The sequence below is a fragment of the Ruditapes philippinarum genome, unplaced genomic scaffold, assembly GCF_026571515.1.
Source record: "Ruditapes philippinarum isolate M1 unplaced genomic scaffold, ASM2657151v2 ctg1987_1_1_1_1, whole genome shotgun sequence".
NCBI lineage: Eukaryota > Metazoa > Mollusca > Bivalvia > Venerida > Veneridae > Ruditapes > Ruditapes philippinarum.
The window spans coordinates 141,561-213,649 of NW_026862637.1; the positions used below are offsets into that span (position 1 = coordinate 141,561).

General features: G+C 33.4%; 3 protein-coding genes across 7 annotated transcripts in view; 1 reads left to right on the forward strand and 2 right to left on the reverse strand.

Annotated features, from left to right (window-relative positions):
* The first annotated feature begins 325 nt into the window (after positions 1–325).
* Positions 326–23,864, forward strand: LOC132719676 (nuclear receptor subfamily 1 group D member 1-like). Of its 3 annotated transcripts, none has more exons than XM_060703486.1 (9): positions 326–478; positions 7,068–7,502; positions 9,634–9,772; positions 15,091–15,232; positions 17,692–18,114; positions 18,878–19,520; positions 19,805–19,908; positions 21,035–21,149; positions 22,395–23,864. In XM_060703486.1, the coding sequence occupies exons 2-9, from the start codon at positions 7,124–7,126 to the stop codon at positions 22,637–22,639; spliced, it is 2,190 nt and encodes a 729-aa protein (XP_060559469.1). In that variant the 5' UTR covers positions 326–478; positions 7,068–7,123; the 3' UTR covers positions 22,640–23,864. The 3 variants fall into 3 exon arrangements, with proteins under 3 accessions (XP_060559469.1, XP_060559470.1, XP_060559472.1); XM_060703487.1 differs by lacking the exon at positions 326–478 and adding an exon at positions 6,392–6,780; XM_060703489.1 differs by lacking the exon at positions 326–478 and adding an exon at positions 6,392–6,693.
* Positions 23,865–31,026: 7,162 nt separating this feature from the next.
* Positions 31,027–42,703, reverse strand: LOC132719677 (uncharacterized). 3 transcript variants are annotated; one of them, XM_060703491.1, is made up of 9 exons: positions 42,520–42,703; positions 41,836–41,906; positions 40,415–40,536; positions 39,488–39,611; positions 38,224–38,343; positions 37,802–37,954; positions 35,206–35,358; positions 34,035–34,211; positions 31,028–32,223 (listed from the first exon to the last, which is right to left on the reverse strand). In XM_060703491.1, exons 1-9 carry the CDS (start codon positions 42,626–42,628, stop codon positions 31,102–31,104), a joined length of 2,151 nt encoding a protein of 716 aa, XP_060559474.1. In that variant the 5' UTR covers positions 42,629–42,703; the 3' UTR covers positions 31,028–31,101. The 3 variants fall into 3 exon arrangements, with proteins under 3 accessions (XP_060559475.1, XP_060559474.1, XP_060559473.1); XM_060703490.1 differs by having other exon boundaries at positions 34,023–34,211; XM_060703492.1 differs by lacking the exon at positions 34,035–34,211 and having other exon boundaries at positions 31,027–32,223.
* A 23,177-nt stretch (positions 42,704–65,880) lies between these two features.
* The window catches only part of LOC132719670 (RNA polymerase-associated protein CTR9 homolog), a 19,579-nt gene continuing 13,370 nt past the window's right edge, over positions 65,881–72,089 (reverse strand). The window contains 8 exon segments of the mRNA XM_060703480.1: positions 65,881–66,136; positions 66,455–66,661; positions 66,835–67,023; positions 68,118–68,263; positions 68,545–68,809; positions 70,780–70,851; positions 71,331–71,476; positions 72,047–72,089. The exon segment at positions 72,047–72,089 is cut by the window's right edge and continues 74 nt beyond it. Of these exon segments, the coding sequence (XP_060559463.1) occupies positions 65,902–66,136; positions 66,455–66,661; positions 66,835–67,023; positions 68,118–68,263; positions 68,545–68,809; positions 70,780–70,851; positions 71,331–71,476; positions 72,047–72,089 (1,303 nt within the window). The 3' untranslated portion in view covers positions 65,881–65,901.

The window sequence follows — 72,089 nt, forward strand, 5'->3', positions numbered from 1 at the left end:
CAGTCTACAAATTCATCTATCGACTTTTAAACTCCGTATTTCTACTACAATGGCGTAGAATCTAACATTAATTTTGGTAATAAAAATAGATTTTAATGACATCATTCAGTGTGTTAGTTAGCAAAAGAGTGCAGTAAGGTTCTTCAAAACCCCTCCATTTATTTGTCTTATTTAATGCATTCGTTTGTGGCGTTTTTTTTACAACTGACTTTAAAACATGAATAAAATTGGCCAATATTTGCACAAATATTTATCATAAACCATAGTGGCCTAATTATTGGTCTCGTAATGACACGGTGTATTATACAGGTAAAGTTTGATATAGAGGACAGTGTACTTACATTACAACGTGGTCTAGTTTTTAGCCTTAACCGCTTTCAAGATAAACCTTTAATAAAATCGTCATTTCTTTAGTACGGCTCGGTGTGAATAGTACATATTCTGAAATGTATCATGTATTTTGGATATCACCTAAGTAGTAAGTATTGTTTTTGATGAACCTTTTTTATATAAAATACTAATATACATAATGATAGCAATTTTCGTTTATTTGGGAACGGGTGGGGTGTAGTACTTAAGTCTTAAAAATCAATACATTTATGTTTTAAATTGTAATCGATAAACCTCCTTGTTTGTTGGGTTTTTTCCATACTAAGTATCGATAATTTCCCGAAACAGTACCGATAAAAAAGTTGATATAAATCCAATAACATGCGAATATTCACTCTCTATTTTTACATTAATTACAGTTCATACTTAATATTAAATATTAAACATAAAATAAATAAATTCGACAGGCAAGAAACGGTGATTTTGATATATTATTGTTATTATTATTATTATTATTATTATTATTATTATTATTATTATTATTATTATTATTATTATCATCATCATCATCATCATCATCATCATCATCATCATCATTATTGTTATTGTTATTATTATTATTATTATTTACATTTATTATTATTTACATTTATTATTATTATTATTATTTACATTTATTAATATTATTATTATTATTAATAATATTATCATCATCATCATCATCACCATTATCATTATCATCATCATCATCATTATTATTATTATTATTTGCATTTATTATTATTATTATTATTATTATTATTATTATTATTTACATTTTGATAATAATAATATTTACACTGACCCCGGAGATTAAGTAGAGACACCGCCGGTAAGGGAAGGAGTGGGTTTTTTTTAATACATGCAAACATAGCAAATTCAATGAACGTTAAACAATGATTATTGTTGTTTGTTGTCAAAACTGGTCACTGAGATGATTTATTTGAACGATATGTATACGAATAATATATGTTAATACTTACTTATAACATAAAAATATAAAGTCTGTAAATAAATAAATAAATAAATAAATAAATAAATAATCTTAAGTAAAATAAATAAATAAATAATCTTAAGTGAAGTAAACAAATAATCTTAAGTAAAATTAATTAATAAATTAATTGATTGATTGAATGATTTATAATCTTAACTAAATAAATGAATAAATAAATAAGAAAAATAAATAAATAAATAATCTTAAGTGAAGTAAATAAATAATCTTAAGTAAACTTAATTAATTAATTATTTAATTTATAATCTTAACTGAATAAATAAATAATCTTAAGTTAAGTAAATAAATAATCTTAAGTAAACTTAATTAATTAATTAATTATTTAATTTATAATCTTAACTGAATAAATAAATAAACTTAAGTTAAGTAAATAAATAATCTTAAGTAAACTTAATTAATTAAATTTATAATCTTAACTAAATAATTAAATAAATAAATAAATATGGTGGTAACATATACAAGGGTAGTCGATTACATGATCTCATTGAAACGTGAATTATTGGCGTTTTATTACCTGTCTCGGTGAGATATTGACCGGTTCCTCTGAGGTCAGTGCATAATCATACATAATATTGACCGATATATACTCTGGTACCGTAATTGTTGAACCAATAATAGGACGCGACACAGTTGTCATAGGTACCAGGCGCGGATCTAGATTTTTTTTAACCTGGTGGGGGGAGGCGGGGTGTCGCAAATTTCGATAAGGGGTTATAAATACATTTGTACTGTAAAGGGAGTTCACAAGTTTTTCATTGGGGCTAATGAATCAAAATTATTGTGTAAAGAAAACAATTGATATTCAAATGTCAAGGGGCTTCCACAAACAAGCCAAAGTCCACTGAGAGTGTGGTTATGACCACCATATACCCCACCACCCTTGCATCGCGCGTGAGTATTGAAGCAGATCAGGGGTTGCAAGTCCGGTCCCAACTACCATATGGGTTTTTTGGTGGCTACATGAGTCTCCGTTAGCTATATCAGTGACCGGTAGCGATATGGGTTTCCGGCGGAGTTTCCGTCAATCGCAACTTTTCGGCCCTTTCCGTCAGTCTTCGGATAAAAATAATAGCCGAGAACGTTCCGATTGGACTTTCCGTTAGCGATATGGGTTTCCAAAGGCGATATGGGTTTCCGGTGGCAATATGGGTTTCCGGGCGCGATATGGGTGCAGATAACTTATAACGACGACGAAGAAGATGTAATTCAATTATTGTTCCTCATTAAAATATAACCTCTGTTGGGAAGTTATGACAAAAGATAACGACAAACATATACACAAACAATTATATATACTGTCGATTGATTTGGGTTCACTACCTTCGTTTCATGAAGTACGCGGTTTCCCTTTAACAAATCACCTGTTTCCAAAGCAGAATTATTTCCGCACTTGCTCTGATTTACTTAGATCCTGTTTCAGTGACGATTCCATTGACGTTAGCTGTCATTTATTTTAGCGGCTTGATATCAATATTCTCACAAGTTATAAAGTATGCTTTACACTGGCTTTTACCGTCTTTCTAACCTTCGCTTGGTGCGTGCAAGTCGTTGAGAGGCACACGGCATCGGCAGAAGTTTTAAAGAACCTGGGACGGAGAAAAACCCCTACCGAAAAGTGTATCCTATATTTATATACGGCTGCCGATGTCCAGAATAGAGCTGGGGGTTAGGCCCAGGACATGTATTGGTAATTAGTTTTACAGGAATACTTTGCTGCCTTCATTTATATTTTCCCCACACAAAATGATAATAAGTGGAAAGGTATACTATACATGTATTTTAATCTTGACTTTAATCTTGACAATCGTTGACCTAGTTTGAGTACATTTTGTTTAGTGGCGTTCAATCATCATCAGACATTTTATTTAGTGGCGTTCAATCATTATCAGTTGTTATATCATAGTTTAACAAATATTCCGTTATAGAATATTATAACCCTGTTTTGCATTTCGAACAATCCATTCAAAGTTAAATAACAAAATATGAGCTAGCTATCAAAAGTATAGTAGCGTGTTTGGAAGCTGGATGGTAACAAACAGTCCCAGCAGGTAGTTTAAACTGAAAGGGACCCAACTGAGGATTATTTGACATCAGGGAACCAGAAATATTTTTCAAGGCTTGTGTACCATTTACTGTAGGTCTGGAACAAAATTTCAGATCATTTGCTCGCTCAGTTCTCTCATTATCATCATCTTTATTGTGCAAAGTGACCGAGAAAAAAAACGTTGCAACGATTTTCACTCAATCCAGCTAAAAAAAATCTTTTGCAGGAAATCGATTTTCAAACTAACTCTTGAGTATATTTCCAGATTTTTTTTCATTAATTTATGAAATTTGAAATGTTGTTTAAGGTGAATCAGCATATTTAAAAAGCAAAATGCACGAACATAACGTGCAATCGTAACTTATCGGCTGCCGGTGAAAGTATGCTGTGATATGTTTACCTTTTTCCGAATTATTGTTTTTCTCTTTTTCCTTGTAAATACTTAAAATTCAAATGCATGTCATATTTCTAGAACCCCTCCCATCTATTTACACATCCGGGATACCTCTCGATTTTACTTGATATATCACAGAAAAAGCGGCCTCGCAAGAAGGTAAACAAAGATAATTTTAAGGCTGGCCTAGCGGTAAAAGTCAATTTAATTTAAGCGTAACCGACTAACCGTACAACATCTAATAGTTTCACCCGTAGTGACGTCATTTTGACATAGATTAATAAAAAATCTCGATGGTCTTTAATTTTGACACCCAACTAATAAAATATTAGCAGAATTTGCATTTTCATATTTCCTTTTTTTATTTTAAGTCACTTTCTCAAGTTTCAAGTTTCAGTTTTTTATGCAAATCAATTTTTATGAGTTTTCGGCCCCTCAATACCACGGCTTTAATTACAGCTGTGACAGACGTTTTTTAACTAACAAAAATAATTAACCATATAACTATAAAGGCATATTTCTGCCACCAGATAACCATTTAACTAACTAGTTAATTAAGAGGTTAACTAGTTATGTAACTAGTTAACCTCTTAATTAACTAGTTAGTTATCAGGTTAACTAGTTACGTAACTAGTTAATCTCTTAATTAACTAGTTAGTTATCAGGTTAACTAGATACGTAACTAGTTAACCTCTTAGTTAACTAGTTTGTTATCAGGTTAACTAGTTACGTAACTAGTTAACATCTTAATACACTAGTAAATTATCAGGTTAACTAGTTACGGAACTAGTTAACCTCTTAAATAACTAGCTAGGTATCAGGTTATCTGGTGGCAGAAATATGCCACCATACATAATAAATGAATAAATAGATAAATAAATTTTGACTCATCTGGAGGTATGTAGCTTTAATTGGAAATTCTAGTTAGTGTCGTGTGCATTAACTGTATTTTCCCAAACGTTCTAAGTTGCGATTCCGTGTTTTTTAGACATGTTAATACCGTACTTGCCATTCAATGGAGACCAACATATACGTAAAGTTATATCAAGCAAATAATAAAACGCTCGTTTAATTGCTTACAAATATGGTGGATTGAATTAAAAGCCTTGACTTAGAAAGAAAGCAAGGTTAAATAGAAGATTGTATACGTGACAGGCATCATATTGCCAAGGTTACGCAACTTCTCTTTCCGTTGTGTATGCTAATTTCAATGTTTAAATGTTACCGTCCATAGCGATACGTCAACGCCCATATTTTTTACATTGAATAACTTTTTTTTTCAAGGCTCATCAAATCTTAAAGCTGCTTGCCTGCAGATTAGCTAAAGAAATCAAATTTGAGTAAAATACTTTGAGTAAAATGAACACAAAATTTAAGAAAAGTAAAAATTCAAGTAATGATTTACATATAATATGCAAGTATGCAGTAAATTACTAGATACATGTAGATACTTTTATTTTCTCCAAACAAGAGAGCATGACCTGCCGTTTGCAATGAGTACTTTCTTTTACAAAATTTTATTTTTGTTTTTTATTTTTCAAAATTTTCACGAAAATCAGCATGAATCTGGAGGCGTGCTGCTTTAATGTTATAATTTAAGTTACAACTTTGCAGTTTTGAAAATGTTTAGATACATGTGTACTCTTATGCATCACATCCAATTAACAAATTGCCTTAAAGCAGCATGCCTTCAGATGAGCGAAAATATTTTAAATAAATATAAATTAAATATTTAAATAAATCAAACTTGTGAAGAAGGATGAAGTAATAATTTGCATGTTATGAGCGATTAATGGTGAACTTTTCATTATGTGTTAACGCATCAAGGGCATTTTTTGCATATTTTGACCTCTTTTTGTAATAAACGTGGGTTGTAAGTGCCATTAATAATGTGTAAATTGCTTCTTTTTGGTTACAATTTAATTTCATTTTCAAAATTTTCATGAACTTGAGGCGTACTGCTTTAATGTTTAGCCTACTACTACCCACGTGACATGTGTACCACGTGACATGTGCAGCGCATCTGTGCTGTCTGATCATGGTCTGTGCGGTTGCTTATAGGTTAAGAAAAATAATATACAGTGTATTGAAAAGACTGAATTGAGTAACAATATACATATAGTTATTGGTTTTTTTTTACATATACATGAACGTCTAATATTTTGGACTACTCAAGGCCAGACCTGTCAGTGTTTCGTCTGTAGTACCTAACCGGCAATAATTAGGGGCAATTAATATATTAAAATAAACAGTGGAAAGCAGTCCAATTTCACAAATTTGGCGCTCACCTCATTTCAAAATTATTGCTATGCATGGCTTCTTTTGATATTGCACATAATTTTATATAATATTACATGAAACTTCTCCGTGGTGCAGCTATCCTTTTACATACAACTGCACTGAAATTGTAAAGGTATTAAATCTAACCTATATCTTTACACATGTAATTGCGAGTTCAAAAACAAATTTGTGAACGTGACTTCGTTCTCCCACAAGGTGAAGGTCGCTATTTAATTTGTATTCTATACGCTATTTTGTCCTATTATGGTTTTACGTTAATATCCGCGCGCGCAGTTCTTAAACGATTTTGTATAGGTTAAATATGCAGTACATTTGTACTATATCGGTTGATCTAAATAACATTGTTAAACTAACTACCTATGTAACCGAGTTTTTTTAACTTGACGACCCCCATTTTCAACCTGTACTTTTAACAGTTTATTCGATAAGAAATTTATCCGCAATTAAGTGACTTGGGATTTTTCTATATACAGTAACGTTTATAAAATAAGCATGGATTTGTGCGGTCAAAAAAGCAAACTTCTGCATGCCAACTTCAAAAACATTGTTTTCAAATTTGGATCTTATATTTTTGTTTGTTTATTTGTTTGTTTAAAGTGGAAAATAACTGATTTTTTAGTTTTATCCAAATGTACATGTACAAGTCATAATTCTACAAAAGTAAGTTTTAATTATATCCATGTAAGTCGTGTATATACAAGATGTTTTGGGCCGTTAACTTCAAACCATTTACAATTGTCCCTCACCGCTGTGGATTCGAATCCCGATTCTTTCATGTGAGAAATAATGCACGGAGGGGCACCTAAGGTCATCCACAGTAAAGCTGGAAAGTCGCCATATGCCCTATATTGTGATGATGCGACGTAAAATTGAACCAATAAAAAAAAATTATACAAGATGTTTGATTGCAAATAATTATATCTTCACACGCTTTTGTTTGTTTACAGGTGTCTGATAACGAGTAGAAAATTTTATCATGGAACGTTCCAGTTTTTGACAAAATATGACGAGTGAAATAATAACATCCAGAAATACTTATATCATTTTGGATAAATCTGCGTTAGAACCGGAAGTGATATCATCATACACGGAAGAAAGCGCGTTAGAATTCAAATCAAATTCTAACAAAACGCCAAGTGCTGGAATCACGGGGTGGGAACGTGCACAAAGTTACACTAATGTAAGACGTGACGCCACCGAAGGGTCGTTATTAGTTCGAAAAATGAACAGCTATAGTCAACAGTTTGGTGCACCACTTCAGACTACAAATGGACTAAGTCATCAAGCGCAACTCGGGGAACGAATGAAGAACATAAATATAAATGTTGCTGCAGATAAATTCCTACTTGGAACAATGGGAGCTTTATCATATAATGAAGAAGGTAGGTTAAATATTTCGAAGATATTAGTACGGTACTAATTCAATTCAATAGTTCTATTTGATCCGGTGTCGCGTAATAATCACGCGGGCGTAACCAGATCAATGGTTTCCGGTATAACTCGTGATATTTCGGCATATTCCGCTAGTTTCTGTAAAAAAAAAACACACTAGAATTATTATATTTATACGGAAGTGTAAATAAATCATGTTATTTTATACACAATTTTAGCCTGACTAATCGAAACGTCTGGAGAACTATGGTATACATGTACGTCATCTGTCCGCGTCCAGATTTCTGTACAAAAATACTCTTATTGCACCCTTGTGATTCAAAGTGTATAAAGCTATATATCTTTATCATCTTCAACAATACTGTTTGATTTTTACCAGGAATACTTCTTAAATACCCGTATGAGGAAAATATAATTGCATATTTCCTTCAATGCGACTGGCGCATGCACGAAATTATTACTAAACAGTTAGCCACACTCCCAAATAGCAACATTGATCTAATATATAAATACAATATTTATATGTGTTAAATAACATTCTACGTAGCAAACCCTTCCGAGAATCGATCATAAGATAACAGAAACAACATAATTTTACTGTGTATAAATTTTATCAAAAATATTTCATTACATAAAACTTTAACATCTTGAAAGCCACATTATGTCCCATGCAGAAATGCTTTTATTTTTGTTTCTCAGTAGCTTTTGCATTTTGCTATCGTTTTGGTTTTTAATGTTACTCATTGGCCAATTACCTGAACCATCTTTTGCTTCTGTTGCAATTTTGGCAATTAGTACAATTGTTATGCTTTAGTATTTTGTATGGAAGTCAAAATACTTTGCTACTTTTGTGATAAATAATTTCACATTCTGCGTTAATTCCTTCAGGAGATCAGCATCTAGCTTGTTCTTAAACCATTATTTAAACGTTATAAAACTCACATTTACCATTTCTAAAGAAGGATAAAAATCTGTGGCATAGTAAATTTAAGACATTTAGGTGTGGCCGAGTGGTTAAGTGTCGGACTAGTAATCTAAAGGATTGCTGACCGCGTGGCTTCAAACCCCGTCGGCGGCAAGCCATTGTTTCCATGAGCAAGAAACTATACATTCATTGCTTTGTATCGCTATCGTGATATAATTCCTTCGAACTCCAAACGGTGATTTTATTTAGCGATAAAATCCCTGTTTGGGATAAATTATTTCTTAAATAAGCTTTGAATCCATTACTAAAACATTATTAAACACATGTTTGACTTTTCAAAAGAATAAAAGAATAAGGATTTCTGAGGCATTTTGTGCCTTTAAGGTCTTCAGCGTACATGTTTTTATACTGTCATACAGATGAAATAACAAATTGTTTAAAAGGTACAAAGTTTTTTAACATATATCTGTAAGAAAAAGAAGAAAGAAACCCTGTTCCGGTCTTGTAATTACATGTAATTGCTTTCTACATTTGAGATTATTTTCTTTATTTTCTTGGACAGTGTCTCTTGGAAATTATTTTTCAATTCTTAGACCATCCCCTCACTGTACCCGACCCCTCTCACCACCAAGAAGTATCATGTTAAACAAAGGTTTTAGCAGTAGCTTTTTCTGTTGTTTTGTTAGAAAATTTCATTCACAAAATTACATTTTTGATTTTAAGAACCAATACCTTCCCCTTTTACGTCAGTATAACTCGTGTATTCCGTTTCACGTGCGCACGACGTGAATCTTCACAGATTGATACATACTCAGATTTTTTTAATTAAACTATTTGTGAATATATCTTAATAACGGTTTCTTGCTTATAATCAAATACTAAATGACATTGCAAAATACAATTTGCAATCTAATATTGTACGCTGTGGAAATACGTATTGTTTTGTTGTTTCAAACTTTTAATGATACCATCGCGAAGATTCTGTTGGCACTGCAGTGTTGAAATACGTATTGTTTTGTTGTTTCAAACTTTAAATGATACCATAGCGATGATTCTGTAGGTACTGCAGCGTTTATGACGTAAGATATATTAGCAGTTTTGATATATTATATAATATTTGTTAACTATTATGCCATTCGCCAGAATCCTTGCTTCTCATCTTTGGTGAACAACGTCTCGTTTCTTTTTTTTTTCAGCGGGAAACCCTGTAACGGCATCGCCAGCAGACGACACCGGGTATTGCAACGCGGCTATGGCGTTCATTGAGGCCGACAGCAGCTCGAGAATTTCGTGCAATACATCAAAAGTAGGCGCAGTGAGCGGGGACAGATACACGTATGTTAACAAATTTTTAAGTCGTTTTTTTTCTTCTTATTTTTATTTTATTTATTTTCTATTAATTATTTTATCCATTTTTATAACTATAGAATTCAAGAAAATTTTAATGATGTAGAGAATTTGTTTCCATCGGTTTCATTTAAATATTTTTTCAAAAGAAAAAAAGAGTATTTGATTGGTTAAAATAGAAAAATTAAGGGTTTTTTTAACAATACTGTTTGTTTTTTAATCAGTAAAAGTATTTATTTGTCCTAATGTGCAATAAAAAGCATGTATTTTGGGTAAGGGAATTATTCTTGTAAACTTGTAAAACAATTTCCAAAATATCCAAGAATATGTAAATATGTACTGCAAATGTTTATCGCATTATATAAGTAATCATAGCCTGGGTTCCAGTCTGTCGATTTTTTATGTGCTTCTGTTCGGCAAATTGATACTATCAAAACAAAAGATGTTGTGTTATCTATGACGATCGAGTATGAAATAGCGCGTAAGTTATGAATAAATAAAAAAATATCAACGCCTGAATCCCAGGCTAAAGTAATCATTAAAATTTATGCATTTATTGCTTACTGAAAAATTTGGCATATAGACTTTATCGAAAATAGATTTCTCATAACCTGCCTTTATTTACATGAAATGTAAATTCGGTAATACCTTTACAAATTGAAAATAATGCTTAATACAATTTTGAAAATGATAATTACAATAAAAAATTTGATAATATTTATTATACAAAAAAAACAACAACAGCAACAATAATATACATGTAATAAGTACAATTATGATAATATTAAATAAAAGACTTATCTCGCGACACAAATATTTTATATCTGCAGTCATGTAAACTTTTCCACGTTTTATCAAAATGTAAATAAAGTACATTGTATAAAATTTCATATGATGTAGCAAATCCGAGTTAAGGTATGACTGTCCTTACACCAACATTTTCGCATTACAGGATATAAAAGGATTGCATAAGACATATTAAGAATATTTAATATTAAACGACTTTACCTTTCGTTTTAGAGAAATTATTTTTTGTGTTTTAACCCTTATTTTTATCATTTCCCTATATGGATGCCCCTTTCAACGTTGTTTGGTATGTTTTTTTCTCAATAAATCAATAAATAATCAAGAAAATATAAAGAAAAATGAGCCGCGTCACGACAAAACCAACATAATGGGTTTGCGACCAACATGGATCCAGACCAGCCTGCGCATCCGTGCAGTCTGATCAGGATCCATGCTGTTCGCTTACCAACCCTATTACAAGTAGCAAAACTGATAGCGAACAGCATGGATCCTGATCAGACTGCGCGGATGCGCAGGCTGGTCTGGATTCATGCTGGTCGCAAACGCACTATGTTGGTTTTATCGTGACGCGGCTCAGATAATCAAGAAAAGAAAAAGAAAAATATCAAATAAATATGCGCACACTATATCTACAGGCACTTACGATTTTTTCAATGTCCACAACATAAGCACTTCAAGAAAGTGCATTGTCTAAATTTATTTTTGAAATGCCATAGCTTAAACAAATATCAAAATTTTCCTAAACGCTTATATGACAAAATAGATTGAGGGAGACGATTTACCGTTATAATATCAATCAATTAGATATAATCCAAACATGTACAATCGCTGTGAAAAATGCGGCAAACTGGATCTGCCAAATGCCATAATATATAGATGATCATGTGTTATTTATTTATTTATTTTTTATTTATTTATTTATTAATTAATTTGTACTTTTTTAGTCAATGTATGTAATTATTTATACTTTTGCAGTTTAACAAGGGAACAATTTTGAATATTTTGTCTATAATTAGGATAAAATGTAAGAATTTAACATAATATACATGAGAAAATTTATCTCGTGACTTTTTTTCTTCTAAACATCTACTATCTAGTTCTGTGGGGTTTTTTTCTTTTACATTTTTCTTCAGAAGAATTTATTTTGTCAGTGAACATATTTTCTTTGTTAAAATTAAAATGAATTTTTGTTCTATTCTCAAATTTAATTATTTTAAAACTTTTTGAGGCGTGTACGTAACTTGGTATATGAGGTTGAAATTTACTGCATTAGAAAATTTTAATATCATTTGCTCCGCCTCCCCTGAATAAGTTTTAACAGAACAGAACAGAACAGAACAGATTTTATTATTCAATATGACTTGAACATAACAGTTCCTCGTCATTACACAAATATACAGTATACATTAAATACAGCGAGAGTGAAAATACAAACAATACAAATTTAACATTTGATAGTATCATACTAGTCATATACATTATTCATATTTTCATTTCTAATACTAAATGCTTTATTACAAAATATTGCTTATCTATTCAAAGTATTTGTATTACATGTATTTAATAGATCAATAAATTTATTATTATATTAAAAATGCGACGCGCTGAAAATAAGTACGGAAACAAATCAAGCACAATTAAGCTTAATATCAGATACAGCATTATTTATTTGTTGATGTGTTAATGATCGAAACCAACGACTTTATAGTTTGTTAAAATCACTGTTTGTTGTTTGAATGCGAAGCATTGTATCATTTGGGCTTTGTAACACCGCACTTTGGGGTCAAACGCACTTTGGGGTCCGACCCCAAAGTGCGTTACGTACTTTGGGGTCCGACCCCAGAGTGCGTTACGCACTTCGGGGTCCAATTTCGACCCCAAAGTGCGTTAAACAGGTACATATGCATTTTTTAACATCAGGCAAACGACCGCACTTTGGGGTCATAGAAAATTAATGTTCATTATGTTTTAAATAATATATTGTAGTCAAAGCCAATGGTAAACAAAAAATCAAGATATCAAATAGACACAAACATGTGCCCTGAATAATATTAGAATCAATAGGGATTTAAATGGTCTTGATTAGTAAGTGAAGAACTTTCACCAAATAAATCACCAAATAAAGAATTTGTATCAATTATTAAGCTTAAAATATTTTTTCTCAAATTTTCCATTTATTTTAAAAGAATGTACACCTTTCATTAAATCCATTGTTTTTAGCTAAATGCATTATTTTCCCGTTTTTATTTACACATTTTATAGAAATATGATAGTCTCAGCATAGACAAAGGTATAAATTCTGGGAAATCTTAGTAAGAAATTTCAGTAAAAAATGTGCCTGATAATATGTTGAAAGAGCCATTAATTCAGCTAAATGTGACATATAAGAAACTTGACTAGGTGTAGATGCGGCTTTAAGTAGTAGTCCGTACAGGCAGTACTAAAAATATCAACTATTTAAGTAATCGCACATTAAGAGCAGAGCTTCAGAATAATGTAAATTTCTCACTGGGGGTATAGAGGGGATTGTGGGGTATCGATCCCCCGAGTGTTAAAAATAACGTTTTAAAGGCCCATTATGCTTTTATTTGATTTTCTTAAAAGCTTTTTTATTTTGATGTTCTTCTATATTATCCAAAAAATACACATTGGCCAATTACCTGAACCATCTTTTTCATCTGTTGCTTTTTGGCAATGATGAGTACAGTTATAGTGAATTAGTATTTTATATGGAAGTAAAAAAATACTACAGTGTTTTGACTTCTTTTATGACAAATAATTTCACATTTATTGCTACTTTATTCAGGTGACAAGCATCTTACATTTCTCAGATATTCTATTATAACATTATAAAATTCATGCTTGCTCTTTCTAAAGAAGTATGTAAGATTTCCCATAAAAAGCCTCTGGCGAACGGTTGTTACGGAGCTTACAAAAACCCTTAAGTTTGTTATGTATTTGTAAAAATCACTATTTATAGTCCGATCGAAAAACTTGATGTTTCACCAGAACATTGCAATAGAGTATATTTATAGTTCTTTGGAAAAAAATATTAACTGCATTTTATTTTCATTCCCAACATCTTTAAAATGGGGCTCAATATGGCACCAAAAGTTATCAAGTAAATGACCGACAGAAAGGGATATTTTTCGCAGCATCTTTTAAGTCTATAGGAATACACAATTTCTGTACTAGAGTATTTTGAACGGTGGCATAAAAGTGACATTTGTAATTTTTTTGATACTTTTGTTTTTGTTTTTTTTCGTACATATTTTTTGTTTGTTTGTCGTACATATTTTTTTTAGTTTTGAATACATACTTTTTTTAGTTTTGCATACGAATTCTTTTTTAGTTTGCATACATATTTTATTTTAGTTTTGCATACATATTCTTTTTTAGTTTGCATACATATTTTATTCTAGTTTTTTTGTACATATTTTATTTTTGTTTTTTCGTACATATTTTTACATGACGCCATTTGCAAAGTAGAGGTTTGGATAATTACACCATTTGTAAAACACCATTTTCAAACACTTCGCCATCTGTAAATTACAGTACCCCATTTGCAAATGCCATTTGCAAATACCAACATTTTCATTTTAGAGGTATCAAAAATAACAACACTTATATAAAATCAAATAATATAAAAAAAATGGGCCGAAAAGGGTCGGCCGAAACCAGACTTGCAAGGCCGAAAACGACTGGGCCGATTCCAAAAATGGGCCGAAATGTGACCAAACCTCTGTGCTAGTTTTATACTCACCTATGGGCTGTTATGAGATTTGAAGGCTGTTTTGATTGGCTAAAATATGTATGAAAAACAAAAATAAAATATGTACGAAAAACAAAAATAAAATATGAATGCAAAACTAAAAATATATGTATGCAAAACTGAAAAAATATGTATGCAAAACTAAAATAAAATATGAATAAAAAAATAAAAAAAAATAAAAAAAATGCAAATGTCACTTTTATGCCACCGTAATTTTGTTATTTGAAAACAATTTTTAGATATTTCAAGTGGTAAAATTAATGAAACTTTTATCACTTAAGCATCATAAAGTATTGACCGCCATCTTGAACTGTACCTCAAATATTCCAATGTCGCAGAAAGAAAATAAGTCAGTACTCAGTATTTAAGCAGAACTCAGATGACACCTTTAGACCCCTTGAACCCAAAGTGCGTTGATATGTAGCATATTAACGCACTTTGGGGTTAATTTCTCGATTTTAACCCCAAAGTGCGTTGGACCCCAAAGTGCGGTGCGAAGTTTAACGCACTTTGGGGTTGGACCCCAAAGTGCGTTGGACCCCAAAGTGCGGTGTTACAGGGCTTTGCCCCGTGATATAGTTCCTCGCGTCCGAACTCAAATCAGTGTTTTAATTCGTGGCTACTAGCGATAAAATTACTGTTTGGGATATTATATTATTTCTTAAATAAAGGATACATTTTAATACTATAGTATGTCAAATAATTAATTCTAATTACATTTTTTAAGCTGTAAAGAAGTTTGCAGTCCGCAGAAAAAGGCTAAACAAAACTTGCACCCCTCACGACCCCCTCTATTACCCCCGTGCAGAGTTTGTGGCGACCGGGCATCGGGGTATCATTATGGTGTTAACACATGTGAAGCCTGCAAGGTATGTAACTCTTTCAGAGATTGTTTCGTCTAGGGGAGATAATTTTTAAATCATGCAGATGAAGCTGCAATGTAAGCACGCATCAAGTTATAGAAGCAACAACTGACTTACTTGTTTGCAAAAATAATGTCAAGGTAGAATTTATTAGCAGCATGGTCAAAGAAAAACACTCGATAATTAGACAATAAACAAGAGTACTGGTCTTTCAAAAGATTCTGTGGCAATTAGCAACTTTTCTGTTCTTTCCGTAAAATTCGGAATACACAAAACGTTATTTCAGTCTATTTTATGATAAAAAAAAGATTTAAAAATTAAATAAAAATAAACATGTAAACAAGCTAGGATATGTTCAGTTATTTTATATTTAGCATATCGTGATCAAGTCGAAATTAACTCATAGATATACAAGAAAAAAATACATTATTTATATACAAAATATCATCGAAATTCGAACTGTATATACTGTCCTCGGATGATAATTTGGTCTTAACGGTACATGGGAAAGTCCAAAAACGGGGTTATCTGGATTATTATCCGATATCGTAAAAGTAAACACTTACATATACTATATAGCATTATTCTTACAGTATCGTTTGTGTATTACCGTTATGGCTCTGTCGGTAAATCGAAATTATTTTAACATTTAGTGTTTTGTACTCATAGGTTCGAACCCCACGTAGTACAGTGTTTCTTCTTGCTCTTTTTTATCATTATAACTATTTATTTATTTTTCGTTTTCCTTTTTGTTTTCTTGTTATAATATATATTTTATAGTATATATTTATTTATTTTTATTTCTATTATTTTCTCTATTTTTTGGATCGCATTGTAATAAAAAATTCGATCTCGTATTCATGTATGTATCTGAAAAAAAAAACGGTCAAAATTGTTTTCTGAAAAATTGACTGTTCTGAGGTAAAAAAAAAATGTGTCGTACCAGTAGTCGAACTTCTGCCTGTACGGATAAAACACAATACTGACACGGTTGCTCTACCTACTGAGCTAACAAGACATATGATAATATGTCGTTTCATTTTCATTTTTATAGGTTGTGGCATTGATCTGCCTAACCTATTTTCCCATTGTTATTGGTCTTTGTTATGTAAACAAAGGCTCAAGTTATCATCCTAGGACAGTACATGTATACCTGTTGACAATATATTGAATTTGGTTGTAACTGTAAGTCAATCACCTAATTAAGAACCTTTTTTTGAGAAAGAAATGCTCATTATTTTAGAGGGATAACAAAGTTTACCGAACTAAAGAGGGGACTATTTATTTTTGGCTGATTGTTGTATAAATATTTCCTTTATTACATTCGGAACATCTTGGCGATAATTCATAATAACTTCGAATGCAATACGGATTGATAGTAGTTTTAGATGTAAACAAAAACAGACAGTGTAATCTTTGAAAATGTGTAACGAGTGTAGTTTATCTTTGACATACAAAGGAAAATTAAGTCTATTTCGTGTTATGATTGAAAATATGTCCGACAACAATATCAAATTTAAAATGCCTACTCATTTACAAATCTGAATTAATGTCAGCCGGTAGACAATTTAACTTTCGGTTTCTATAACCACATTTTTGATACTGTTTACATTTATATATATCAATTCACTAAATTTAAGGTGGAATTTTTACTCTATATATTGCAATCAACTTAGTCAACAAATATATTTTCCTAATTTTGCATTTTGGCAATTGGTACCCGTTACAATGATTTAGTATTTTGTATGGAAGTCAAATACAGATTTGTTTACAATTTACTAAATTTATCACAATTTATTTCATATTAACCATCTCACATGTTCTGATTTTATTTTAACAACATTATAAATTACATGTTTACTCATTCACAATAGAAAAACAAATTATTTCTGAGGCTAAATGTGCCTTTAACCCTTACTGGAACCGACAATAGTTAGCCGTTGCCACCAGTATAGAGCCAGGGCAGTCTGCGCCTCTGTGAAGTCTAATAAGGCATTATACTGTTGGTATCACATTGTTGTTTTGTTTGTTTGTATTTTTTTTGTATTTTGTCACTTACATCGCTTAAACTTTGAAAAAGAAAGCTGGAAAACCTTTTACGCAAATCTAGCAGGCAAAGTACAGATTTGTGATTTAGGAAAATATGAAAAAAGAAAAAAGCAGTGTAGAGGGGTTTTGTTTTATTTTTGGCACGGAGTTTTCGTGCACATAAATGATGATTCTAAAGTTTTAAATGACAAAGCCATCGATTATTAAGCGCACCATCCCAAACGTCACAATAATTATGTAGATTTTTTTTGTTTTGTTGTTAGAAAAAAAATAACATGCCAGTTTGTGTTGTAAATCTAAGCATGACTTTTTGAATTTCCGCTATTTTAAAGGAAACTTATTTAATTTCAATTTGCTGTTTTCCCATCTAACGTTTCATTTTCAATTTTACAGACTCATTTTTTCCCGTCTTTCAGGGATTTTTCCGCCGAAGTATTTGTAAAGCCGAGCCGTACGTGTGTACGGGTACAGGAGATTGTAAGACAATGGCTGGGAAAAGGACAGCCTGTTCCCATTGTCGTTTTAAACGATGCATCGCAGTGGGTATGTCTAAAACAGCCATTAAAACTGGCAGATATACGCACGAGTTGCGATCTAAAAACATTCTGGAAGTGAAACGGCTGCAGAAACAGGCTAGCGACGAGAGTCCTGAACGACCCGAAGAAAACTCGTCAGGCTACAACGATGCAAACTATACGGAATACAAGAATGAGCTCCTAAGAAAGATGATGTTGGAAGATACATTGGGGACGCTTCTTTCAGGACAGAAAATGTTGTACGAGTTTTTAGATGACTACTACAATGATGAACTAATTAAAGAGAGACAACTCTCGGTGTATGTAAGTTGTCTTTCCTTTTTTACACCATCAATTCATTCTTTCCCATTTTTATTCACCATCAATTCATTCTTTCCCATTTTTTACACCATCAATTCATTCTTTTCCATTTTTTACAACATAAATTCATTCTTTCCCATTTTTATTCACCATCAATTCATTCTTTCCCATTTTTTACACCATAAATTCATTCTTTTCCATTTTTTACAACATAAATTCATTCTTTCCCATTTTTATTCACCAAAAATTCATTCTTTCCCATTTTTTACACCATCAATTAATTTTTTTCTTTTCTTACACCATCAATTCATTATAAACATCATCATTATTTTGATAATCATCATAAGCATGATCATGATAATATAAACATGATCAATATTATCATCAAAATAAAGCATGGAATCAAAGGTTTTAGTTATTTTTATTTACTTTAAGAGACGATTTTCATAATGATGTGTTGGGCTAAAAATATCAAATTTCAAAGCACATGTGTATACCCATGTGTCATTACTTCTGTATCAGGATTAATTTTTGCTGCATTGGCCGATGAAAAGTAAATAAGAACGTTCATGTTTACTGCAAGAATTGGATTTCTTTTATAAACATTAACATTGTAACAGTATAATGAGCTTAAGGCTCAATACTTTCAGGTTTGTCCCTCATAATGAATGATTATCTTTAGGGATATTTTTCTTGAGCAAATAAATAGACCTATATTTTTAGAAAATACACTCAACTATTCAGCTCCGATGCATTCTATTTTCAGAAAAATTATATGGAAAGAAAAAGAAAACTCCTTCTGGAAAGAGAAAATGAAACTGTAAACGCTGAGCACTTAACAGCAGACTACCAAAGTTTAGAAACTGAATCCCCAGACCATAAAATCAACGACAAACAGACGAGTAAAATTACGGCACAAGAAAGTAATTGTTACTCGCAAGCTCAATCCAGCAGTCAGAGTATACGAAAAGATTTAAGCACTTTACCAAACACTCCTAACAGCCAAATATGTCCACCGGAAGTTAATAGTAACATGAAGAAACTTACCGCGTCATCTAATGATTCATTATCTACGTCAGACATCGATAAAAACATCGAAAACAAAGATCTCAATTTGTGTTCGAATCAGCCATTAAATTTGAGTGTTCAGAACAGCCGTGCTGATTCTAGTTTGAATATAAATGCAGAAAACACGCGCTCTGAAGCAGACGTGACCGAGACCGGAAATGAAATGTCAAGAAAAAAATCCGGTAATTCCGTATTGCCTCCCACGGAAACCTTACGGGCTGAAGTGATGACAAAAATCGTAAGTGACCTTGAACAAGGTGTGCAAGGAATGTTAGCCTTCGCTAAAAGTCTACCTGGTTTTTCCGACCTTCCTTCTTCAGACCAAGTATCTTTAGTAAAAGGTAATTTACTTATTAAATAGCTCCTCTAAGGTTGTATAAACAGAACTTTTGTTTAATATCCCCAAATTACATTTTGGCCTGGTTCCCTCTCTCCTAGTGGTAAAGGCTGTTAACTTTCGCTTCCAGCAGACTTCGGGTTGAATACTACATTTACTTATATAGTGACTTCCATATTGCATAGTACGAAAGATAACTAATAGTGAAACAAATGTATTTTTTCTGTTTAAGATAACAATAAATGGAGTAAATGTATATTTAATTATACTTTCTGTTTTCTTTTCCAGCTGCACGTTTTGATATATGGTACATAGGTCATATACGTTGTTTCAATGTAGAGTTACGAGTGGGAGCCTGCGAGTGGCAGTTTCATGCTGATGAGCTGGCACAGGTAAGAAAACTTAACTCTTTTAGAATTTCTTTTGCAAAAATAAATAAATAAATAAATAAAAATATCGGTATACCGGTATTATGGCATTTCATATAGGAAAATAAAAGTGAGCTAAAAACATTTCAATATGAAAACCAATGTGGCTGTGTATCTCTCTGTATCTTTATTAACGTTCCTTTTGCATAGTATTGGAGTTATTGCCCTTTGTAGTTTTTCGTAATTTGTTTTGTCAGGAGCAAAAGGTTATAATTGGTACATGTATCAATATGAACTTTAGTTGTTGGATAAATATCTTTAACGTAAAGTCTAGTGCCACAAACCTTAACGTTTCTTTTACATAATGTTAGAGTTATTGCCCTTTTGTTTGTATTTTGTTTTTGAAAAAAAAATAATGTCCGTAGCGTATCAAGTATCAACATGAAATTCCATAGGTGGATTGACTTCATTGAGAAGGAGTACTGTGCCCACGAACATTTTTTCTCTTTTTGAGTGTTTTTGAGTCACTGGTTTCAATATGTTTTAATTTGAATACTGTACTATTATACTCGGATATCATCAAAGCTGAAATTTAAGAAATTATACATTTCCACACTTCGGAAAGAACATGTTCACATACATGTATATCAGTACGAACATGGCGAAACTTGTATATTTTGTTACCACAGTGGCACCTGAATATAGCCACCGACCATCCATAAGGTAGCTGGATAGCTTGATTAGCTTTCTTAGCTTCCTTAAATGAAATAATCCAAAGTCCCTGGCAGGATTCGAATTCATGGCGATGAGGGACAAGTGGTTGCGAGTCAGGGACATACAGCACTCGATGACGGAGGCTCTTTTTTCAGATACGTTGAATTGTATATATACGTTTGTCAGCCATCCATAAGGTAGCTGGATAGCTTGATTAGCTTTCTTAGCTTCCTTAAATGAAATAATCCAAAGTCCCTGGCAGGATTCGAATTCATGGCGATGAGGGACAAGTGGTTGCGAGTCAGGGACATACAGCACTCGATCACGGAGGCTCTTTTTTCAGATACGTTGAATTGTATATATACGTTTGTCAGGGTTTATCTAGATTAGATGAGAACAGTTTATTATCATTATGTTTGTTTGTGGTACATTGTAGGTTTGGGGCGACTCCATGGTGGACCTTGCATTTACACTTTCTCGTGTAGCAAAACTTCTAGATTTAACTAAACAGGAAACTGCGGCGTTACGAGCTGTCTGTCTGACATTTCCAGGTACATTTTCAAAACGTTTAAAAGTCATATTTTAAGTATTGTTCGAAATTATGCAATGTCCCATTGCATTAGAAATCTTTTGTCTCATATAATTATGTTATGTACATCCGTTTGTCTCGTATAGCAGCCGCGTATTTACGTTTTTGGTTTGATGTGAGTGTTTATATGTTATTTAATGTTCGCTTAAAAAAATAATGTATATTAAAGTATTCTAACGGAACTGCGTATTATAATAATTTTGATTTGTACTCGTAAAATACTCATTGTTTTAGATTTAAAAAATAATGATTTTCATAAATCAAGCCCCATCATTCTGTGGGCATATGATTGGTAAGGTGTGATAAAATAAAAACGAAATTCGAAATTTTTATTATACAGCATGTATGCTTGCAACGTCGATTATATGGCCCTATATAAACGGTTATTTGGAAATATAACCCGAGCCGCTAGGTAAGGTTATATTGCAAAGGTATTGCGAGTTATATCGTTCATTGTAAGCTCATATAACCTGACCGAGCGGCTAGGCGAGGTTATATTGCACAAAACCGTTTAAACATTGCCATTTATAACATGCTTTTCGGTGGTTTATAGAAATATATCAGTGATATAAAACTGGTAATCTCACTGTTTGAAACAGTGAAATTACCACTTTGATAATTTCACTGTTTTAAATTTAAGCCCCTTACGTTGTTTTAGTGAAATACCAGCGTGCACAGTACTGGGTACCAACTTAATGACGTGACGTCATAAATGACGTCACGTTGTATTATTATTTGGCGCGCTTTTCATTCAGTATTAGGTTAAATGTCTTTTTTAAACGTTTCTTTGCATATAATAAAAAGAAAATTTGTTTAGTTTAGTGTAAGATTGAAATATAGTTCACCTTGTGAACACCAAAAGTTCATATTTCACTCGTGGCTGCGCCACTCGTGAAATATACCTTTTGGTGCTCACTCGGTGAAATATATTCCGATCTTACACTGAACTAAACAAATATCCTCTATATAAGACACCAGACAGTTTTATAACAAAAATATAATACAGCAGAATTATTTTCTTTGAGGAAAATGGAAATACAATAATTATTTCATAAATTGACATCAGTCGTGTATGTAGGTTGTACGTATTAAACGTCACTACGTATTATCCAATGAAAAGCTACGTTACAAACGTGTAGCCATAAAAACTTTCAAGAATCGTTAATAACAAAAATGTTTAATTTCTAATGATTCATTTTTTTTATAGATCGATGCATGGATCTCCAGAATCGAACTGAGGTGGAACATATGCACGATAATATGCTGGAAGTTTTCAAATATGTCGCATGTAAGACACGAAGCAACTATAACAACTGGTTCACAAAGATCATCAACTTTCTCGTGCTTCTGCGAGAATTCGGTGTGAAGTTCGAGGCAGTGTCTTCTAAACTGACACTCGATTGGTCCGTTCTGAAAGACAACCCAGTTCTCCTGTCCGTGTTTTTGAGTTGATAAGAGATATCAAGTTAGAAGAAAATTTTAGAGAAAAAAAACAATTAATCTGCCACTAATTGTGAAAAAAGGGAGACAAATTTTGATAGAAATTGATAACTATTCAAAGTGGTTTGACTTAATCGAATTTATATAATATTCGTTTTTTTTTACATTTGGAAAATCGAAATTTAACAACCTTAGTTTTTTTGGACACGAGATTTTCTGTGACAGGTTACAAAGGTGTCTTAGCCCCGAGATCTCTGAGCGGATGTTGAGCAGACGAATTTTCAATAAGATTGAATATGTTGTGAAAATGAACGCCGTTCTTATGTACTCTCAGCGTTGTGATGGTTGCCAGGAACATTATTAAACACTTACCATGCTAAATATAAATGGACTTGTCAATTTTTCAATATGGACAGAACCATTCATCATTTTTAGGGAATTTTTCTAAAAAAAAATGTACTGGTCGAATAACAAACAGTACAGGTGATAAGTGGGTACTGGTCACATGGGTAGAATGAATTGCAGCAAGCAGTTAAAGGGTTAATGCATAATAAATATGTATTACAAATGTGTGTCGTCTGCGAGTGTTTTTGAGCAGCAGGCGAAAATAAGTTGGAATAAATATGTCGTAATCATGACGCTCAAATGTATGTATTATTGAATTTGTAGAATATTTATGAACTTGATTTTTTACGGTGTAAATGTAAGAAACCTAGCTAATTGGCTACATACCAAATAAGTACAAGTATCAACATCTTTTGGAAACTTTAGTAGTACTAGTTTTGGTGGGTAAATAATACAAGCAAATGTTCTTAGTTCATGTATATAAAATATTGTAGTTTATATTGTCGACCCTTTGTCAAAGCAGCCCGGGCAATTTTGTTTAACCCATACTGACCATTTTCGACACTCTTGCAGCTCATTTTTTTACTCTGAAATTCCTTTAACTTTGAATGGACTGTTCCATATTCAAAGCTGGGCGAATCCATTATACAAAGTCAGCATATTAGGCCTATTAATTGTAATAAAATAAGCAAACAACGAATAATCGCATCTCGCAAACGTAATAGAACGGTGAAACAGTAACTGTTGTTCATGACTTCATTTAGGATTACAGTTAGTTGATTTTACTTGCAAAATGTGATATTATTTGTTAAAATATGGTGTTGTTCAACAGAGATTTATATATTTATTAAGAATAAAAGTAATTAAAGTATAAATATATATTTGTATATCAGCGACTCTTTTGTTGTATCTGAACAGTTCTGAAGGAATTTGTTAATAAGTATTATAAATATTTATCCATGTATATTAATATAATATTTTCACACAGTCTCGGAGCAAATATCAACGTACATGTACTTGGAAGGCGATTTTCGGACTTTACAATATTATTTATTTATGCTTTTTAGTTCTCACACAAACACTAATCTCTTAATTTGAAGTAAAATATGCCTGACTGACATACTTCAAAAAAGCTTCAAGATTTTACATTACTAGATCTATGCCTGCTCGTCGGAATAAAACTGTTTTGACTATTTCTTCCCGTTCACCGCCTGCCCTAAGCCAATCAGAAGAGAGTCTTAAAAGCCACATGATAACAACATGGACGACAAAAATAACTTAAGGTAGCACTCCACACTAAATTTCAAGTTTCTGCCGTCAATGTCCTACAAGCAATATGTCTGATAAATCTGATCCCAAACTACACAACCTGGAAAAAGAAAACACATTTTGTTAAGAACATATATGTCATAACATTGCAAATCTGTAATGAAATCATCCCATGTGCAACAGTCAGGCAGTTAAAAAAAAAATCCAATTCATTCCGTAAAAGCCAAAAATCTATAGTGGTTCGAGACCCAAAACAACATTTTTCGTCCCGGCAAAAAATACCTGCAAATATACGGGCTACAGAAACTTTGTCACTGCTTTAGCAACTCCCTATACATGCAAAATATCACACAGAAATAGATGCTTGGCCTTGTAGATTTTTTTACTATTGCTGAAAGTTGTACCCCCCCCCCCCCTGTAAAATTACTTGTTTTCACCGAGCATGCTGTTTAAAAGCAATGTTTACAAACAATGGCGGCCCTGACATCTATAATTATCAGCATGTGATTTATAACCATGTTTTCGAATTTGTCAATGATTATATTACATGTCACAAAAACATTTCATGCTGAAAATGCATTTTAAAGACAACCAGTCATTTAAATCCACAATAGTCACTATATCCATGAAATCCTCCCTGGCCATTCGAAGCTGTGGCTTCATTTAGTGTGGTGTGCTGCCTTAAAAGGGGCACCTACGCCATTTTCTTTTTGTTCGGATTACCGTCAGAATTGAAATACTATTTTCATGACCAGTGTGTAGGCCTCTGCGGGGCAAACAATATACGTAATACCCGGCTGAACGGCGATTCCAAGCAATTTTGCATATGCTGATATTTGTTAACTTGAATAGCTTGATTTATACAGAATTTATTTTAGTTCGATTGTGTAGGAAGCTATATTAGCTTAAAGACACACTTTCGAATCTGTTCCTGGAACCAACCAGTACTGAGCAATGAGTGTAAAGTTTCTTGCTCAAGGAAACAACGACTTGTCCCTGACGGGGTTTGAACCCGTGCGGCTAGCGATCTTGAGTGAAAATATATACCATATTTCACGAATATACTTTTTTTACAATTATCTCAAGTACTATATAGCCCTTCTTTGGTGCCTTACATGATTTTTTAATACTCTTATGTTTTCTTATAATAAAATTGTATTTTACCTTCGAGTCGACGAAAAAATGGTCCAAGTGGGAGCATTCAGCAGGTGCGCGATGACGTATGATAAACGCGGCACTGATGTAAAACACAATACGACGTAAGTTTTTATTGTTGAAAACTTGATAAAATACCGTTTTTTCTTATTATTTCTTTTGTTTAATAATTTTTATATCTTCGCAACAGTAGGGTGCGAAAATCGAACAGCGTTATACGAAAATCGGCACCGGAAGTTATTTCCGCTTGAAAAATAAGTGATCTTCCTTATTTTATCGTGTTAGAATCGAAATAACATCGGCCTGAGATGTGTATATCGGCTATTTAACACCGGTTTTGTCGTTTTGATGCGAAAAAATTAACCACTCAGGCCTACGGCCTTCGTGCATAAAAACTCCAAACCGATGTTAAATTAAGAAATAATATATCTTATCGCTCAATAACTCGTAGCCCGAGTGATATAATAATGCGCATCCGAACGACAAACAGTGATGTTATCCAGCGATAAAATTACTGATTTGGATATATAATTTCGATTCTAACACGACGTCAACAAATAAATGCTGCCGTACCTGATATTAAGCAAACTTGCGCCTGACTTGTTTCCGTACTTATTGTCAGCGCGTCGGATTTTATAGTGGTTACGTCACATGTATAATGAGGGTCGTGTTAGAATAGTCGATATAGAGAATAATAGGTTGGTGCCGTGGCGGACGAATTTATTGGGTGAGCCGAAGGCGAATCCAATAAATTCCGGAGCAGAGCCAGATAAACTTTCTCCATCCACGGCACCAATCTATTATTCTATTTATCCTGTCACCGTTTTTTTAAAGAATTTTATTAGGCAAACTACCTTTAATCACACTATCGGAAATGTTTCTATATAAACAAAGAAGGCCTTAAGCGTGCATTACTCTACAACAATGCACTCGCCGTTCTTATTATCTCCCTGTGTATTTTCACATTGCGGGCGCCATTTTGTTTGAAAAATGTGATAAATAAAAACAGTTTTTTTGTCGAATTTTGTTGTGAAAACTATCTAGAATAAAAGAAAATGGTCTAACTAAGAAAATGAATTCGAACACCAATATCTTTTATTCAGTCGTTAACGCTGCACAGACGTTTAAAAAGTATTGTTTACATGACGTCACAATGTAGCGCCAAACAGCACGTGCAAAACAATCAAATCAAGTACGCTATTTTAATGTCGCAAACGAGTTAAGTTTTACATTTATTTCACTTTTAATAATTTTTATTTCGCTTGAAAAATTATAGAGTGAAATAAAATAAACAAACAAAGTTTTATCAACGTTTCCAAAATTCGTTATTCTACACGACAGTTTTTATATTTTTTCTTGAAAAGTAGTCCGGCAAACATGCATACCACGTGATCAAGTGCCGTAGATCAGTAAAAATATACGGCACCTTGTTCACGGGGAGGAATCACGCCGTTCGTTACCCAAACAAACAAGATGGCGGATGCACCCAAAAAGTAGGTTTTTCCCTTTTTTCTCTGAAATTCATGATGTTCTTGTGTAAAGGGTACATATAACAACCTTATACATAATTTTCCTGGCACACAGAAATTTATTTCATGAAGTTTCGTCCCGTACTTCTTCTGAAATGCGCGTCACCAGATTCGAAGCGAGAGAATTTTCCACCGGTTTGATCGTGGTAACGTACGGCTTCTTCACTCAAATTCGCTGTTTCTTTACATATATGTATATTAACTGAAACCACTGACTTTAAAAATTTGTAATATGTTGTCAAGTAATCATTCATGCCCATTTTGGCTAGATTTACTTGTGTAAATATTAATATCGGGGCATTTTCCGGAAATGATAACGTATGGCGTATAAAATATCAATGATAACGTTCGGCGCATTTTTCTACTTGGTGGATTTCTATTTGTCCAGTCAGCTGATAATAAATTATTTGTATGTAGGAAATGATAGATATTTGAAACAAAAAGTTTGTCATTTCAGAAATAAATTATTGAACAATGCTGCACCATCGGGTATCAATATCTTTCTAGCTGGTGGCATAATAGATATTCGTTGTAAATATACCAAGTAAAACACACGTTTATAGTTTGAGAATATTTTTGTATAAAATGCAGAATGGAAAGAAAAGCCTCCACATTTAGGAAACATTAGTGTAATGTTGTCTTCACATTAAATTTCGCCAGTGTTGTGCGATAATTATGGTCTTATCCCCTTACCAGAAAGAAGAAATGCATTCACCAGAGCAAAAATGTTAAAATGGTACGGAAGACTTGATATATTTTCTATTCCAAAATTACTTTAACAAATTACTGATAAGAAAATCTTAGTATTTGAACCACGTCAAACATAAACAAACGAAAAGTGATTGCGACTAGCTTACACCCAGAGGAGATGAGCCTGTGTTTATACAATCTGGTCGCTCATTAAAAGAAAATTCATAAGAGAGAATAATGAATGAGTATAGGTTCTATATTGAATTTATTGAATTAGTTAGAAAATAATGTTTTGCGAAAAAGTTCAATAAATTTATTTAATAAGAAATTTCCAGTTTATTTGACGAAACGTTTTCTATTTAGCGTGACGTTGTGCCACAATGACGTCAGATATATTTGCACGACATATCCGTACAGTTTTTTATTATAAATGATTTGATCAAAACAATTACATCCAATTCATAAATTTGCCTATCGAATTTTGCTTTTTTTTCTCGCAAACGCCCCAACAAAAACAATCAATCTCTTACAAAATAGTATTGCAGGTATCAGCAATAAAGAGTGTCATTGAAATTTGCGGTGAACATTTTACCGACCATGATAAAGTTTCAAATCGGATTTGGATTTCGATGTTTTATCCATGTCCGAGAACCCGTCTGAAATCATTAGAGCTAGACCGCTCATGAATGCGCTCAGATGACGTCATTATCTTTATGAAAGAAAAGCTGTAAAAATTACTACGCTACTATGATAATAGTGTTTACGAAGTATATGTTAGTAACATATACTTCGTAAACAATATTATCATAGTAGCGTAGTAATCAGTTAGTGTTCATCTGTGTTGCTCTACAGAATTTAGAAACTTTGACAGGAGCGATAGCGGCCGGAGAATGTTTCTTATTTCCGTAGAACAGCTACGGATGAATACTAACATACTTAGTGTCAAACTTTATTTGGCTTCATTAATATTTACTTTCTTTCGTCACTATACTTGTCTATTTTACGAACACATTTCTATGAAGCACTATGAAAAATAGAAGTTTATGTAGTGTCCAAATTTATTTCTCACCCAATGAAAGCGCTGTATTTCTAAAAGAAAATCTGTGCGTTAATTTTCATTGAAGAACAAAAGACGATACTTTATCGAATTCCGTTCATATTCGATGTCTCATTTTCATAATAATTCATAGAACAGCATAGTGACGTTTTAAGGTGCCAAAAAAGCTTGACGCTAAGTATGTTAGTATTCATCCGTAGCTGTTCTACAGAAATTAAAACATCCTTCTATCGCTATCGCTCCCGTAAAATCTATAATTTCTATAGAACAGTACGGATGAGCACTAACATATACATAGATATTTGAAATTTGGGATCAAGTTTCACTTTTGGCGAAACTTTAAGATCACCAAAGGTGGAAAAGTTGCTCTATATTCGAGTACGATATGCAAGAAAACATATCACTCGTGATTACCTATCGGATTTTAATATCCATCCCACTGGCACCTGCACAAGGGCTTAAGTTAGCAAGACTCGTTACAGCCCAATGCGAAAGAGCCCTTGGATCGGATATTTCTATCCGATACAAAAACACATGACAGATATTATGCAAACACTAAATAATATTCAGTTTCTTTATTTGGATCTACACATCCTCTTATGTCTGGTAACTGGTAACATAACTTTTCTCTTAATATATAGAAAATCAATTAAGCAGACAAAACTGCGCCGAACGTTATCATTGATATTTTGTGCGCCATACGTTATCATTTCCGGAAAATGCCCCGATTTTAATATTTCAGCGGTTATTCTAGCCAGAATGGGCATGAATGCTTAGATGCCAACATATTACAACTTTTTAATGTCAGTGATTTCAGTTAATATACATATATGTAAACAAAACAGTGAATTTTAGTGAAGAAGCCGTACGTTACCACGATCCAAACCGGTGGAAAATTCTCTCGCTTCGAATCTGGTGACGCGCATTTCAGGAAGTAGTACGGGACGAAAACTTCATGAAATAAATTTCTGTGTGCCAGGAAAATTGTGGAGAAGGTTGTTATATGTACCTTTACACAAGAACATCACGAATTTCAGAGAAAAAAGGGAAAAACCTACTTTTTGGGTGCATCCGCCATCTTGTTTGTTTGGGTAACGAACGGCGTGATTCCTCCCCTTGTTGTTATCGGGCCGAAATTGATACAAGTGACAGGATAAATACACCTCTCAGGCCGATGTTATTTCTTAACTATATTACACTTGTGTACTAACACTTTGACGTGACGTCATTTGCACTATATAGAAACATAGCGTTATTTTAAAGCGCAGTAATGTTAGCGTTACACTATTGGCGCGTCATTGAAAAATTACTCATTTTAACAGTTTACTGTTCTTATTTTATATATGTAATAAATAGAATATTATATTCGTGTAAATTCAATACTAAATTTATTGAACTCGTTGAATAAAACAATATTGTGCTCGCCAGAGGCTCGCATAATATGATTTTGTTCAACTCGTTCAATAAATTTGGTATTAAACTACACTCATTCAATATCCTCTATTTTATTTTTAAAAAATATGAAATATATGTAATAGAAAGAGCATGAAAATACGAGGCTATCTGATTTGTACGAGGGGTCTTATTTTGGGTATGTGATAAATAGAATATTAAATTCATGTAAGTTCATTACTTATTTATTGCACTCGTTGAATAAAATAATATTATGCTCGCCACAGGCTCGCATAATATAATTTTATTCAACTCGTGCAATAAATTCAGTATTGAACTTACACTCATTCAATATCCTCTATACAACACTTTTCACTCAAACTTGGCTAAAAAAATCGTGGTAAAATTCGATTTTCAATTTAACTCTTGAGCATAATTCTTTATAATCTTGTGCAGACTTTCCTATTTTAAGTAAAGCAAGAATTTCCAAATATATGATTTTAGGTTTTTGACTTAAAATCTATTTAAAGGTCAAATGTGCATTTATTTTTATTAAAAGTAGACTAGTACTACATGTTTTACATATGAGCCGCGTCACGACAAAATCAATATAATGGGTTTGCGACCAGCATGGATCCAGACCACCAGCCTGATCAGGATCCATGCTGTTCGCTTACAGACCCTATAACATGGATCCTGATCAGACTGCGCGGATGCGCAGGCTGGTCTGGATCCATGCTGGTCGCAAACCCATTATGTTGGTTTTGTCATGACGCGGCTCATATTTCCTCCTTGTACTGTTTCTCTCCGAATAATTTTGATAAAATATTTCAAAATATGTCAAACATCGTTTATTTAAAAAGCAGCAAGTTATATTCCTAGGTAGGAATTTCAAGGTCCGTAAACTGAAGTAAAATAAAGCCAAAGAACATTCATTTTCAGCTGTTTTAATGGTTAACTGAAGAATACTGTTTCTAAAAATATAATTGTAAAAGAAAAGTACTTAAAAAAATATTTATACGAAATTAGCTGTAGTGCTATGAATCAACATTACTCTTCGGTTCGTCAGGTGCCGATGTTACTTCAACTCCAGCTTGAAAGGTAATTGCGATATCGACAAATAGATCGTCTATTGATTCAATCAAAGGGTCGACTGTTGGATTTACTTCTGTTTCAGCTGCAAGGTCGACTGTTGGATTTACTTCTGTTTCAGCTGCAGAGTCAACTGTTGGAGAAACTTCTGTTTCTGCTGCAGGGGTTTTTGTGACATCAACAATTGGAGTTACTTCTGTTTCAGCTGCAGGGGTTACTGTGACATCGACTGTTGGATTTACTTCTGTTTCAGCTGCAGGGTCGATTGTTAGATTTACTTTTGTTTTAGCTGCAGGGGTTACTGTGATATCGACTGTTGGATTTACTTCTGTTTTAGCTCCAGGGGTTTTTGTGACATCAACACTTGGAGTTACTTCTGTTTCAGCTGCAGGGGTTTTTGTGACATCAACACTTGGAGTTACTTCTGTTTTAGCTGCAGGGGTTTTTGTGACATCAACAATTGGAGTTACTTCTGTTTCAGCTGCAGGGGTTTTTGTGACATCAACACTTGGAGTTACTTCTGTTTTAGCTGCAGGGGTTTTTGTGACATCAACAATTGGAGTTACTTCTGTTTTAGCTGCAGGGGTTTTTGTGACATCAACACTTGGAGTTACTTCTGTTTTAGCTGCAGGGGTTTTTGTGACATCAACACTTGGAGTTACTTCTGTTTTAGCTGCAGGGGTTTTTGTGACATCAACACTTGGAGTTACTTCTGTTTCAGCTGCAGGGGTTTTTGTGACATCAACAATTGGAGTTACTTCTGTTTTAGCTGCAGGTGTTACTGTGATATCGACTGTTGGATTTACTTCTGTTTCAGCTGCAGGGTCGACTGTTGGATTTACTTCTGTTTCAGCTGCAGGGGTTACTGTGATATCGACTGTTGGATTTTCTTTTGTTTTAGCAGTAGCAGTGACGTCAGGTGTTTTTGCAGATGTAGCTTTAGCCTTTGCTTTTGCACCTGTCGATGCTTTTCTCTCAACAGCGCTAACGACATTGTGTTTTGATTTTTTTACTGGTTGTGGTGTCCCACCAACACTACGAGAACCGGTGTTTTTAGAGCCCTGGACCTAGAATTACAATGTTACCTATTTCAATGATATTTAGTTATACATATTTTATACAATGTATTTTTACGTCTTTATAAATATTCAATAAAAAGCCAAGAGGTTTATGACAGCTCTTAGTCGTTCACATGAATAAAGACCAAACCAAAAAGTAAATCAAATTTCGGAAGATCAAGAAAAGACGACAGTAATGTTACTTATTTCATGTTTTCAGTGTTTTACTGTAATATGAAATTAGGCAAGGGAAGTCGTTAAAAATTCCTTTCATTCTTTCCGTTTTAAAAGTGTCATTCGGTATTATATACACCGCTTCCGTTTTTACTCGGAACACTCGACGATTATGATTTATCCGAAAAGTTGAGATTTGTGCCGTTATCGGAATACCCCGCCTATTATCATTGCGTAACATTGTAAATGGCGGCGCCCGACTAGAACTGACACTGAAAATTTCATTGATAGGTATAGAATTCTATATATTTTTTAATTGTTTTTTATTTCATTTTCTTTGACTTCCCCGTAATATATCAGATGATTATGTTCTGATAAAACACTAGTGAAATTTATAAACTATAATTTTCAATGTTGCAGGACCTTATCTGAATTCGGATGAAAAGGATATCATAACTAAATGGAATAGCAGGCAATAATAAATGCCGTCATACGTAAATTTTACATCTTTAGGAAAAGAATGTCGATGTAATCATACATCATGTTAAAAATGCATCAGAATTAGAGAAATTTAACAGAACTATATTTCAAAATTGATTATGTGACGCCATGATGTGATGAGGTCAATGCGCGACGTAACGCGGCAAAATCAGTAAAAAAAATACTTAAAATCACTTATAAAGCATGAAATAAAAAAAATATTTGTTTTACATATAAGATTGAAATATATTTCACTGAGAGAACATCAGATGCAATAGTTTCACGAGTGAAGTAGCCACTCGAGAAAATACTGTTTTTAAAGTTCACTCGATGAAATAAATTTCTGATCACACATACCCATGCCTATATTGCGACACCGTAAATATGGTATTGTACGGCCGTGCATATAATTTGACGTGACGTCATTTGCGTTATACAAACGGAGTGTAAAGACGCGCTTAATATTTACGTTATACGGGGAAGTCAAAGACCGGGCCCGCGAAGCGGGTCCGGGCTTTGGCTTGCCCGGCTATAGACTACACGTGTATATTTAAAAGAAAATCAAATAAAAAACAATTAAAAAATATATAGAATCCTATACCTATCAATGAAATTTTCAGTGTCAGTTCAAGTCGGGCGCCGCCATTTACAATGTAACTCAATGATAAAAGGCGGAGTATTCCGATATACGGAACAAATCTCAACTTTTCGGATAAATAATAAACGTCGAGTGTTCCGAGTGAAAACGGAAGCGGTGCATGTAATACCGAATGACAATTTTAAAACGGAAAGAATGAAAGAAATTTTTAACGACTTCCCCGTTCATAGGCTTTGCCTAATTTCATATTACTATAGGCGCATCAATGAAAACAATGGTTCTTTAGCACTTTAATTGGGTTTGTGATACATATGATATTATTTTCTTGTAGGTTCATTACCGAATTTATTGAACTCGTTGAATAAACTAATATTTGCCCGCAAGAGACTCGCATAATATAACTTTTTTCAACTCGTTCAATAAATTCAATATTGAACCTACACTCATTCAATATCCTCTATATCTTACACACAAACAAACATATATCCTCTATTCATTTTATGAATTTCGGTGGTTTATAAAAATATATCAGTGAAATATAAAACTGATATCTCACTGATGGATTTACTTCTTTTTTAGCAGGAGTAGTTACGTCAGGTGTTTTTGCAGTTGTAGCTTTATCTTTTTCGTTTGCACCTGTCGATGATTTTCTCTCAACAGCGCTAACGGCATTGTGTTTTGGTTTTATCACTGGTTGTGGTGACCCACCAACACTACGAGAAACGGTGTTTTTAGAGCACTGGACCTAGAATTACAATGTTAGAAACATTTTTTAACGGACTATTCCTCACCTCACGTTTCCTCCCTGACGGTACTCTAGCTATTTTTATGAATACATTATTATTAATGGGTAAGTTTATGATTAATTGATATGAATTATTTAATTTTTCTGATTTTTTATTAGATGTAATGTATATTTTTTAATGTGTTTAGTCATTGAAAATAATCAATGAATAATTTACTTGTTGATAAGATTAAAATTGCTGTTAAAATTTATTTGATATTATATATTGTTTCATGTTAACAGAACAGAACATTTATTTCACTTTTGCAACATGAACAGATAAATATTAAACATAAAATGCACTTAATTTATCACATAAACCGCGGCACAGGAGTGTAATAAAGCCATGTAATAAAAACGATATTACACTAGTGTAATAACACTTTGACGTGACGTCATTTGCGCTATATAGAAACATAGCATTAAAGCGCGCTAATGTTAGCGTTACACTATAGACGCGTCATTGAAAAAATACTCATTTTAACAGTTTACTGTTCTTATTTTATATATGTGATAAATAGAATATTATATTCGTGCAGATTCAATACTAAATTTATTGAACTCGTTGAGTAAAACAATATTATGCTCGCCAGAGGCTCGCATAATATGATTTTATTCAACTCGTTCAATAAATTTAGTATTAAACTACACTCATTCAATATCCTCTATATAAAGCACATTCTTTAGATAATATTCATTAAGGAATATTATTAGATTAAGTCAAAACAAAAACGATAACTTATATAAAAAAAATGAGGGAGGGGGAGTCTGCATATTTCAAAATCAGGGGAGGAAACGATTTAGTTTGCCTCATCTTCACTAGCACAAATTTAATGGGTGGTGTTTCGTCGTACCTTTACATATATTTTTCCGCTAGCCAATATTTATCTCTTAACTTAGCCGGTTTGTAAGGTTTCACATTCGTAAATATTCGTAAAAACGTTGGCATGGTTACCTTTTTTGTTTTTGCAGTTGTAGCTTTATCTTTTGCGTTTGAACCTGTCGTGGTTTTCCTCTCAGCAGCGCTAACGACACTGCGTTTTGGTTTTATCACTGGTTGTGGTGTCCCACTAACACTACGAGAACCGGTGTTTTTAGAGCCCTCGACCTATATGTTACAATTTTAGAAGTAATCTATTTCAATAATATTTAGTTATACGTAATTCTAAGGTATTTTTACGTCTATTTTAATATTCAATAAAACAACAAGAGGGTCATGCCGGCTCTTAGTCGCTCACATGAATGAAGGACAAACCAAAACGTAAATCAATTTTCGGAAGATCAAGAAAAGGACTATAGTAATGCTATATATCCTAGCGGCACTATCAACCGGGAATGTATTAGCCAATCAATTAAATATACATGTTACATAAACAAATTATTTGTTGAAGAAGCTACCATTCATAGATAAAAATTACCATTATTTAAAAGAGAGTTTAACTAAACATACAAATAGCATGTATGTACATAGTTCTGTAGACAAACTTATAAAAGTGACAATCATCTTTGTTAGTACTGGAAATGATTTTTGATAGTTCACCAAAAGTTAAAAACATATGTAGATGATCCATTACTAACGCTTGTAACTTTCTTCAAAATATGCCTTATTTTGCTATAAAATTATGTGAAAAACACTCATATACCAAAAATTACTCGTGCAAAAAAAAAAACAACATACGTAGATGGTCTATTACTAACTGATTCAAGGTTCCTCTCGGTACAAAGTATAGAAAAACCCCAAAACAAAACAAGGTTCAAACAATTCGGATAGCCCAATAAGAACAAAATTAATTTTTTTTTAATAATATCCTGTGAAGACATTGTAGAAAAAAACTTAGCATTTAGTCTGCCCCCATGTTCACTAACGTCAGTACACACTTAATGAGCGGTGTAGGAGCACATTTGTCCCGGAGCACTTTTGTCTCACGAAGTGTGACCGATGTGTTCGTAAACATGCATATTTGCGACAAACTGGAAATGAGACAGATGTGTTCGACACACAATAGAAAGGACACTCGAAGCACATGTGTCTCACATTTTTCCATAAAAATCTTAAAAGGTAATAATTATGCCCGTCCGTATCCTGGCAACCAGTCATTGTTCTGTGTTTTCTGTATTTATTAAACCGTTTTTAGGTGTCACTTCCGGTCAGTCAAAAACTTCCTGCCTCTGCATAGGAGTCATATATTAAATTAAAGAATATACCTGTTCTGCACGTCACAATGAAAATTTCTACAAGTGCAGTACACATATGCAGCAAGTCTATTGTTATCGTTATCAATTGTGATACGTTTATTTTCAATGCTTAAAGTTTTATAAATGATTTATGGCACTAGAAATATTCTTAGCAAAAACAAGGGTAGTATCTACGGCGGCATAAAGGGGACATACAATTTTCTTATTTATAACGTGCGCACGCGATAGCTATGACGTGCGCACGCAGATATGTATTCAGCATTTGGACACTGACCGGGATCCCCGCAAAGTTCGATGAATAGTTCGATGCCCCGTGTATATGTCGAACCTACAGCGGTTAGGGACAAGTGTTTTTTTTAATCAATCGGCCACGGAGGCCCTTAAATGGTCTATGGAAGAAAATAAGAAGACCATTACACACGTATTTTGTTTTTATCAGAAATATATGTATGTAAAAATCGTCATTTTCCAAGAATTGCGGCTTTCAGATCCGCCATTGAAAAAGCACTTACAACATGTATGCATGAGTTCCTAAAATAATTCGGGTAATGCCATAATTATGGAATATCGGACCACTCAGAATCGTGCGAGACGCGACATTCCGATGAGACACGAGGCGAGGCACGATATTGTTACACGAGATCTCGCAATGTCGAAGTAACCTGTACCACGAGATTTCAGAAATGAATACATTTTTACTTCTTTAGATAGAGCAAGTATGAATTTATTAATATTTAAATAATAATTTCTGAGGAAGTTAGATGCTTGTAATCTAAAGGAATTCGCGATAAATGTGAAATAATGCGTAATAAAAGTAGCAAAATGTAAACAATGTAGTATTTTGACTTCAATACAAAATTCTAAATCACTTCAACTGTAACAACTGCAAAAAAGCAGCAGACGAAAAATGCTTTAGGTAATTAGCCAATGAGTAACTTTTTTGAGCTATAAAAGTATTCCAAAAATACAAACTTTTAAGGAATACAAATGAAAGCATTTCTCAGGCACAATGGCTCGATTCTAAAAAAGAATTTCTGCCGTGGGAATAATGTGACAAATAAACATGAGACAAATGTGCCTTCTTGTCCCTTAAAAAACTTGATCGAAGCACATTTGTCACACAAATGATTTTTTGGGGGTAGACATTTGAGGTCCCATTTGTCTCATGTGGGACAAATTCGACCGCATTGGTCTTACGTAAGACAAATGTGCTCCGAGACAAATGTGCTCCTACTGAGCGGTGTTTCGACGTTGTACATTCCAGTCAATGTTTCATATCTATATTTATCTGATTTTCTGTCTTTAGTTTAAGGTTTCACGTTCGTGAATATTCGTAAAAACGTTGGCATGGTTACCTTTTTTGTTTTTGCAGTTGTGGCTTTATCCTTTGCGTTTGCATCTGTCGTGGCTCTCCTCTCAAAAGCGCTAACGGCATTGCGTTTTGGTTTTATAACTGGTTGAGGTGTCCCACCAACACTACGAGAAACGGTGTTTTTAAAGCACTGGACCTAGAATTACAATGTAAGTCAATAATATTTAGTTATACGTAATTGGCGGTAATTCCAAGGTAATTTTACGTCTAAATAAAAATTCAATAAAAAACCAAGAGGATCATGACGGTTCTTAGTCGCTCACATGAATAAAGACTAAACCAAATGTAAATCAATTTTCGGAAGATCGAGAAAAGACGACAGTAAAACCTCTGAAAACCGGACCCTCTGAAAACCAGAATCATCTGAAAACCGGACGATTTTAAATGTCCCGTTGACAATGTTACCTTTTTGCTTATATACTTGTTAGCCATATCCTGTCTTTCAGCCTTAAGTTGATAGGGACTTTGTTCTTGCCGCCAGGGGTGTGAAAACTTTGAAATATTCATTAAATATTGTTGATTCACCTGAAAAAAAATACGTTTGAAAAATGGGACAATACTAAAAATTTACATGTGCGTCTCATACGTGTAGCTTTTTTATAATTATATTCAATATTTTTCTTGTATTCTCGTATGTTCTCGTCTGTTCTATTGGCAATTTTAATTTCAGTCAGAACCAATATGGTGGCCGGTCACGTGACAACACGTGACAACAAAAATGGCAGCTTTCGATTTATTGATCATTGGACAGTCTAAAGGATTGTGTGGCGAGGCTGATTTGGATCATAAGATAGTAGCATGCTGTTCTCAATATTAAATTAGACATTGTAAACGTCTGGCATTTCATTGGATGAATGCTTACTCATTTATCAGGCAGTTTTATCATGTAAATCATGAAAACAGTCATGAAAACAGTCAATTTAAACTATTGAATGGCGATTTTTGTAAAAAGGGGCCTGTTTATTCAAAGAAATACTTTAAAAAGCACATTTCTCCGCCCCTAAACTCAACTTGTGTCTGGCGGCCATTTTTCTTTTCTGTTTTATCTTAGCTATTAAATACAATAGAACGTAATAAAATGATATTCTTACCTTGAAACATATAACTAAAAATATTCAAATGAACCACATAAACTCACGCGGCACAAACTAAGATTTCAGGAATTTGATTGGTCATAAATTACAATAAAATGTACACTGACCAATGAAAATCATGAGATTTGAGATTGAACTCTTGAAAAAATTATAATCTTGAAGCCTTTGTTTTTTTAATATCATATGACAGGAAGAAATGATATTGTTACCCGGCAAACGTTCATGGATGGGACAATCTATAGTCCTGCCATTAATTAATCATCAGTCCTAGTTATGTTGTAAAGCTTTCCCGCCAGAATATTTCTAACATTGGCCAATATCGTAATAAATCGGTCATTTCCGAAACGTTTTTTTTTTTTTTTTTTTTTTTTTTTTTTTTTTTTTTTTGATATTTTTCGGTATTCAATAATTTTTAATCGTTTCGTATAGGAATTTCGAGAAAAAAAAAACGTTCCGGAAATGATCGATTTGCTACGATATTGTACGATGTTAGAATTTTTTGGCGGGAAAGCATTACAGTAAGACTTCCTTAATGGGTCTAAGAATTAGCTTAAAAGCAATCTTAAAACAGTTACCTGCCATTGCAAATTCCATTTTTTGTAGTTGTAATGAGGATCTTTTGTTGCGAGACGTTTTAAAATAGCGAGATTTTCGTGTGTAATTCTCACAAGTTCTCGCTGCCTCTTTAGCTTGTTTAAACTGAAAATTAAAAAGATGAATATTCTAAAGAATGCTGCCGATTTTGCTGGAATTATTGCCCTTGATAATAATGGTGTTGTCTCCACTTTTAAAGAATTCGGTAATCTACGTAATTTTACGAGCCGTAGCTGTAAGCATTCGGCATTTTCCGATTATCATACCGAACACGTCAAAACTGACGATAGAGGCAATCAGCCAAGAAAAGGAGCTTTGCAGTGAATTAATTTAATTAAATTAACTAAAATATGGGGTTGTACACTAGTATGTATAATATAAATTTATCAGTTGGGACCTCGTACCAGTATTAAATTATGATATCATTGAAGAGGCGCAGTGTGCTAGTGGTGACCCTGTTTGTCGGACAACCAACCCATGGGTTGCGTGTTCGAGACGCGCCACGCCAGATACTTCAGCTATTTACCAATAGTCTTTCTCGTTAGACTGTTGTTAAACTGTTGTCTCGTAAAATGGGGCTTTATAATTATGCACATAAAAAAGTCATTGGAAAGTGCCGAAAAGTTCCGATTGAAAAATAGCAAAATGAAATCAAAGTACAAACAGTAAATACATTTTTTTTCAAGTTCAAACAGTTCTAAAAATGCGCCCTTCTTTTATCCAATCTTTGGGTTGTATTTTTACATAGTCGGTTTCACAAGTAGCTTATCGGCGCGACAACCCCGTCAGCCCTACGGGGGGTTACATAATGTGTCTTTGGATATGGTAGTAAGATTTTATACATCAAATAGTGCTGGGGATTTTCTTTTATTTTGACAAAACTTATCTTTGTTCAGTTATAGGCCTACCTTTTCAGATAATAATCGTCTTTCTTATGGTCGACCGCGCCCCCTGATCTCATGATGTGTGCTATTTTCTCCATCAATATTCTGTTGTCTCGTTCTATTGTTGCGAGCCGTTCAGCTTCAAACTGAGATAAAAAGCTATCTATTTGACAATTTTTTATTCTAATATTGACCTTTAAAGGTCCAATAAGCGTCATAAGCTTATAAAATGGTAATACAGAAGTTTTTTTTTTTCGTTTTTTTTTTTTGAAGTCCCAAAACAGTTGGCAAGTTGTACTCATTGGCTGTGCCATCGTTTGCTCTCCTTGCGTTTTGGCATTTATAGTACAGTTGTAAGAGTGTTAATATACCACTGTTTATCTTTATCAGTACTGATTTCACGTTCGACTTACAATGTATTTACTTCAAGTGAAAAGCATCTGAAAGGTTCTAAATCCACAATTTCATTATTATAAAACATATGTTTGTCCTTTGTACAGAACGGAAAAAAAATGATATGAGCCACGTCACGACAAAACCAACATAATGGGTTTGCGACCAACATGGATCCAGACCAGCCTGCGCATCCGCGCAGTCTGATCAGGATCCATGCTGTTCGCTTACAAACGCTATAGCAAGTAGAGAAACTGATAGCGAACAGCATGGATCCTGATCAGACTGCTCGTTTCCTGATAGATATTTCATGAACGGGAAGGGCTAGAGACTTGGGGTCGGTCTCATTTTGAAGCTTAATAATACAAACGTGAAATAGTGATAAAAGCTTTTTTTAATTGTCTGGCCAATTGTTTACACAACGGCCCGGGAAATGAATCCCTTGCTCGTAGGCTCGAATCTGTAGTTTCCGGCCTTCTCTTAACTTATAGCATATTTTTAAAGGGGGTCATTATTTACATTTTTTTGGTTTTTTTGACACTTTTAAGATGAACACAGGTTTTTTTTTCAATCTGGTCATATTTTTTCTTCCCAGGTCCGATACTCGTGCCTGTGACATTGAGCGGAAAAAATGATTTTACGACGCCATCCAGTTTATGATACTTGCTATAATTACTATTATATGTATGCAATTATAAGGGATTAATAGTAGTCCGTCACTTGAGAATTGGTTATTACTGGTTAGTTATCAGGAAAGCCGATTAGATGGTTTGGCCGCCGAGATATTACCGACAACAAATGAGCTGCGTCACGACAAAATCAACATAGTGCGTTTGCGACCAGCATGGATCCAGACCAGCCTGCGCATCCGCGCAGTCTGATCAGGATCCATGCTGTTCGCTTACAAACCTATTATAAGTAAAGAAACTGATAGCGAACCCATTAATATTATGTTGGTTTTGTCATGGCGCAGCTCAAATGTGTCAACATCGACGTTAAAATCAACAACAGAAAAAGCGAACAAACTTATGAGTAACTTAAACTATATTTACTTGTAACTTCTTGAGTTTAATGTGGAGATGCATATGTAAACGAGGAGGGTCATTGACAATCGTTGTCGTAGCTGAAAAACATCAATACATAAAACATACAGAATTACCATATATCATAAGTTTAAGTAATAAATATTGAGTTTACATACATCAATATATAAAAATCTGGATAAAGTGTGAGCCCTCGGAAGCATTTATCACAACAAAATTACATGCAAATTGCAGACTCTGTTTGATTGAGTCTGTACATGAGGGATAACGATAAAGTCAACATCCCTTACGCTCCCTAGCACCGGCATAATATAAATTATATACCGTGTTTAAGTAGTAAATATTGAGTGTATATACAGGGTATTGAATGTGTTGGTTCAATATTGAACAAGTTGAATTAAATTATATGATGTCAGCCTCTGGAGAGCATAATATGTTCTAATTCAACGAGCTAAATAAATTAAGTATTGAAGATACATGGATATACTATTTGTATCACTTTTATTGCATTTGAAAAGACGTGAAAGAAAGAATTTCATCTACAGAATTTAAATCCTGAATTCGGACTAAAATAAATAACAATAACCAATGTATGAACACGAACAAAAGCTGTGAAGGAAATTGTAACATACTAGTGATAATATAGATTTACATCATGTTTAGATTTTTAAAAAACGTTTCAAATGAACTAACCTGCAGCGACTTTCTTTCTATGCGTATTGTAGATCTCATGATCCCATCTCCGAGCAAGGTATAGATTGTTTGCTGGGGTCACTGGCTGGTGCGGCCGAACAGTCCCCATTTTAGGGGATGATTTTTTTTTCTAAAGTTTTATTATACCCAACGTTTATCTACGTGACGTCATCTTTTATTGTGTTTACGTATAACGTTTCAGAAAATGGCGCGTTTCTTAATGACTTTAAATAATACGTGCTTTTATAATTGATTACTTAGTAAGAGGAGGAAGAGTGATGAAGGGATAGCTTACCGGACTTCTAATCCGAGGGTCGTGGGTTCGAATCTATTTAAATGAAATGTACCCGTTCAATACTTTTTACATGCTATTTTCAAGTGATTAAAAATATGATTCTCTGAATAAAAGGGGTGCCTGATTTTTTTATACTTTATTTCCTTTTATTATATGATCTAAATATAGCTGCAATATTATTGTTCCAAGCAGTAATCAATGTTTCAGAACAAATTATAATATCATATTCAGTGGGTGTTGTATCATATTTTCCGGCTTAATTGAATTTTTCAATGACTGTTAATTACGCGTGCGCATAAAAATAATTGTTGCTTTTTCTATATAAGACATATCTCTCATTACTTTACTATGATTATTAATAGTAAACAGTAAGTATAAACGTTCATCACACACCCGTGCCGATTTTGCGACTCCGTTAATATGGTATTGTACGGCCGTTTATTATTTTGACGTGACGTCATTATCGTTATAATACAAACATAGTGTAAAGACGCGCGTTATACTAATGGCGCGTCAATGAAAAATTACTTTTATTTCACTTACAACGGTCTTTATTTTGGGTATGTGATTAAAAGAATATTAAATTCGTGTAAGTTCATTACTGAATTTATTGCACTCGTTGAATAAAATAAAATAATGCTCGCCAGAGGCTCGCATAATGTTTAAAATATGTTAGAATGTCCATCTAACAACAATGAAAGATCACACTTTTTTGATCAACTCAATTCCATTGTAAATATCAATATTATACAAGACATACATAATCTTTCAAATCCTTTAAAACTTGACGCTATGATGGGATCTCTTCTTTCAAACACATGTGCAATAAACCCAAACGAGTACCACTCCTTTTTTATTCCAGTCGTTTGCTTATATAAAACTTGTTGTAGGCAAAAAGATTACTGTCAGAGAAACTAACTGAAATATATTTCACAAATTGTGTCATATCAAACAAAAAGCGTACCTAGATGTTAATCCATTTTTTAGTGTTTTTGTTTTCGTTTCGTTAAAGCACTAATTTTAAACGGAATTCTAGACAATAAATGATATATATAAATATATATATATCTCACAGCATCTTTTGTTACAAATGTAAATATGTATAATTATATTATGATGCATATAAATTTATGTGCTTAACCTATGTTCACACCATGACCTATATTTGCTATGTTGAATTATTGTATAACTTGTAATGATTGTGATTGTACATTTATATATATATATGTCTTTTCTTCTATTATGTTAAAATCTATGAAAATGGGAAATAAAGTGTAATAATAATAATAACTCGTGCAATAAATTCAGTATTGGACTTACACTCATTCAATATCCTCTATTTGCTCAACGTTCGTGTAGTCATTGAACGCCTGACGTCATCTTGTTTATGTGCGTATTTTCCGAACCAGAAGGCTGTACTTTTTTAAATTCTTTTTCATATAATAATTATTCACTAGTGAGCCATTAAGTTTCTATGATGTGATATTCATCGGCAGAAACATATTGACCTCGAATATCGCCTCGGTCAGTATGTTATCTGCCAGTGAATATCACATCATATTCAATGGCTCACAAGTCAATAAATGTATAACATAGAATATGTTTTCTTAAGTTTGATGCAACCATCTTACTAAAACTGATATGAAAAGGCGCTCATCTGACGCAAAATGCGCACCTTTGCAGCACCAGACAGTGATTTCACAAAAAGACGGTACTTTCTATGTAGGGATTTATGCAATTTACTTTAATTCTTATCACGCCGATAAGCTTGTCCAGTGACTGTGGTGGCGCGAGAAATTTCACCGTCAGTTTATAAACTGTCCAGGGCAACTTTGAAGTCCGGGAGATTTTATCTCGAAATTGTATAAAATGTCGCGGCTTAAAGAAATTCTCGAGTTTTTCCGCCACACTTCTGTCGTTTTCGAAGGAAACCGCGACATTTTCTATCTACAGACTGCAAGTAGACGAAGCCACGCATACATTTGCCCACTTCGTAACCTTGTATGTGTTTAAAGTCTAACTATAGTTCGTTTTTTGTTTTTTGTTTTTTTTTTTGTTGTTATAAATGCAGAATGTATTATACAGCTCCATGATAAAAGAAACAAATTATTAAGTCTATTTTGTTTGTATTTTTTACAACCCTTCGAATTTTTTTTCTTTATATATTTAGCCAATATATATTAAGAAAGGAAGCGCCTCATTATCATATAGAACTATCATTCGATCCTTAATACATGTATGCTATCTTTGCTTATTATTGCATCTTCATAGTACAAAATACGAAAACTTGTTTTCAGCTCAGCGTTGGTCAATGTAAAGATAAAAATAGAAACATTTAGCTCAGAATTGGTCTGAGGATAACAATAATGTATTCCAGTGATAAGAAGGAATGACACAAAACAAAATAGGTTATTCAAATATGAGTTTCACGAGTAAACAAAGCTTTTCGAAAAGTGCAAAACAATAAAATAACAATATTAAAAAAACAATAAAAAAACAAAACTTATGGCTAGTTTTCAATGGCCGGAGATGGAGTTTATTTATCATTTATTTATTTCTCTATTTTATTTATTTATTTAACTTACTTTACTTTATACTTTACTTACTTTATACTTTACATCTACTTTATACTTACCTTACCTTACTTATCTACCAACACAATAGCTTGATTTATGTTAATAAGGTGTATTAAATAGTTATTATAGAAGTAACTTTAAAGAACATGTACTTCTTTACTAAATGACAATGACTTTTAAGATTTCATTTCGAAATTTGAACTCATTTTTTAACAGAAATCAAAAACTTCGAATCTTGCCTCCAGATGAGCCTTCAAGACAATCAACTTTGAAAAAAAAAGAACTATGACTTTCAGAAAAGTAAAAATATTCACAATTTAAGTAATGATTTACATGCTATATGCAAATGATGACTGATTTTGCAGTATTTATCACCATAGTTATATTGCGTGTGGTTCAAGCCGGTTAATTAAATGTTCTCTTTTTCTGGCGCGTCACGTTGACTTTGTCCCAAGTGTGCGAAACGAAAATTTAAGAATCGATATACGTATTTATGTATTTTTTAAAGTGAAAAATAAAGAAATTGCTTGGTTATTTGAATTCTACACAAAGATTTGGACGTCCAGTATTTTATTTTCATGCACGAGAATGAACTGCCGCGTGAGGTATTGTTGTTTAAGAAATATATTATAACCCTACGCCAAGCTTGTTTTTCAATGAAATTATTAAGGTAAGCGTTGAGGTCATAATTCGTGGGAGAGAGTAATAAATCATGTTTTATGAAACCACATACAGAATCTGTTGTTCCTCCAATCCTCGAGTGCTAATAGATAATCAAATAATAAGTTACATTAAAACTTTGTTTACAAGATACGAGTAAACAAAATTAAGATTTCTCTGATTACGTCAGAGCCTCTAATTGACACTAATAACTGCTAACCTCCAGTAAGATGTTGTTTCCATGAAAGTATTTGTAATTTTATACAGCGGTCGGGTTATATTTGTTTACAAAAGATTTTATGAGCAAACCTGATAAAAGACTACCCAAGAATGGTACAGACAAAGTTTGGTGATCATCCATCCATTAGTTCTCTAGATATAGATGTTTAAAGGTATTTCTATTTTTAGCTTTAGCGGTCCCTAAAATGGGCCAATCAAATTAATATGAGCAAACTTGATAAAAGACTACCCAAAAATGCTACAGACAAAGTTTGGTGATCATCCATCCATTAGTTCTGTAGAAGAAGATGTCTAAAGGTATTTCTATTTTAGCCCTAGAGACCCCTAAAAGAGGCCAATCAAATTAATATGAGCAAATGTGATAAAAGACTACCCAAGAATGCTACAGACAAAGTTTGGTTATCATCCATCAATTAGTTCTGTAGTAAAAGATGTTTGAAGTTTTTTTTTTCTATTTTTAGCTCTGTTGACCCCTAAAAGGGGCCAATTGAAATGACATGAGCAAATACAAGTGTGACTGTCACAAGGATGCTACAGACCAAATTTGAAGGAAATCTGCCCAGCGGTTTCAGAGAAGAAGACGATTTTTGACGCATGACGACGGACGATGGACGGCGGAGTATTCCCCTTTGATACTAATAGCTCACCCTGAGCCTTCCGCTCTGGTGAGCTAAAAAAATATGCTTTTACTGATGCCTGGTAAGAAAAATAATTCCATTGAATACAAACAAGACTTACAAGACCTGTAAATGTAATGTGACATGACTGTAGTGCAACAGTGTTCTGTTTGTGTCCCTACTGTAGTCAGTAACATAAGATGTTAAAAAATATCAAAGCATGTACATTTTCTTTGTACCTATAATCCTACTCATTTTCTACAAATATGAACAACTAATCATGGTAAGAAATATAACAAGAGGGCCATGATGGTCCTGAGGTCGCTCACCTGTATAAAGGCACCCGGAGCGGGGCCAGTGTAAACCCCAGGGCTTTTATTTGAACAAACTTGGAAGACACCCATTAGAAGATGTTTCACGAAGTTAAGTTTTTACTACACACATATAATTAATAAATTAAACGAGACTTACCTGGAAGTTGAAGTTCAATTATTATTCTACTGCTACTGGACCACAGGGTTTAATGAGATGAACATATGATCTTATCAGATGACCAAGCATACTTTCAGAGCATATATAATTATGCAAAACTTCAACCATGGCTTAATCATATGGGAGGGGTAACCGGGTGGTCCAGTAGCGGTAGAATAATAATTGAACTTTAACTTCCAGGTAAGTCTCGTTTAATTTTTATTATAACTTATCATACAGTTACCCAACTAAACACAATTGGTATCATAGAATTATATTTTGTGAGTAAGAGCTGATATTTTCTTATATCAAGTAAGATTTAAAACAGTGAGATACTGCAGATCTTTTTCGCCAATAGAATAATTAAGAGTCTTATTAATTATACGCTGTGACATGTGCATTTCGTTGGCCTAAGAAACATGAATTTGGTATGTTCGCGGCTCAAGAAATTAAATTGTTAAACAGTATATTATTAATTCTATGTTTTGTTAACTTCAAGTTAAAGCAATATTGTCTTTGTTGCTGTAGTAGTAGTTGTAGCATAAAACTTGGGAGGTCAATCATCTGTGTTGCAGATGGCCAAGGCTTCATACTGTTGTCCATCTTTCCATGATGACGAAACAGATTTTCCTAATCTGTTGCAGAGTTAATATTGGACCTACTGTCCGCAAACTCTAGACTTTCCAATTTCTGTTGCAGAGTTATATTGGACCTACTGTCCGCAAACTCTGGGGTCGTCGCAGTACGCCTCAGTACCTACTGTACTGGTTATATATATAGCGACTGTTGGGCTTCTTGAAAAGTGAAATTCCCTACTGGAACTGAACACTTTGCCCATTCTTGTAGCAATCCATGTGGAAAATATAAATGGATAATCAAATCAAAAGCAGAAGACAATTGTTATATCCAAAACATTGTCACTTTAAATCAAACTACAAACAAATCCGGTATTTAATCCATTTTACAAAGTTATTACGTAATTGTATTACTCCATTTAACAAGAATAATTGAATAAATCCTAATTCTAATAATAACACATAAACTCATAAATTAAGAGAAATTAACTGCGGCCACTCTGATAGGATACTTTTAGCGTTCTGCTTGGTCATCTGATAAGATCATATGTTCATCTCATTAACCCTAGGTGGTCCAGTGCAGTAGAATGAAAAACAACGATCTATCCCCCTTTACTCCCCCCCCTCCACCCCCCCCCCCGGCAGGGCCAATTTTAATCCAATGGCTTTTATTTGAACAAATTTGGCAGATAGGCAGATACCCATAATTTAGAGTTAGTCCAGCATATTAGATTTGTCAGCTAGATCATGCTATTGTTTTGACAAACAGCGTCTTTTTCTATGGTCATCAACCATTTGTATTTTCATGCATGGAAACAGGTCCGCAACTAAATTTTAGACCGAGATTGCTGTCGCGTCGGTCATGCGCATGCGCACATGCTACAAAAATAATTAATGGATGGTGGAAGTCATGAAAAAATCTGTTAATTAAGTGTTAATTTACGAGTATCTGCACAAAATACTCAAGAAATAATGACAGGTAAGTCTTATATATTTGTTATGTACGTATGTTTTTACTAGATAATGCTTCCAATGACGTACATCGGGTTGGGAATAATTTTTTCACTCTGTATGAACAGAACGCGATTAACAAAATGGGTGAACACGTATAAAATCTGCAGAGTCATCAGGCTTAACCCACTCGCAAAAAACTGAATAAACTTGCACAAATCGGTTTAAAATATATTAAAGTGTGTCGTGAAGGTACTTTTAAGACTCCCTCATCATCTGTTCTGTTTTTTATGGCGTGGAGTTTGAAGATAATTGGTAAATTTTTGTGGTGCAAATATAAATTCACGACCTATTTTAGCCGAAGCATCAGAGGTATCTAAAGACTTTGAAAAATCAAATAAAAGCTGAAAAGGTAGTTACTACATTATTGTGAATGGTTTGTGGTATTATTTATAATTTTCAACTGAATAGTTTTGATGCTATGATCTTTTGAAAATGGATGAATTTTCCCCCAAATTTATATTTTTTTCATTTATGCTATACTGGCATGCGAGCAGTTCCCGTACAGAAGCAGTACCCGTATTTTTCATTTAAACGCTTGATTTTTACTTGCATTCTTCAAAAATTCATTTCAAATCAAGCAGATACATAAACGAGACAAAATCTAAGTGTCAGTTCGGCAGTACGTATATAAAGTCTCATTTTAAATCACTTTCACATGTGCGTCGTCAAAACGTGACCTTGTTTTCTCTGGGGGATTCCGTCCTTGCGCGCATGCGCAAAAATACTTACACGTGAGGCTTGTTAAAGGGTTTTCCACTAATACCACCTGTTTACAAATAAGTAGGCAATGTGATGTAAACTTGTTTAATTATCAGAATGTTGACCAATATTACTATATATAATAATTTTATTAGGGCTGGGTATTGATCAGAAATTTCCGATACGATACGTATTGCGATACAGACCAACGATACACAATACGTATTGACGATACAGTACAATGATGCTTCATTGTTAGGATGTACTTATTAAAAGTACTATTTACATTTCATAGATGCCCTGGTGAAATATTATTGAATCTTTCTTATATCTGTTTTAGATTTTGACTTTGTTAATGATGATATATAATACAGAGCAGGTGCATAGGTACCTTAATTAGTACATTTGAGATAATATTTTGAAAATGACATGATGGCCCCTTTTTTTAGATATATTAAACAATTATTTTGAAAAAAAAAATAAAAAGCTTTGTAGAGAAATAATTCAATGCAAAAATATAATTATGTAAATACTAGGAAAAGTTAACGCAGAAAATAATTAAAACATCACTATTTAATATTTATTATGACAGGAGTCTAGTACTGTCTACAAGTCAACTGTTCTAAATTATAAGATCTTTATAATAAAATCAAATTTTTGTAGAATTTGAAATATATACGCTGAGAAAGTATTGGAACATTGAAAATTTTCTAACAAATCATGTTTTTTCTATCTTAAACGGTAAAATTACAATAAAAATATAAATATCATGTAATGATGTTGTGGTGTCGTAATCCGTAACGTAACGGGAAACGGTGTTTAGCTACGTCTTCGCGCAGTCACATTTATTTAGTTAGCAAACTACATCTTGGAAAATCAATAAATTTGTAGGATTTATGTGTTTACAATATGTGTTTGATTAAATTACAAGTAAATGTTTTTGGTCTAATACAAACTACTGCCGACCTAGAGGTATTTGTTAGAAATAGGAGATTGAATGGCCGGATAAATTTTGTCACGGATTTATCCGTCATTTTGTGTATTGACACATTCGTTGTTCCACCAGAACTAATCAATGCAGCCTTTCAAATATTGCTGAGGGCCTTCTTAACATTTACTTTAGAGAAAATTCCACACTTTTGACTTTCGTGTGGACATTTTAAAGACGATAGTTTTAATGTTTATAAGTTACACTTTTATTAGGTTGTCTCCCTTTGTATCGGTATAGCTAAAACCCGATAACCGTACCGTATTGAAAAACGGAAAATCGATAAATACCGATTTACCGGTATATTGATCCAGCCCTAAATTTTATGGCTTTGATGCGTATAATATCATGCATACAAGCATGCTATTGCATGTGAATGCGTTGGGGTATAACGGTACCGTGTAATTGATACCCGCGTTTAGTCTACGCTCTATTTCCTGAATTACATCTATTTATCTCTTAGATAATGGTCTGTTCAACAATTGTAAATGAAAAATAGGTCCTATATAATAAAATTGTATAATAATAATGGGTTAGATTTTATGTACGGGAACTACTTCTCTTCTTACAAAATAATGGATAATTTCGGTACCCCATATGAGGCCTCATAACTAAGGGTTATTCTATGTTTAGAACCTAATGGAATTTCTATGCTTTGTGTGACGAGCTGAATATTGATGTGTAACATTCAAATTTTGGTGAGTGAGCGTAATAAAAAATAATGTTTAAGTTACTATGATTTTTGTACGGGAACTGCTCGCATGCCAGTAAGTTATATACTTCTTCATTTTAGAATTAGTTATTCTGGTGTTTTTTTATATTTACAAATACTGTAGTCTTGTTAAATTTAAAAAATGAAAATATTAATTTCATGTTCACATTATATTTTGCACTCGTAAATTCTATTCTATGCCGGTACAAAATGAAATTATTGGCCTTTTAACAATTACAATTATATTTAATAATGTAGAGTAGGCCTATTCATGATCATAAATTCTGTTAAGAGTTAATAAATTTAAAGTTGACAGCATTATTAAAGCTACATTAAATAAATATGTTAAAATATTTTTGCCGTCGGCCTAAAAACCAAGCATTCTACAGTTTCATTAACCTTTTTAACAGTTTCGTTGCAAATCTCATCAAATATTGTTCATAAATTAGGATTTTAAATGGAAAACCCCACGGTAACACTAAAGTTCGTATACGAATTTTAACATGCAAATGAAGACTATAATCAGCTTGTGTATGCGCTACGTCACACTCACGGTGTTATAGTTGCTATCCGGAACACAGCAAATATAAGATTTTCTTGTGCAAACACACTTTTACCGTTTAGTTTTGCTTCAAGGTGCACGAGGCCTGTGGTTCAGAAAAAATAATCATCTCATAAAAAAAATTAAATTTGTATGAAAATATTCGTTACAATGCGGAAATATACCAATGTTAAATTAGGACTGTACTTATAGTCATGTTTGTTGATTTAATATTGATGTACGGATGATCCGAAGGCGAAGTTTCTCATGCAAACAGAAATTGTACTTTCGAATTCGCCACAATGAGGTTGCACATTTTTATGCTCATTAAACTCATTTTGGTTGTCTGGACACCAAAATAAGATCTGGAGTCGATATGAAACCCAATTTATTAATGAAATGTCACTATTTCTTTTTTATGAAATTTATTTAATGTAACTTTAAAATGATTAATTATAATGTCAGCTATGCGGAGAAGACAGACAGACAAACAAATTGGATAGTGAAATGTATACCTTTACTGTAGTGCCTAGCGGAACTTTTTGTCACTGTTTTCCTCTTGACTGGTATGTTAAAGACGTCTGCAGTGGGGACAGTCTGCTCAAGACAATAATTTGACAATCAAAATTTTAATGACAAATGAATTAAATGTTTTGATACAGTCATATATGTATGTGATTTAAGTATGGCTAATTGTGTGAGATACTGCCAGACAAATATTCCAGCTCAGGGTGTAATTGTATGATTATCATGTACAGGGGCCAGCAAAATCAGAATTTTGTTTATACACACTTTAACTTGTCTGTATGATATATAGTAAGTTCTTGAACTTGTGGACCACTTGTCATTACAGACTGGGGGACAGTCTGTGCATTAACAACAATTTATTTTATTGTCCAGTCCTGAATCAGTTGGTAAATGGGCTGATTATGACTTAATAGTCATGTAAAACGGGCATTATCTAGGAATATGTTTCATGAAAAGAGCTTTTCCATGTGGATAACATCTCGAAAGTAAAATTCTGGTTTAAACATATTTAAGCTCTATTGCTAAACAAGACTATATCTTGCAACTTTTGAGACTGCTTTGTACTGGTGTCATATGAAGAAACATGGTTGTGACCCATGATCCCTGGGTTAACATGAGGCAACTGCTCTCCTAATATCCTAGATAATTTCATTGTATTCAAGTGTTCAATGAAAAACTTATTCTTACAGTTTCATAATGAAAACCTTACTCTTTATTTACTTACTTTCTTTATTACTGATCCACTGGCATTGATTGCAATATTGATGTATCTTGTTGATTTTATATTACATTATTAATATTAGAATATAAGAATATTATGTACATTTGTATTGCAGGTTGATTATCAAGTTGACAGAAATCATTTGGTATGGTCTAAAGTTTTCATAATGCCAGCCCGAAAGAAGTCTAGAATTGGCTATAAAAAGAAATACTCTGTTCCATCCGGTACCGCTCGCAAAAAGTCTCCTATATCGAAGATTGATGGTATGTAATCCACAATTTGAATTTTATCATATACTTTTAAGGCCCATTTTGCCCAATAATGCCTCTTGCTATATTTTTAGCTCACCTGTCACAAAGTGACAGGGTGAGCTTTTGTGATCGCTTTTCGTCCGGCGTCCGTCCGTAAACTTTTACTTTAAATGACATCTCCTCATAAACCACTAAGCCAATTTCATCCAAACTTCACAGGAATGTTCCTTTGGTGGTCACCTTTAAAAATTGTTCAAAGAATTTAATTCCATGCAGAACTCTGGTTGCCATGGCAACCGAAAGAAAAAACTTTAAATATCTTCTTTTAAAAAACCCTAAGAGCTAGAGCTTAGATATTTGGCATGAAACATCTTCTAATGAGTGTCTACCAAGTTTGTTCAAATAAAAGCCCTGGGGTCAAAATTGGCCCCGCCCCAGGGGGTCTTTGATTTTCCCTATATGCATATAGTAAAAACTGAAAATATCTTCTTTTAAAGAACCCAAAGAGCTAGAGCTAAGATATTTAGCATGGAACATCTTCTAATGAGTGTCTACCAAGTTTGTTCAAATAAAAGCCCTGGGGTCAAAATTGGCCCCGCCCCAGGGGGTCATTGATTTTCCCTATATGCATATAGTAAAAACTTAAAAAATCTTCTTTTAAAGAACTCAAAGAGCTAGAGCTAAGATATTTAGCATGAAACATGTTCTAATGGGTGTCTACCAAGTTTGTTCAAATAAAAGCCCTGGGGTCAAAATTGGCCCCGCCCTGGGGGGTCATTGATTTTCCTTATATGTGTATAGCAAAAACTTAAAAAATCTTCTTTGAAAAAAACCCAAATAGCTGGAGTTTAGATATTAAGCATGAAACATCTTCTAGTGAGATATACCAAGTTTGTTCAAATAAAAGCCCTTGGGTCAAAATGGGCCCCGCCCAAGGGGGTCTTTGATTTTCCCTATATGCATATAGTAAAAACTTAAAAAATCTTCTTTTAAAGAACCCAAAGAGCTACAGCTAAGATATTTAGCATGAAACATCTTCTAATGAGTGTCTACCAAGTTTGTTCAAATAAAAGCTCTGGGGTCAAAATTGGCCCCGCCCAAGGGGGTCATTGATTTTCCCTATATGCATATATTAAAAACTTAAAAATCTTCTTTTAAAGAACTTGAAGAGCTAGAGCTAAGATATTTAGAACGAAACATGTTCTAATTGGTGTCTACCAAGTTTGTTCAAATAAAAGCCCTGGGGTCAAAATTGGCCCCGCCCGGGGGTCATTGATTTTCCTTATATGTATTAAGCAAAAACTTAAAAAATCTTCTTTGAAAAAACCCAAATAGCTGGAGTTTAGATATTAAGCATGAAACATCTTCTAGTGAGTGTCTACAAAGTTTGTTCAAATAAAAGCCCTGGAGTCAAAATTGGCCTTGTCCCAGGTGTTATTGATTTTCCTTATATTTGTATAGCAAAAACTTAAAAAATCTTCTTTGAAAAAAACCCAAATAGCTGGAGTTTAGATATTAAGCATAAAACATCTTCTAGTAATTGTCTACAAAGTTTGTTCAAATAAAAGCCCTGGGGTCAAAATTGGCCCCACCCCAGGGGTGTCATTGATTTTAACTATATGTGTATAGTAAAAACTTAAAAAAATCTACTTTTAAAAAAACCCAATGAGCTAGAGCTTAGATGTTTAGCATGAAACATCTTCTTTGGTGTCTACCAAGTTTGTTCAAATAAAAGCCCTTGGGTTAAAATTGGCCCTGCCGGGGGGGGGGGGGTGGAGTAGATCGTTGTTTATCATTATATATGTGTAGTAAAAACTTAACATCGTGAAACATCTTCTAATGGGTGTCTTCCAAGTTTGTTCAAGTAAAAGCCCTGGGGTTTAAACTGGCCCTGCTCCGGGTGCCTTTATACAGGTGAGCGACCTCAGGGCCATCTTGGCCCTCTTGTTGATATTATTGTGCCCCCACTTTAGTGGCTGGCATTTAGATTTACCCTTGTCCGTCCCTCCGTCCATCCTTCCGTCCGTTCTCTTTTGTGTGGCACGTAACTCAAAAAGTTATTGCCCTTGACTTAGTAAAATTTTGCAATTTTCAACTTGTGTCGCATGTAACTCAAAAAGTATTTGACCTAGAGTCATGAAACTTTACAGGAATGTTGATCAGCATGTGTAGTTGTGCACCTGGGTATTTTCGTCTGGATGTTTTTAGTATTTTTAGAGTTAATGCCCTTGACTTAGTAAAAATTTTGCAATTTTCAACTTGTGTCGCATGTAACTCAAAAAGTATTTGACCTAGAGTCATGAATTAACAGGAATGTTGATCAGCATGTGTAGTTGTGCACCTAGGTATTTTCGTCTGGATTTATTTAGTATTTTTAGAGTTATTGCCCTTGACTTAGAAAATTTTTGCAATTTTCAACTTGTTTAGCATGTAACTCAAGAAGTATTTGACTTAGTCATTAAACCTTACGGGAAGGTTGCTCAGCATATTTAGTTTTGCACTTGAGGTTTCGCTTGTGGATTTATCCAGTAAGTCAGCATGTGTACTTATGCACCTTGGGGTTTGCTTGTGGATTTATTCAGTATTTGTAAAGTTCTTGCCCTTTACTTAGTAAAAGATTTTTAGTTTTCAAAAAATATTTGACCTAGAGTCATAAGATTGACAGAACAGTGGCGCAGTGGGGACACCCGTGTCCTATGGACACATTTCTAGTTTCAGGGAGAAGCATTTAAAATTGCTGTAAAACCATTAATTTGATGTTATTTTATGCAAAATTATTATTCAAAAACACATGATTCAAATTAACTATTTACCAGTCTATATCAGTGCAAGTGGCTTTATTATATTACATATTGGTTATAATATTTTTCTTAATTTAAATATACAGTAGAACTTCGGTAAGTCGAAGTTGGAGGGACTTGCGTAAAAACTTCGACACATCGGGACTTCGACTCATGAATCCCTCTCAATTCCATGACAAAATTTCGACCCGTGACTAGTCCTAATTATAAGATGTATAACGAAACCTTTTTCATGTTTTTCCATCATTAATCTGATATTTACATTTTACAATGATAAATATAGCATGTTAAATAACGTTTTTCACGGCTAATTATTTGGACTACCCGTTGACGTATACAACAGAGTTACAAAAGGCGTAACAATACGAAAGGGCGATAACTAAACCGGCTTATAGTAAATATTTCGCTTGTTATTCTCCCGCAACCCCGGGTCAAGGATGTTTTCAAATGAAAGTAGTTCTTACTGTTTACTTTCAAATACCACTACGGCAATTAAAATAGAAACGATTAAAGCATTTTATCACACATTTTATCGCAAACAAAGGCTGTTTGTACATACGACTGTATAATTAACACCTGTCACACAAGTTGATTGGAAATCGTCTTCGCAGGCAGATAAGGTGTGAAAAATGTGCCGAGATCGAAGGTGTCAAAATAATTGAACTACTTCGACTTATTTGTGGTAATTGCACTAGATTTACTTTATACGGACCACGAAAAAACTTCGACACATCGAAAAATTCGACACATAAAATCTCGACTCATAAATAGGTTTTTATAAGGAACATGAAGGGGGAAAAGTCGGGACTTTCATTTTTCTTCCACACATCGAGAAAATCGACTAATCGAAGTTCGACTCATAGAGGTTCTACTGTATAAATAATTTTTAACATAGCCTATATACTTATTTCATTATACCCCCAAAAACGAAGTTTGGGGGGGTATATAGGAGTCACCTGGTGGTCGGTCGGTCGGTCCAGACGTCCGTTGCATTTTCCTTGTCCGGAGCATAACTTGAAAACTAATGGTTGGAATTCAATATAACTACATACAATGGTCAAGCACATTGAGAGGAAGTGCAGTGCACAAGAACCATAACTCTATCTCGTCTAATTACAGAGTTTATTGCCCTTTGTTACTTTTCCTTGTCCGGGCATAACTTGAAAACTACTGGTTGTAATTCAAAACCAACTTCATACAATTGTCAAACACAATAAGGGGAAGTGCAGTGCACAAGAACCAATAACTCTATCTAAAGTAATTACAGAGTTATTGCCCTTTTGTTGCTTTTCCATTGCTTTTTTTTTGTCCGTTGCATTTTCCTTGTCCGGAGCATAAACTTGAAGACTAATGGTTGGAATTCAATATAACTAATACAAAGGTCAAGCACATTGAGAGGAAGTGCAGTGCGTAAGAAACATAACTCTATCTTGACTAATTACAGAGTTTATTGCCCTTTGTTACTTTTTTTCCTTGTCCGTGGCATAACTTGAAAACTACTGGTTGGAATTCAAAACAACTTCATACAATTGTCAAACACAATAAGGGGAAGTGCAGTGCACAAGAACCATAACTCTATCTAAAGTAATTACAGAGTTATTGCCCTTTGTTGTTTTTCCATTGCCTTCTTTTTTTTGTCCGGACCATAACTTGTAAACTAATGGTTGGGAATTCAATATAACTACATACAATGGTCAAGCACATTGAGAGGAAGTGCAGTGCATAAGAACCATACCTTCTATCTAAAGTAATTACAGAGTTATTGCCCTTTATTACTTTTCCATTGCTTTCTTTTGTCCCGGACCCATAACTTGAAGACTAATTGTTGCAATTCATTATAACTTCATACAATGGTCCAAGCACATTGAGAGGAAGTGCAGTGCATAAGAACCAATAACTCCATTTTGACTTTTTACAGAGTTACTGGTCTTTGTTTTTTTTCCTTGTCCAGAGCATGACTTTAAAACTACTGGTTGGAATTCAAAACAACTATATACAATGTCCAAGCACAATTAGGGGAAGTGCAGTGCACAAGAACCATAACTCCATCTTGACTAATTACAGAGTTACTGCCCTTTGTTACTTTTCCATTGCTTTCTTTTGTCCGGACCGACCATAACTTGAAGACTTATTGTTGTAATTCATTAATAACTTCATACAATGGTCAAGCACATTGAGAGGAAAATGCAGTGCATAAGAACCATAACTCCATTTTGACTAATTACAGAGTTACTGCCCTTTGTTACTTTTCCTTGTTCAGAGCAGGACTTGAAAACTACTGGTTGGGAATTCAAAACAACTTCATACAATGGTCAAGCACAATAAGGGGAAGTGCAGTGCACAAGAACCATAACTCCATCTTGACTTATTACAGAGTTATTGCCCCTTTGTTACTTTTCCTTGTCCAGAGCATAATTTTGAAAACTACTGTTTGGAATTCAGTACAACTTCATACAGTTGTCAAGGACATTAAAAGGAAGTGCAGTGCACAAGAGCCATAACTCCATTTTGACAAATACAGAGTTTATTGCCCTTTGAAATACTTTTCCTTGTCTGGAGCATAACTTAAAACGTACTGGTTAGAATTCAAAACAACTTCATACAGTGGTCAAGCACAATAAGAGGAAGTGCAGTGCACAAGAGCCATAACTCTATCTTCAGTATTTATGAGAGTTTGTTGCCCTTTGTTCTTTTTCTTTGTCTTTCTGGACTTATTACAGAGTAATTCAAATTAAACTTCATCAATGGCCAAACCACATTGAAAGGAAATGCAACATACATGAACCACAATTATCTTTAATTGCCCACAACCATAACTCTAATGTTTCAATTCTATTACAAGGTATTCTGTTACTAGTAACATCCTCATTTCCGAAGCAGACTTGTGGGGGTATTAATCACATTTAGTGATAGTTCTAGTTCTGTATTTCTTTCAAGTTATCACACAATTGGCTATGGAAGTTCCAAACTGGCCTTGTGGATAAGTAGAATGGTAAGGCAAGGCATATTTCATATTAAGTTGAATTATTTTTAAAGTATCCCATAATGGTAGTCATTAAATATCATCATGCGATATTGATATACATGTATGGATCATTGATATTCAACAATCTATACAAATATTATCAATGGTAGCAACTTATGAATATATCTAAACTATAACAGTTAAAACTCGATGAATATGCTTCATTTTCTTGCAGATGCAGCAGAATCAGATGCTTTCTTCTCAACTCTATTTGACGTCTTTTAAAACCAGACGAAATTTGCTCTATTGATATAAATAATGCGTCGAGTCCTGTGGAATATGTTGACAGTGACGGGTCCTCTGCAAATTGAATTTATAGTTTGTTTGGATAAACCGTATACATACTCACGCAGATGTTGTACTTGAAGACTTCATTGCGAGTCAAAATGTCGCATATTTAGTCAACTTCGGGATAGTTGTAAACACGATATATAAAACAGGCAGTAATTTTATCTACATGACAAATTCATCAGATATAAAGTATGTCGAACTTTATGAATAGCAACGACCATTGGGAAATACCAAAAGTTAAGACATGTGTAAGGGTAGAAACAAAGAGTTAATGGTTAATATCATGGTCCATGGCAAATCTTTGCCTGACAGTCATAGTTATTTAGTAATGAAAAGATTGGAAGATGTTGTTATTCTGTAAGCGTGTTCAGAAAGCACTTGATGTTGTTAGTCATACCATATTTGTGAGGGACCGGCTCTGATTTGCAAGACCTTATTCCAGTGAGTAGCTTTTATTGATATGTCGGAGGGATTACTAAATATTTGTTACCGTGAAATCTTTTTACATCAAGTCAACAATAAGATCAACAAAATGTGATTTTTTTGTAAGTAAGAAATGGTGGGCGATGTGTTAATTGTCAGACTTCCTTGAAAGGGGGGGGAAAAACACTTCATCGTAGATCAGGTACCCCTAAAGATCTACATCACAGAAAGGAGGGACTAAATGTAAGACGTCCAATAAAAAACTTGACAGAAAATCAAAAACTAAACACAAAATCAAACAATTTAAAAGCTACAGCCAGCAATTAGAATTGGAAAATGCACAAAATTTTAAGACAGAAATAACAAAAGAAAAAAACTGAAGGTGTCCGCTTATCAGAGGGAGAAAAATTAAAGACCTGTCGGAACCTCATGCAAAGTTGTGAAAAGGAAATGAAAAAAAATCACCCTGATGAATCTTCTTACCGGAGTTTGTTTTGGGAGCAACAACTAAAGTGTTCTAACTGAAAAGATAAACATGGTATGCGCTGGCACCCTAATCATCAAATGGTGCATTTCTTTAAAAAGTAAGAGTTCAAAAACTTATTGACACTTTGAAGAAATTCTGGTTTTTATTAAACTGCCGATCGAAAGGCCCGTTTGACTACACGAAAGCAAAGCCAAAGAAAAGGATTCTTGTTTAATATCAACTGATTTTTTTTTTAAAAAAAATGAAGAATTACAAAAAGTTTGATTTTACACTAAAATTGTATTAACAATAAAAACTAGGAAATAATAAATATACCAAGTATAATATATCATTTGAAAGGTTATTAAATTTTCTATGTACATGTAAAAAAAAAAAATAAGTGATAAATTAAAAGAGATAATACCTTTTTTTTTATTTAATAGTGGTATTAAGTCCTAAAAAACACAAAAAAAAAACAAATACATTAACAGGTAAAATTGGCATTTTAGGGTATAAAATGTCTGTATCTGTATTTGGGGAAAAACTATCAAGTTTGATATTTGCTTTATAGGCAAGTCCTTTGTAAAAAAAACCAACAAAAAGCCTGCCTTGAATTTTGAAAAATTAGGCCCATTTACTGTGGCAGCAGGCATGTTATCAGTCGGAGACTGAGTTAAATGATATGATTTTCTTAGAGGAAAAGCAATGCAAAACTTGAAAATTAATAAAATGTTTCAAATTAAATTTCAAGACGCGGTTTCTGCTGTTGTTTTTACATGTAATAAGATTGTGTAAAATTGTATACAGTAAAAACTCTGAAAACCGGACCCTCTGAAAACCAGAATCCTCTGAAAACCGGACCGTTTTAAAAGTCCCATATTTTCTTCTGATGTGTTCATTGAAAAAAATCCTCTGAATACCGGAACCTCTGAATTCCGAAAACAGGACGAATTTCTATGGCTTCTAATGCTAAACAAGCATAACAAATCCTCTGAAAACCGGACAGCAATTATAAGTGTCAACTTTCTGTGTATTTTAATGTAATTAAAAACATAATCTCAACAGGTGACATGTTCAATTACCAGTTAATGGTCACCTTTTTTATTTATGCAGGTGTGAAAACACTTGTTAGTGTGTGTAAATTTCTTATTGGCAATTTAATTATAGCTCTGTCATTATAACTGTGCCTTATCCTGTATAGGTATGACTTTTCTAAATGTTTTTAATTTGTTGTGTTTTTTTTTTATAAAATTAATATAAAATGTTGAAAAGAATTAGGTAACCTTTGTAAAATGATTCCTGTTTTGCTAAAAAAATTATCTTTGTTTGGAATTTAATTATATGCAAAAATAGTAATACTAAATTCCAGTAATTACATATTTCAAAAGCCAATTAAAAAGATAAATTTCATACAATGTGTAGTTTTATTTTCTGATTTTTGAATTGTATTCATGGATTTACATAAAAAAATTACTTAAGACATTTATTGCTAAAAAAAAAATAAGTGTTAAAAAGTAAATACAAAATACATCATAATTATCAATGAATGTATAAAACCTCTGAAAACCAGAATCCCCTGAAAACCGGACTTTTGGCCAAGTCCGGACAGGGTCCGGTTTTCAGAGTTTTTACTGTATTTTGTTGTAATACTGGTTAAATTGTTTTTGTAACTGTATTTTTGTTTTTATGTATGTTAAAAAATGTTTCAAAAATTACCAGTTATATAAACTGATATTAAATACATATATTAAATACATGTTCTTGCTCTTTTATTATTATAAAAGTCTTACATCTAGTCGAGTGTATTATGACAAGGTGACAGTACATAGTACGTCCACTTCATACTTATATCAAATAATAAAGTACTGGACATCAGAAATTATTATATTGTGTTCTACTATTTCAATAATTGGCTATTTCAATAATTCCCAATTTCTGTGAGTGAATGCAAAGGCAAAGTAGACCCTGGCCTAATACATGTATATAATTATAAGTTATTCCAAATGTCATATTTTCCAATGGTCTTACCTTGAACATCCTGCTTCCCATGCTTTGAACGAAGATGACCACGCATTCCAGAAATTGAAGCGCAAGACTCGTCATACTCATCACACCGATACAATTTTTTAGATGTCTTGGTGACACTAAGTCTTATCTTCTCCTTATTCTTATTGCATTTAGATTTATATTACTGTTCTACCTCAAAATCACTAAAATTATATTCACTTTCAGTAAAATCCCCTAAAACTACTTCAAGATGATTAGATCCTCAATATCTGAGAACTCAACAAAATCATCTTTACAGTATGCCATTCTGAACAACTTGAGGTCACACTAAGTAAGTCGGAGGACAGTATTGGCTCGACTATTCAAAAAATTGTCACAAGGGTGTTTTATTGAGTATAATAATGCTAATTACCTATGAATACATAAAATTGACCAAAAAGGTACAAAGGCTTGTTATTAAGATGTTTTATCAAGTAAATCACTGCTTTATTATTATGAATGCTAAAAATTGTCCCAAAAAAGGCACAAACCCTTCAGTACTTATGGAGATAACATCTTACAAGCAAAACTTTACCATGAATTTCTAAGTTGAAAAAGGGGAGAAAAATCAGCCTAAATGCAAGATAGAATTATGAATCTTGGTCAGTGACCTACAATTATGATTCTAAATGCATATGTGAAGTTTAAAATAAATATCTTTAATAGTTATTGAGATATGTAAAACTTGCATGTAAACATTAACCAAGAGACTAAGTAGAAAAGGGGAGATGTATCAGCCTAAATGAAAGATAGAGTTATGGAACTTGGTCAGTGACATAAAATTATGACCTCCAATTATGACCCTAAGTACATGTGTAAAGTTTCAAGTAAATATCTTTGAAGACCTTTAACCTTTAACCAAAATTTCTAAGTTTCAATGGGGCAAATAATTCTGCAAATATTGCAGACAGAGTTATGCAATTTTGCAAACTAATGTACATTGTTACTATAAAAAAGTATTGTAAATTTCAATTGAATATCTCATTCAATAATTGAGATATTTGACTTTACAAAAAAAACTTTAACCAAAATTTCTATGTTAAAAAGTGGCATAATTCTGTAAATATTGTAGGCAGAGTTATCCAACTTGTCAATCTAATGTACATTGTTACTATAAATAAGTATTGTAAGTTTCAATTGAATATCTCAAGCAATAATTGAGATATTTGACTTTACAAAAAACTTTAACCAAAACTTCTAAGTTAAAAAGGGGCATAATTCTGTAAATATTGTAGGCAGAGTTATCCAACTTGTCAATCTGATGTACATTGTTACAATAAATAAGTTTTGTAAGTTTCAATTGAATATCTCATGCAATAATTGAGATATTTGACTTTACAAAAAACTTTAACCAAAACTTCTAAGTTAATTGTAAATATTGTAGGCAGAGTTATCCAACTTGTCAATCTGATGTACATTGTTACAATAAATAAGTTTTGTAAGTTTCAATTGAATATCTCAAGCAATAATTGAGATATTTGACTTTACAAAAAAATTTAACCAATACACCAACACGACTACAATAGCTCTAGTCGAGCTAAAATTGATGCACATTAAACGAATGAACCAATTACTGAATCTGCAGCAAACATCAATTATGACAGTACTTTTTTTTACATCAAAGGTTTATCTAAATAGATGAATAGGTGTTTGATTGGACAAATTGCCTTTGAAAAGGTTCTGATTGAATAATCGAGGATTAAATACTTTAATAAAAAGGGCCTTTTAAATGGAAAAAAAACAACAACAAATAATGTAATCCAAAATGTTCTTTCAATTATATTGCAATACTTTTATCACAACAAATGTTTAGGCCATATTTTTAGAAAATAATTTTTATAATAGTTTTTTTTCTGCCGCGGTTTGAATATTATTTTATCATACTTTTAATTTTATTTATTTAAAAAATAGTGTCTTACTTTTTTTAAAACAATGGTCAATATAAAAATATAAAGGGCTCAATGTAATAAAAATTCAATCTTACAAATATGCAAGACAATTTGACTGTGCGATTGTACCGTGATTTGGGGCGTTTTTACGTCACGATATTTTATCCACATTTTATTTAAATACGCAAAAGAAATTTAAAATATAAATAAATATATATAAAGCTACAAAATATACGATTTTTATGGAGATTATTTCACAATTCTAGGCCAAAAAAATGAAGAAACAATATCTTGTTGCTATATGAAAAGATTTTTTTGTGTGCAAGTTGCCATTTGGCTAGTAGTAAATGATGCGTTTTTTTACTTGTTGCAATTCCAAAACTATTTTAGCTTTGTAAATAATAATTACACAGTTAAAAAGATCAAATTCTAAGCTTTCTTTTGATAGGTATTTTGCGAAATTCGGACCATAAATGATGAAAAAAATCTTATATTTGTTTGAAGAGGGGATCATTATTTTTACTGAAGTTTTGACATAATCGGGAGACAAAAAAAAAACTCTGTGTTTAACTCGTCGTTATTTTCTTCTTAGTAAACGCACTGATTTATAAAATATATATTTGAAAAAAACCAATCTTTCAGCTTTCTAGAATATGTTACATTTAAAAAATTGAATAGAAAATAAAATTAACGGTTATTTAAATAACCAAGGTCAAATATCATATCGCTTAACACCGTGTAATCGTCGATAAAAATCAACAACGATAGGCAGTCTGGATGGATTATCTGCCACGACAGCATAATTTACCGTTATTGATTTTCTGTATAGAGTTGCGGATACCGTTAATACAAGTACCTGATGGAAAGAATGATAGCTGTAAAAAGAAATGGCCCAAATTTCTCAACACAGGAAGAAAACAAGACCTGTCCATGAACAGTGGGCTTCATGGTTAGTTTAAAATCAACATAGAAAAGGGGCATAATTCTGTAAATGTACTTAGCATACTAACTTCCCCTTGATAGACAACCAAAGTTCAAGTTTTGAAGTGAAAATTTCTTTTTTAGAAAAAGGCAAATTCATTTCAGCATAATTGAACAATTCTTGGTTCCTCTTTTCAAACTATCCAGCATCTGTGTCATATGAAGAAACTTTAGTTTAAGCAATGAATACAAATCAACTCTTATATTTCAAGCAACTTTATTTCAATATTTCACACCATTCATCTATAATGACTATACATGATTTTATACAACACTATTTTTGTAACAATAGAAAAAACATAGCTTTTCAAAGCATATACTGTAGTTAACATAATTCTCCTGTCTCAAATATCAACTGTTCAATGCCTACACACAAAGTATGTTGAATCAGTAATTTAGTACAAGTCAATGAAAACAGTACTTCAATAACTAGAATTCATCCGTCTGCTTAATTATCTGATAGACCAATTAATGGTTTAATACTTCAGCAATTACTCAGCACTAGTCAATGTCATTGTTCATTAAGAATGTTTCACCAGTTAATAATCAACTTCATATTTTATATAACTTTTTCAATCTCCCCCACTCCCTGACCCTGCCGGTGATGCTGGTGACCCTGATCTTGACCTTTGACCTGGACTACCTGAACCTGACCTCTGTGACCCAGCAGGACTAGGTGACCTTGACCTTCCACTCCCAGATCTAGCTGGACTACCTGACCTTGACCTTGCTGATCCTGCTGGACTGCCTGACCTTGACCTACTTCCAGAGCGTGACCGTGATTTCCTTGAACCAGCTGAGCCAGACCTGTAAAAAAACAAGATTTCAAATTTGTCCTCATCATAGTAAAACCTATGTAATCAAAGATACAGAAATATGTTTATTTACACAAGAATTTTTGTAAAGATGGATTTGTTCAGTCTGACACATATATAACAAAAACAAAATGAATTTTTAAGGTATGAAGGGGGATGCCCTCAACTCCACATACCTAAGACAAGGAAATTAAGATAAAAATAAATAAACAAATAAACTTTCTGCACATATTTATATGATATGGATTGCTCACATGACTCTTTAGCAATCTTGACCCTTCATTACAAAAAGAAACTAAAAACTACTCACCTTGACCCACTCGCTGATCTTGACCTACTTCTGCTGACTGACCTACTTCCAGATCGACTTCTCGATCTACTTCCAGATCCTGACCTACTTCCAGATTGCGACCTTGACCTAGATCTATGTACTGAGCCTTCATCACTCTCGCTGCCGGACGACAAAATCCTACGCCTTTTACCGACATTTCCACCTTCATCATCACTTCCACTATCGCTGAAAACAAAGATATCATAAAGAATGTGTACAACAACAGTATCAGTGCTGTATAAAATATTTGTATCATAGTATTTACAAAATATAATTTCACAGTGACTAATGTAAAACGGCCATAAATTGTGCTTTGAGAATTAATTATACACAAATCAAAGAGAAACTTTTCCACTTACCCGCCAACGTCTATTTTTAGCTTTTCACCTTCAGAGTCAGACCCTTCACTAGATGAAATGGTTGCCTTGGAAACGATCTTTCTCCTCTGTTTAGCCGTCAGCCCGTCCTCGTCAAGGATCTTCTTCTTACGTTTAGACTCTTTCGGTTCTTTCCGCTTCCTCTCCCGCGGCTTTCTATCACCTTTATCCCTAAAAATAATAAAACATTTAATTATATATCCACTTTCTTTTCATATCTAAAAAAAACATATATAGAACAGTATTCTCTTCAATTTGCATCTGTTATACACATACCTTTCATTAAATTCAAACTCTAAAGAAACCTCAGTCATTATTCAAAAACATACATAGTTTTGATAATACATGTGAAACACACTGTTTTGTGGAATATAACAACTTTGTACAGTGGAACCTGTCTAATCCTAATAATATCTGTCATTTTGCAGTTCGGATCGGAATATCCGTCCCCAGGCTTGCCGAGTTACCGCCCATGGGCGGGTGACCGAGGGACGGAGATTCCGATCCGAACCGCAAACATATGTCAGATATTTTTTCTTGCATATTCTACCATATTCCGTTATATTTTAAATTCTTTATCTTTAATTTCAATCGAAATTTATAACATTACAACCGTAACTACTTTCTTACAACAGCGTATGAATTACAACTTCATTCATAACGGTAAAATGACTTCATCCTAAGCGTGCTATTGTACAGCACGCGACTCATCTGGCACCCCCCAGATGAAATTTCTGGCATGGGTAAAACTCACGGAAACGCCAGTCGATATGCAAGAATATCTCATCCAGATCAGAAGAAAAGTTCTGATTAGAAAGTCTCATCAGATAACATAATGTGCAGGCTGGCCAGATTCTTTGCTGTTGACATTGATCTGTTTTTATTGCGACCAGAGGTCAAAAGGTTAAACAAAAATTTAGAGCTGAATAGTTATCAACTACAACTCATCACTTGTATTACAATGATGTTTTTAAAATTTTTTAGCTTTTATATTAAGATATAGGCCCGCGAGTCCAATTTGTAGCAAAACCAGCCTGTTAAACCAGTCTTACTCTCCTGTGCTTAACGACAGTTTTTAAATCGGACTATGTCTAGATTTAGACAGTTCTGAACATAGAGCAATCAAGAACACAATTTTAGTTTATCATTTTTAAGTAAAATATTTCAATTAAACTTTAAATTAAATTGTGGTTTCTTTGAATTCTTCCTTTTTATCCAGTTTATTTCAATTAAAGTACAAATACAAGTACATTAATATCACTTACTTCCTTTTACGTTTACTTGACCTTTCCTCGTCATCACCGTCACTATCTGACCCGCTACGCGGTTTACGTCCTCGTTTCTTCTTGCTTCTAGGCCGTTCATCTTCACTTCCCTCAGACAAGATCTCTCCATCATCTGCTCGTTTTTTCTGCAAACAGTGCAAAATTTATCCAATCAAATTGTTAACGTTAATACGAAAAAAAATTCCAATGCTTAATATATTTGCAGCCTGGATATGTCTAAAGTATGCAACCCACTGGAGCATGAATAGCTTTTGACACTGTGGACCATCAAACTGTCAATGAAAAAGGTACGCTGGGCCCTGTACCCAGTAACCAACACCTAAATCCAACCTTAGTCGATCTAAAAAGTTATGTTACACTTGCAGAAGATTTTGCTGATGAGCTCTTTACTTAACATGAAAATTACCTTTGACTTAGTCGACCGTCTCTCTTCCGGTTCTGGTGCGAGCGCAATCTGTTTCGCTTTGTCGACGTAAATCTGTCTCTTCTCCATCATCATCTTCGATAACTCTTCCTTCTTCTTCTGTTTCTGAAGCTGCTCCTCTTTGTATTTCTGACGTATGGCTTCACGTTCCTCCTCGCGATGTTTACGTAACTCCTGCTCTTCCTCGTCAATCTTCCTTGCACGAGCCACGTGATATTGTGCCTGACTCAACAAATCGGAGCACTGCCTGGTAACAAAATTTCAATATGTAAGTTTTGGTAAATCCTCATTGATTTATTTGCATCATTTAACCTAAAGCCTGCTGAATCAGTCTCTACCAGCAGTATAGAGCCAGGCTAACCTGTACAACAGTTCAGTCTGACAAGACTCTATACTGTTGACTGACTGACCAACTTCAAATTTTCATCATTGAAAATAGACAGTCTGTAAAATGGAAGCTGAACAAGTCTATTTAAGAAATACAGCAGGGTAACCTGCTCTTAAGGTCAAAATGTCTGCATCTAAAGCTAGGTTTGACCTCTAAATCTAGATTGGGACCTCTAAATCTAGGTTTGACCTCTAAATCTAGATTGGGACCTCTAAATCTAGGTTTGACCTCTAAATCTAGATTGGGACCTCTAAATCTAGGTTAGGCCTCTAAATCTAGATTGGGACCTCTAAATCTAGGTTTAGCCTCTAAATCTAGATTGTGGCCTTTAAATCTAGATTATGGCCTCTAAATCTAGATTATAGGCTGTAAATCTAGATTGTGGCCTTTAAATCTAGATTATGGGCTGTAAATCTAGATTGTGTGGCCTTTAATCTAGATTATGGGCTGTAAATCTAGATTGTGGCCTTTAAATCTAGATTATGGCCTCTAAATCTAAATTATAGGCTGTAAATCTAGATTGTGGCCTTTAAATCTAGATTATGGGCTGTAAATCTAGATTGTGGCCTTTAAATCTAGATTATGGCCTCTTTTTCTAGATTATAGGCTGTAAATCTAGATTGTGGCCTTTAATCTAGATTATGGGCTGTAAATCTAGATTGTGGCCTTTAAATCTAGATTATGGCCTCTAAATCTAGATTATAGGCTGTAAATCTAGATTGTGGCCTTTAAATCTAGATTATAGGCTGTAAATCTAGATTGTGGCCTTTAAATCTAGATTATGGCCTCTAAATCTAGATTATAGGGCTGTAAATCTAGATTGTGGCCTTTAATCTAGATTATGGGCTGTAAATTCTAGATTGTGGCCTTTAAATCTAGATAATGGCTGTAAATCTAGATTGTGGCCTTTAATCTAGATTATGGGCCTGTAAATCAGATTGTGGCCTTTAAATCTAGATTATGGCTGTAAATCTAGATTGTGGCCTTTAAATCTAGATTATGGCCTCTAAATCTAAATTATAGGCTGTAAATCTAGATTGTGGCCTTTTAAATCTAGATTATGGGCTGTAAAATCTAGATTGATGGCCTTTAAATCTAGATTATGGCCTCTAAATCTAGATTATAGGCTGTAAATCTAGATTGTGGCCTTTAATCTAGAGTATGGGCTGTAAATCTAGCTTGTGTGGCCTTTAAATCTAGATTATGGGCTGTAAATCTAGATTGTGGCCTTTAAATCTAGATTATGGCCTCTAAATCTAGATTATAGGCTGTAAATCTAGCTTGTGTGGCCTTTAAATCTAGATTATGGGCTGTAAATCTAGATTGTGGCCTTTAATCTAGATTATGGCCTCTAAATCTAGCTTGTGTGGCCTTTAAATCTAGATTATAGGCTGTAAATCTAGATTGTGGCCTTTAATCTAGATTATGGGCTGTAAATCTAGATTGTGGCCTTTAAATCTAGATTATGGGCTGTAAATCTAGATTGTGGCCTTTAATCTAGATTATGGGCTGTAAATCTAGATTGTGGCCTTTAAATCTAGATTATGGCCTCTAAATCTAGATTATAGGCTGTAAATCTAGATTGTGGCCTTTAAATCTAGATTATGGGCTGTAAATCTAGATTGTGGCCTTTAAATCTAGATTATGGGCTCTAAATCTAGGTTGTTGCCACTAAATCTAGATCATCTATAACTTAGGCTGTACCTAAAATCAATTTTCCATATAGCATCAATGATCATAAATTTTCTCTCTAAGAAACTCTTAGAATATGACTCAAACCGATACACAGCTCTCATCAAAGTTATGTAAATATATAAAATTAACTGTACCTGGCCTCAGTGGCTGCTTGGGCAAGATCAAACTTCATCCTATCACCATGATGACTAAGGTAAGAAAAGTATCTGCAAAGAATAAGGTCAAAATATACTATCTACCTTATAAATTGATTGTGTGTTCATTTGAGATTTGTTCATTTGAGTTTAGTCCTGATTAAACAATGTTATAACTAATTTCAGGCAGTCGGCGAACAACAGTTATTAATCTTGTTTTTCAGCAGCACAAATAATTATAAACTGCAGTGAATTTCGAATGGCATTTAAACTTACACTGAGGCATGACGATGTCTTAGTCACAAAACTGAACCCCCATAAATCTAGGTACAAGTTTTCAAACTGTGTAAAAGTGTGTTCTCCTCTTAGTGCAAAAAAGCATGTAATAATCATTAATGTATAGAAATGTTCAATTATAGGAGGAAAAATATGAAGGAGGAAAAATATGAATGAGGCTAAGTAACTTAGTTGGCAGAACTATAGAACAATTTTCCAAGAGTCCTGGTTGGGCTGGACATTTTTCTCACCCTGTTGAACACTAGAAATTTTACCTGTGGGCTAGCTCCAAATCTCTGACCGCAGACAATACGGTTTTTAAGTTACTTTTTTCATCTTTCAATATGGACGTCGCAAGCTTCTGCTGCACCAAGGCAATGTTATACAACAAAACAGTATCACTGGGCGAGACGTGCCGTGCCTGAAATAAATGTTCTCGTACAGTTGCAATATATATCAAACTTTCTCACTTAATGCTTAAAAGTGACATTATGCTCATTTTTGCATTGCCACTTTGAGCTGAAATGACTACTTATATTTCAAAAGTCTGACACTTTTAATGGTGATTGACCAACAGTTAATATTGGACATTGTTAACGATAAAATATAAATCTACCTAAAATATTCAAAAACTGCCCTTTTCTTTTATATATATTACGTTAAAGGTAGATTCTGATGGATATTTACATAAATTTTCTTGGCCTGTGTGAGTTTTTTGTCATTCATACTATGTAAATACTAAAATTGAACAGAATTAATATGCAAAATGTTAACTTGTTTTGACTTTCACCTATTGAGTCACTCAATACCCTCGGACTGGCATAATGTCACTTTAAGTTATAAAAGATTTATCATCAGTTATATGTTACCAGTTTTAAACCTCAGGAATGTTTAAGTTTACTAATGTTCGAAATTTTAAGTAAATATAGTTGCACTATCATCAACTGGCAAAAATTGGAAAGTTGCAGTAAAACTCTTTGCAAGAATTTACCTTGAGTAATATATTTTTACATTCTCTCAGCTTTCCACACTTG

Bases quoted from the DNA above. Each gene is read 5' to 3' on its own strand.
- LOC132719677 (XM_060703490.1), bottom strand. From the start codon at position 42,628: ATGGGGACTGTTCGGCCGCACCAGCCAGTGACCCCAGCAAACAATCTA. The intron at 39,612-40,414 runs GTAGGCCTATAA...TTTAATTTTCAG, and splicing joins GACGATTATTATCTGAAAAG to TTTAAACAAGCTAAAGAGGC. The intron at 32,224-34,022 runs GTGAGATATCAG...TTGTAATTCTAG, and splicing joins AAAAAGAAGTAAATCCATCA to GTCCAGGGCTCTAAAAACAC.
- LOC132719676 (XM_060703486.1), top strand. From the start codon at position 7,124: ATGACGAGTGAAATAATAACATCCAGAAATACTTATATCATTTTGGAT. The intron at 9,773-15,090 runs GTATGTTAACAA...ACATTTTTTAAG, and splicing joins GTGAGCGGGGACAGATACAC to CTGTAAAGAAGTTTGCAGTC. The intron at 15,233-17,691 runs GTATGTAACTCT...CCCGTCTTTCAG, and splicing joins ACACATGTGAAGCCTGCAAG to GGATTTTTCCGCCGAAGTAT.